The 72,089-nt window shown below is 32.6% G+C and overlaps 1 protein-coding gene across 2 annotated transcripts; it reads right to left on the bottom strand.

Moving 5' to 3' along the window:
• Nucleotides 1-15,979: 15,979 nt before the first annotated feature.
• Nucleotides 15,980-70,394, bottom strand: LOC143222178 (uncharacterized protein C12orf56-like). 2 transcript variants are annotated; one of them, XM_076448257.1, is made up of 13 exons: nt 70,072-70,391; nt 43,623-44,311; nt 42,363-42,596; nt 40,518-40,647; nt 40,072-40,127; nt 38,490-38,631; nt 36,860-36,963; nt 34,255-34,344; nt 31,287-31,428; nt 30,043-30,117; nt 26,283-26,360; nt 20,173-20,354; nt 15,980-19,131 (listed from the first exon to the last, which is right to left on the bottom strand). In XM_076448257.1, the coding sequence occupies exons 1-13, from the start codon at nt 70,315-70,317 to the stop codon at nt 18,960-18,962; spliced, it is 2,340 nt and encodes a 779-aa protein (XP_076304372.1). In that variant the 5' UTR covers nt 70,318-70,391; the 3' UTR covers nt 15,980-18,959. The 2 variants fall into 2 exon arrangements, 1 of the variants encoding a protein (XP_076304372.1); XR_013012056.1 differs by having other exon boundaries at nt 18,993-19,131; nt 20,173-20,311; nt 70,072-70,394.
• Nucleotides 70,395-72,089: the final 1,695 nt, after the last annotated feature.

The raw sequence follows: 72,089 nt of genomic DNA, 5'->3' as shown, positions 1-72,089 counted from the left end.
GTAAAAATAATTGTAAGCATAGTCCACTTAACGATAACGAATTGATTCATTTCTTCAATAACGTTTGCCACAGGATACGTACATTGTTAAGCATAACTTCACAATCAACGTTTCAACAGAAACTCTGAAAGTAATGTATGCCTAACTTACTTATAAGACTTACTTGCAGGGCTTCTTCGGTCAACAATCGATAAAAAATACACTGATAAACGTACATATATCCCCAGGTAGGTGAGAAGATTACAGAATTACAACACTAAAATACGATGTTTCATTCCCCGCAGTGGGCAGAGTGCAAAGAGCTCATTATGAAGTTTTGCGTAAAAGCACAAAAAACAACAACAAAATCTCTGACTAGTTTACCAAATACACACTTCCCTACCCCACTTCCCCAGTAATTCAGCGAAAGGTATGAAAAAAATCTGGGTTTTGATATTCTTGGTTAGAGCGTCACAGATACCCCACTGTGTAACTTCATGTTTGTTTAACATGGTCGTCGAACCAGATTAAGGCCCTTACAGACGCAGAATGCAGCTCAAAAACAATAAGACGGCATCTACGAGAGAAAGGCTCTAAAAACCTTAAACGTCTTCAAAGGCCACGCCTTCTTCCACACCATGAAACGGCTCGGTTAAACTTTGCTGAGAAGCACCAAACATGGGACGTAGAAAAGTGGAAGAAGGTTTTGTTCTCTGATGAGAAAAAAATTTAACGTGGATGGTCCAATGGCTTCCAACGTTACTGGCACGATAAAAGAGACATTTTCTACATGACACAGAGGAGGAGGTTCCATCATGATCTGGGGTGCTTTTTCCTTCCAGGGAACAATGGAGCTTCAGGTTATACAGGGGCGTCATACAGCAGCTGGCTACATTGGCATGTTGGAGAGAGCATCCTTATTGACTGAAGGCTCTCGCTTGTGTGGAAATGACTGGATCTTTTAGCAGGACAATGCTGCAATCCACAATGCCCACAGGACAAAGGACTTTTTCATGGCAAAAAACGTGATTCTTTTGGACCATCCAGCGTGTTCGCCCGAACTGAACCCCACTGAAATTGTTTGGGGGGTGGATGGAAAGGGAAGTCTATAAGAATGGACATCAATTCCAAACAGTGCATAATCGTCGTAAAACCATCTTCACCACTTGGAATAACATTCCACCCAGCCTTCTGCAAACGCTTATATCGACCATGCCAAAGCGAATGTTTGAAGTTATTCGCAATGACGGCTGTGCAGCTCACTACCGAGACTTCTTTATGGGCATTTTCTACCCTGTTTAGGACTTTGTTTTGCTATGGTCTTAACCTTTTTACCAGCTGGTATTTAGACTAATTTCATAGGGTTCACATTTTCAATATTAAATGCTAAAAAAGTTTTTTATTTTTATTTTCCTTTTTCTTATTTTCATCTTTCGAAGCTCTGCTCAAATAAGTGGTTGAGTCTAACAACGCCAAATGCGTATTTTTTCTTTATGTTCATTGACCTTAATATTTTGGCCAGCAGTGTATATCTTTGTCGTGTAGTTTCCGCATGTCTTCAGCAAGATAATTGTTTTTTTAGAAGATTTTGAGTAAATATTGGGGCTTTTCCAACATTTGTTGTTTTATTTCTGCAGCTGTATCGCGTTGTATATACGTGATAAATTTCAAAACAAAACATAATAAAGATAGTTCTTGTACAAAAGAATTCCCTTTCTATCATCCCAGAAAAACCAAAGCAGTGAATGCTGAAAAAGCCATAAGATTGATCCCAAACAAGTTTTAAATACAGTATGCCTGTAATGTGAATTCTAGATGTACGTATCAAGATAAATAAATTATGTACTTAGAGCAGAGAGCCGACATAGCCAAGTAATACTAAAAGTTGAATGAATACGACGTCACAAAACAAATGATTTTACCATAAGATCAGAAATAACCTATTTTAGTAGCTTTGAAAACCTTATATATAGCAGAAACAACAGGCCTGGCATGGCCAGGTGGTTAAAGCACTCGTCTCGTAATCTGAGGGTCGCGGGTCCGAATCTCCATCACACAAAAACATACTCGTCCTATCAGTTGTTGGGGCGTTATGATGTGACGGTCAAAATTAGGGGTGGTTAACGCAGATAGTCTTCGTGACGGTCAAAATTAGGGGTGGCTAACGCAGATAGTCTTCGTGTAGCTTTGAGCGAAATTCAAAACATACCAAACCAGAAACAACATTATAATAAAATTACTAAAATAGTTTGTTTGTTTTGTTTGTTTGTTTTTGGATTTCGCACAAAACTACTCGAGGGCTATCTGTGCTAGCCGTCCCTAATTTAGCAGTGTAAGACTAGAGGGAAGGCAGCTAATCATCACCACCCACCGCCAACTCTTGGGCTACTCTTTTACCAACGAATAGTGGGATTAACCGTTACATTATAACGCCCCCACGGCTGAAAGGGCGAGCATGTTTAAGCACGACTGCGATGCGAACCCGCGACCCTCGGATTACGAGTCGCACGCCTTAACACGCTTGGCCATGCCGGGCCATTTACTAAAATAAATAAATAAATGAGTCTCCGAGAAAAAGTTTAATTTTAGCTTGATAACGATCAACCAATTAATTTATAAAAGATGCAAATTTGTTTATTTCTCGTTGTTCGTTATTCTTTCAATTACGTAACTTCGGTTAGTAATTAATAAAATACAACGCGTTACTTCTCATGAGCAGCTTATTTTTTGCAACAAGCTTTCGATTATATTGAAGCTGGACACTGCTAGTGATTAACGCGTCATCATACTGCAGGTCGAAGAATCCAGGGTTCGCACTTTATGCTGTTAACGCATATTAAAATGTAACAATCGATCGTGCTATTTATATCAAAGAGCTAGACAAAGTATATGAGGTTGTGGGTACTGCATACTGACTGCCCTCCCATTTTTCAGAAGTTCAAAGTTAGGGAAGACTACATAACTGACGGATCATTTATTCGTTGACTTGTCGTTGGCTATGCATGCACCAGGGTGCCATTCATTTTGAATACAATTACAGCGCAGCCGTCTTCAGGTTATTTCAGTTTATGTGTGTATAAAATAAGTTTGAACTCTTAATATAATGATTAAAACTCTTCATTAACCTTTTGATACAATATTAGAGTCAGCACGTTGTGGTAAATTATAATATACATATATATAAAACATGTAAAACTCCATGTATATATTTTTTTATATTGATCATATTTGTGCTTATACTTATGTCTCTTCTTTCTTTCGGACACATAAACTTGGACTAAAGTAGACATATTGTTTAATTTTCAGGAGTCAAAATATTTCATATTAATAGGTCTGTTATTCATTTATGTTTCAAGGCACAAGTCCCAAATCAGTGTGCCTTTCTTACAGAAGTCAAAAAAGGGAAAAAAATCGCAATGTATGAAACAGGGAGGTATGAACCTAGAGACATTGTCTGCTATGTAAACGTTAGAAGGGTTGTCATTAACAATGTTTTGATTCACACAGTATATGAAATTGCATATATCATGCCGATGAAATAAGACTTATCGATCAAAGATTATTTATGGAGTTTTCGACATAGTGAATAATTCTATTTATACAGAAACTATTTTGCATATTACAAAGTGACAATTTAGTATGATCCAGTACATATTTTTGACACCCTGTCAGATATGATCCGAAATGGATAAAAAAAGAAAATTGGCAGGAATTTCAAAAAGTATTAAACAATATACTGCCAGACAAAATTAAGCATATAGTTAACAACGAATCAGAAATTGATAATTATAGTCAAATAATCATGGAGTGCCTACAAAAAGCAGCTACGGACACTGTACCAAAGCAACAACATACAACCATAAACAATGCATGGAAACCAACCAAACAACTATTAACACTGTTAAAACAACGAAAACAATTAAAAAGACAGTTCATGGCAACAAGAGATCAAGAAATAAAAACACAAATGAATAGTATCAAAAATAAAATCAGAACAGAAATTAAACTGTTAAAACAAGAAAAATGAGATAACTTCTGCTCCCAACTACATGAACAAACTGACCCTAGAAAGTTTTGGTCACACCTAAAACGATTCACCAATGAAGCCACTTCAAGAAAATATTTAATATTGGAACATAGCAACACTTTAGCGAGCACGAACAAAGAAAAAGCAGAAGCTTTCAGGCATCAACTACAAAACACATAATGACCCAGACATGAACAACTATTTCTACAACAAAGTAAACAACCATGCAACAAATAACATAAAATTATACAAACCATACTTTCCAATCAATATTATTAACAATAACACTGATAATACTTATGACTATAATACTCTATTGCTCACTAAAAAAATCACACTAACTGAACTCAAACAAGCAATCAAGAATTCAAAAAAACAAATCACCAGGAAATGATGGCACACAAACAATTCTCCTCAAAAAAGGCACTCCAAAATTATTTGATCACCTATCAGCTATCTTTAATTTATCTTTCTACTCTGGATACATCTCATTTTCTTAGAAGCAAGCTAATATATCAATGTTCCACAAAGAAGGTAAACCAGCTAATAAGCCAAATAATTATCGACCAATCAGCCTGACCTTCTGTGTAGATAAAATTTCTGAACGAATAATAAGTAAATAAGTAATAGACTCTCTACATTTTTGGAAATTACTTCAAAATTATCTGAGGAACAAAACGGATTTAGAAAATTTAGATAAAAGACAGATCATTTAATTAGGTTAACTGAAATGATAATAAATAGCTTTAATAAAAAGAATGCACTGTCGCTTGCTTCCTCGATATCGAGAAAGCATTCGACACTGTATGGCACAATGGTCTTCGGTTTTGTATGAATGAAGTGGGGCTACTGCATGGAATTATTAGCTGATTATCTAACTTTTTCTAACATAGAAAATGCATAGTAAACGTAGAGGGAACTTTCTCTGAGTTCTTCACTCCAGAAGCTGGCGTCCCTCAAGGAGGGGTGGTTAGTCCTATTCTCTTTATCATGTATGTGAATAATATGCCACTTAAAGACCCAAATTCTGGATATTCGTCACAGTTTGCCGATGATGTAGCAATTTGGAAAAGTGCTCTAACACCAGAAATAGCAGCCACTAACACATAATCACAACTAAACAGAATAAGTGAATACTGCCAAAAATATAGAATCAAAATAAACACAGCAAAGACACAATTAGTGATATTTTCAAAATCAACAAAACATCAAAAAGTGCAACCGCAGATTTACATGAACGGAGCGCTTCTCCAGACTGCTACATCTGCAAAATTTTTAGGACTAACATACGATTCTAAACTTACCCGAACAAAACATGTAAAAAATAAAAAATAAAATTTGGCGAAGAATAAACTATGCTAGGAGTCTAACTGGTAAAAATTATGGAACAATACCTGAAAACATCCTTAAAATATACAAAACATATATAAGACTTGTAGTAGACTATGCAGCTCCTGCATGGATTAACGTAAGTAAAAACAACTGCAAACCAAACTACAATCATTACAAAATACATTAATTACGACAGCATATAGAGTACCAAAAACCACTTCCTTAAAGTTCATGCACAAATACTCTAACACAAACGATACCAGATAGACTTCTACATAGTACAATAAAATATTTCGATAAAAATTGGAGAAAAATCGAGCTGTTATGCGAACTAAACAGGTATTGCACATATGATGAAGAGAGTCCTAAACACCTCTCCCCGATTAAGTTATACAGTAGATCATTAAGTTAAAATTAAGTTTAAAAAATCAATAAATAATAGAAATAAAAAATAAATAAATTATATATATATATATACTAGTGTTAATATAAAACAGGCCACCTATGTTCTAGACTTTGATAATCTGAAAATGCAATGTACATGGACATTGCCCTTAAAAGGCTTGAGTATTGTTCATCACTCTGGCCCTCATATATTAACTTTAAATATACTAATAAGTCCACTCTAACAATGAAAAGGAAGGAGGAAGAGGTCTAGAGAGAGAGAGAGAGAGGAAACAAAGCTAGCTAACGCATCGATGGTGCTAAAGCTCAATAGTAAATGTCTTGATTATTTTAATAGAACTAATTAAATATAGATTGTTGAAAAGATAAACTTTAATTACCTTCAATCTAATACTCCAAAATTTAAGTTACTGAGTAAGAAAATCCAGTATTTGTAGATTTGCATGCAGCAGAAAACAATCATTTTGTCTTTCCTCTTTTTAATTTTAGTAGCACTATAATATTCTTCTCTAAGATTTATTACAATGTTCATTGTTTGTTTGAATTTGGGCGAAGCTACACGAAGTCTATCTGCGTTAGCCTCCCTAATTTAGCAGTATAAGACTAGAGGGAAGGCAGTTAGTCATCACTACACACCGCCAACTCTTGAGCTACTCTTTTACCAATAAATAGTGGGATTGACTTTCATATTATAATGCCCTTTTGGCTGAAAGGGCGAGCATGTTTGGTATGACGGGGATTCGAACCTGCGACATTCAGATTACGAGTCGAGCACCCTAACCACCTGGCCATGTGATATTACACGCTGTCGTAATTATAACACTGTAATAACATATATAATATTAAAGCAATAAATCCACATCTACAGTTCTGGTTCCCGTAAAGACTCCGCCCAGACAAAAACCTAACATTATATACAAAAGGGGTTCGAACCCGCGACCCTTCATAGCACCTTCACCCGTTGGTTATGCCGAGCTTACGAAATATATAAAAAATATGAAATGTCAAGGAATGATAAAAATCAGAGAAATTAAATGATGTTCGTAAACAGTAAAAAGATATGGGTGTTGAGATCTTTATCTCTACTGAAACTAACTCTTAACCTATGTAATTATATAACAAAAGACACTTAAAGTTTTAGTTTTTTTTTGTATGCTTACTAAAATGAGACAATTCAAATAACAGCAAAAAATAAGTGAAAATTAATGAAATTATTAACTCATTTAACATATTTATTCTAATAGTCAGTTATGCTGTATTAAAAGTGTACTCATGTTTGTTTGCTTAAATGATTCAATCTGTCTTTATAATAGCCAACTCGAATAACAAAATATGAAAGAATGGCATTGGCTTTTTCAAAAACTTTTACCTCAACTATTTTCATAAAACGTTGTTTTTAGTTATTATTTTTCTCTACAACTGACTTCCAAGCTTCTTTTTAATATTACAACGCTGTTTTACTACAGTGCCAGCAATATCAGATTTATGTTATTTTGTTCCTAATAAACACTGACTCAAATATTTTTGTCATACAGAACATGATTATCACTATTAATACGGTATGCTCTTGAGAAATGCTGGAATGAATGAATGAAATATATAAAATTAATCATTAGTAGTACAAAAACTCCAACAGATATTCTCTTTTGATGTCAGAAAGTGTTTTTACCGGGATAACACTTGGAAATGATTTTTCACATTTTGACACTTCCATAGGTAAACAAACATAAAGATGTAGAATAGTTTGAAATATATGTCTATAACCTCAATTAACTATTACACCTGACAGTATGCCTCTCTATCACAACAAACACCTGCTCTAAGTCTTCTCATTGACCCAGAGCCAAAATGGGTCTGTGATCTCGAGAATACCCACTTGTAGAGAAATATATATGTAAAATCGGCTCGTTTAGGTTGAGAAAATATTTTACGTAGAAGAGCGAACAACGTTTCGACCTTCTTCGGTCATCGTCAGGTTCACAAAGAAAGAGGTAACTGACCGGAAGCTGACCACATGTTTGGAAGGGGTTGTGCAACTGAGTGTCGGAACGTAGAGGGCGGTGTTAGATGTTTGAATATATAATTTTATTTATTTTATTATATTAATATAGGTATAAAGGCGTTCCTTTATATTAGTTTATTTTGGGTTTAAGTTGTTGTATAAGTAAGGTTTCTTTATTTAGTATTTGAGTGTTTTATAAGGTTATGTTGTGTTTATTTGACTTGCAGTGTTTGAAAACGTGTGAAGGTGACTTTTTATGTTCTTTGAATCTGGTTTCCATTTTTCTACTTGTTTCTCCAATATAGAAGTCGTGACAGTTATCACATTGCATTTTATAAATAATGTTGGTGTGGTGTTTGTCGGTGTAGTTTTTACATAGTATAGACCTCAGTTTTGTGCCTAGTTTTTGAATAAATTTGGTATTAACTGGAATGTCATATTTTGTAACTAGTTTTTGCCAAATGTTGGTTATTTGTCTGCTGATGTCAGCAGTATATGGTTTCGTGATTTTTTGATTCGTGAGATATATTTACTTTTGTTGGTTGATTTTGCTTTCTGTCTAGGTGTGTGCGTATAATGTTTTCTACGGTTTGTGGAGGAAACTTATTAATGTTGATGAAGTATTGTTTTATTTTGTCTAATTCATCGTTAATTTTATCTGGTGAGTATAGTGTTATGGCTGTGTTTATTTGGTTTCTTAGTATGTTGAGTTTTTGTTTTGTTTCATGTGCTGAGTCCCAAGGAATGTATAGTCCAGTATGGGTGATTTTTCGGTGGATTTCTGTTTTGAATTGTGTGTCGGTTCTTGTAATTTTGTGGTTAAGAAATGATATTTGATTGCTTTCTTCCTGTTCACATGTGAAGTTAATGTTGGGATGTATAGAGTTAATGTGATTGAAAAAATTAAGTGTGTGTTCTGTAGATGTGAATTCCGCAATCGTGTCATCTACATACGTCGCAAGGAAAACACCTCTAACATTTCTACAGTAAACGTCATTATTTTTCACTCTGAGGTTATCAAAATAAATTTTTGATAATGTTTTGTATGTAACATCACCATACCACAGCATCAAAATCTATTCATAAATACATATTAATTTCATCTTCTACTGTACAACTGTACTGCTCAGCAGTTATTCATTTGTCAGTGTAACATTTTATTATTGACTCACAATCTGAAGTAGGCACTTTTTTATCTTGGATTCAGCAGTGTACATTTTACCTGATTGGTGGAAAAGACCTAATGCGTTTAAGCTTACTGTGTTGGGGATTGATGTTGGTCACGTGAACTTTCTCAACCAATTATATGACTTTCACTTCATAGATTCAAAATTCATCTGAATATATGGTCAGCAAGCTAGTCAGAGAGAACAATAAATGATCCAAATATTTTGATCAGCTATCAGTGTAAAACAAATGAAGTGGACATATTTTGAATGTACTTCTGTCTCAAATACTATTTTCTTTTGAAATTCGCTGTATTTTGAGGACCTATTTTTCATTTAGTACTTTTTAAAGACACTATCCGAATTATAATCACGGGTTTTGATTTGATGCTTTATCCCGTGTAAAATGGAGGACAACCAATATGTGTCTGTAGAAAAACAAAGTATTTTGTACTTATGCTTGTGCGACAAAGTTGCAATAAAACTATAGCCATGACATTCATGCTATAGCTTGATGCCCATGTCCTAAACAACAGACTTGTTTACTGATTCACTAAACTACCATATGTTATCATGCTGACTGTCCACTTTATTAGAATCATTTCCTGATATCTGGTTTGGGTAGGTTTCCCTGTTATTATATGCAAGACTCGGTGCGAAAGTTTCTAAAAGACGTAACAAGACGTTATGTTCAATTTTAGCTTATTTGATAAAGAATGGTTGAAATTACGACTTTCACGTACATCGTAAATGTGAGAAATTGTACTAATTAAGATCTGGGGATATTATTGGTCCCGTAGAGCTCGAACGTGGTATACAATAGTTTGGATATTAATCGCTGACCTTTATAAAGGAATTAAATGTCCTGTCATTGTTGATACTTCCTCTTACATTTTACATTATAGGAACAAATAACTCATGTAATTTTTCCATCTTTACAAATGTGAAATGTACTCGTCACATCTCACCACTTGTTTCAGGATATCCATTATCCATTGTTTTTGCATAAAACAACACCAATATCGCATATTATCCTTTACATTCTTTTCAGTCACTAATCTTTCAATTTATACCTTATATCCATCACATATTAATTGATATAACTTGTAAATAATGTGGTGCTCTTATATTACTCTCTTTTTTGCTGAATGTATAACGTATTTTTAACCATGTTTGTTATTTAATCGTCTATTCTAGCTACGAGATCGTAATTTACTTTTCTCTCAGTTCACTCACTCGTCAAAAACTTGTTCATATACGTAACACTGACGGCGTATCTTCTTCTACATTTTTTTCATTCCCAATACTTATCTAGTCCAAAAGAAATACTTTGCAAATTTATTGAAAGTGTGTTGATAATGTTTCACGAAGTAACAGTTTTTTATATTTTAATTAAGTTTGTTTGTGATTTTGTTTATAAAAGAAAATGACATATTTTTGTACGATATGTAAAACAGAACTTGTATATAACGTTGAAAGTATATTGGTAAGAAAAAAAAACGCAATTTCGTTGCAGGAATGATAATAACATGTTACTATTCTTCAGTTGGCATCCACTTGAACACTAATGCTGGCCCACTTTTCTGAGCAGAAGTATTTCAAAACTTATTTGCATGTCATCTCATTAGAAATGGGGACAGAGCCTCCTGTCGATATTCCAGGTCTAGTAGATATTTTAAAAACTAAGTGAATCACTAAGTCATCTTCGTTGTCATCTGATGTTTTTTGGATGATTAAAGTTTACCATGGTGATCTTTGACGAAAATTCGTCTTCTAATTATAGATACAATATTTACCACTGTATTACTTAAGCATATGATCACATGTTCTCTTATTAAATAGTTACAATATTTACCCCTGTGTTATTTACACACATAATGATGTGTTCTATTACCGAATAGGAACAATGTTGCAGTATTTTACTCCTATTTCATTAATATGTCGTCTTGAGGAATAAGAGAAATTTTCTTTACTTTTTTTTCTAGTCGAGATCTTTGATACTTTCAAGATTTACCGGATGACTCAGAACAGTTTTGGGTTCAGGAATAAAAAACACAGATATTTATTTTTCACAAGTATCTATATTACCTCAACAGCGTATAAGCGACTACTGAATTCTGCATAGCCCTGAAAAGAGAATTATGCAAAAATACCTATTCATTATGGACGTACTCGTCAACAGGCAAAATTGTAACAAAACAATATAGAATAGTATTATTTTAATGTGAAAATGTCTGCGGTTATAGCACACAAACGCATTAAGAATATTCCGTCTACCAGAAATAATTAAAATAACAGATGGGAAATTAAAAAGGAAGCTACACATTCAATAAAGAGGTTAGAATTTTGGTGCTAGAAACACGACATTCAAGGTCCTTTCACAATTTACCGTGTATACATGGTTATTGACATGATAGCTATCCCTGAAAGCTAAAAATAGATATCTAATATCATCAACCACATTCGGTTTTTATCCCAAATTATATCATCCAACCCCCACTCTTTTCTTTAATAGTTGTGTTTTGTTTGTTTGTTTTGAATTTCGCACAAAGATACACAAGATGCGCTAGTCATCCCTAATTTAGCAGTGTAAGACAAGAGGGAAAGCTGCTTATCACCATCCACCGCCAATTCTTGGGCTACTCTTTTATCAACGAACAGTATAATTGACTGTAACATTATATCGACCCCACAGATGAAAGGGTGAGCATGTTTGGTGTGACGGGGATTCGAATCTGAGACACATTTAGATTACGAGTCGAGAGCCCTGACCACCTGGCCATATGATATTACACGTTGTTGTAATTTTGACAATGTTGTAACATATATAATATTAAAACAATAAACTCACCTCTACAGTTCTGGTTCCCGTAAAGACTCCGCCCTAACATTATAGAAAAAGGTCTGCAATGCTTTTAGTTTCTATAGATTTTGACATTATAACGTTAAACCGACATTATAATTTTGTGTAAATGGTATAGTTTTAAATTGTTTTGTTACAGTTCTTCTAGCTTAATCAAGGTATAAATGGTAAATTATATATTATTTTTTTTACATTTTCCTAGCACAATCATGGATTTGGTGGAGCATATATCCATGATAACAATGTTGTGTATTCACACGAGTATATACATATATAATTTATAGACAATTAATAAAATATTATCAAACTAATGATGTATTTGAGGAAAAAAAAGACTATCAACACCTAGATTACTGCAATTCTGGGGATTTCAAGTCACTTTTGAACATTTATCAAAAAGCTAATGTTGTCAAAATTTACTTGTATCCTGCATAGATATTTGTATAGATTTTTGTTTTTGTTTTTTGTAAAATCGTTAAGGTATGACGATTTTATTTTATATATTAAGAATGTTGTTTGAGACATGTTTTGCTGATTGTTTAATTAGGTGCATAGTAACACAGAAACAAAAACTTTATTACCATAAACTAATATTTTCGATGACACATAATTGTTTGTGGTGGTTTACAAAGTTAAATGAGAACTGTTTTTAGTTTGTATATGTTGATATATATATTTTTTTTTACAACGATATGCATATATATACATAATACAGGGTGTTCGGAACGTCACTGTGCACTTATAAATTTATTAACAGACAAAACAGCACAGTGACTTTCCGAACACCCTGTATTAAAACAATAAACCCACCTCTACAGTTCTGGTGCCCATAATGACTCCGCCCCAACAAAACCCTAACATTATAGACAAAAGGTCTTGAATGGTTTCAATTTCTATAGCTTATATATATGTATCTACTGATTTTGTAACACTTTTACATACTTTTTATTTTACTTGCATACTGGCACTACTTATAATTGTTTGTTAACATGCGAACTTATTTTGAAGTACGTTTGTGGTGAAGGAATTAATTAGTATTTTGTCATTTGCATTTCATATCCTTACAAAATGTATCATGTTTCAGATATAGCGCTAGACCTTATCCTTTTCTTTCTTACAATCTGTTCCACTGTTTCATTCACACATATCATCATGTGTTCTGTTGCTGAATAGTTACAATACTTACCACTGTGTTATTTACTCATATCATAATATCCTTACAAACTATATAATGTTTCGTATATGGCGCTAGACCTTACTGTTTTCTTTCTTTTAGGAAGAGTTGGCGTTGGGTGGTGATGACTAACTGCCTTCTCTCACTGCTAAATTAGGAACGGCTAGCACAGATAGCCCTCGAGTAGCTTTGTGCGAAATTCAAAACAAAACAAACAAATCTTTTAGGAAACTCGTTGTTAAAAAAGCCAATAACGAGCCTGAAAAGTTAAGTTTACTTAATGTTCTATTATTTAAACTGTTCTATATAGAAAATGATTCTCAAAACCATTAAGTAAAAAGGCATTCGTTCAATCGTAAAGAGTAATCATAACAAGTGTTAGTGCCTACAACACCAAGAATGTAGTGTGATTGTGTTACAAACTGCGTAATTCTAAGAAATATTCTGTTGGACGAGTGCTTAATCGAGCATCAAGTGCCTAGTCTCTAAACTCTTTTACAATGCCAATCAGTAATGAATAAAATGATTCTTGTTTGAGCATTTCGAGATCACGACACCTCTTAGCTCTTAGTTTTATGTTTTTTAAAAGTTATCCCAGTCGTTGCTTTTATTGTTAAACTTCAGTTGAAATAGCACAGTTATTTTAGTTATTAATCAAATACGCTAGAATCTGAAAGATTCAGTTATATGTATGGCCTAAAATCGGAAACTTTAAGAACTTGAACATGGAAGCAAGTATTTGTTGTTGCTAAACATATGTTATGTGTTGTGGTTTTGTTACAGTGCAAAAACAGTTTTTTAAACAAAGACTCTACTCATATTTTAAGACAGTGACGTTGCTTTCGATTATTGAAAATGTTTAGTTGTTCTAAATGTAATCTCTATTTATAAAAATTCATTTTCTGTTTTTTCGGATATTGCTATATTCAGCTTTTGTATCATAAATTATAGCGCACTGTGCTTTGTTTCGTATAAATGAGTTTCTTTGAGTTTATATGTTTAAATTCCTCATTCTTATTTGAAAGACATTGAATTGTCTTTGTATGTGCGTGTGTGTGTGTGTTCATTTAGCAAAGCCACTTCAGGCTATCTACTAAGTTCAATGAGGGGAATCGAACTCCTGATTTTAGCGTTGTACTAGCGGGGGACAATTGTCTTTGTGTAAAACACATTTGTAATATGATTTTGTTTTAATGTGGTATGAATACATATTTTTCAAGAGAACTTGTAAAAATTTAAGGCAATAACTAGATGTGTCGTATGGATTAGCTTCTATCTTGTTTGTGAGGTAGTATCTAAGGGTGACAATAAAAAGAGATTTAACGGAGTGAAGACATATTATACGTTACTCACACTATTTTTTAAAAACAAGGTAATTTTTGTTTCGGAATAACTAAAGATTAAAGGCTCTTCTGGTTCGACATTAGATTAATTGAGTTGATTCTGTTGAATATGTTTCTCGTTGTATCAGCGGTAAGCTGAGTTTGTAATTCAATCTTTGTGGTTGGAACAACATAGATCATCCATTCGGTACGTTTGCACTCAAGCAACAAATAAACTTTGAATCATTGCATTAATGGTTTGTGTTGTTCATTCCTAAAAAAAGTAACTTGAAATGATTTTGAAGTACAGTTTTGCAAAGTCCTTCTGCAACCAACGTAACTGTCAGTCGTCTCTGTTTAAACTAATACCAAGACCTGACTCTGTAGCTGTAATATCAGTTTGTATAAAACGCGGTTTCTACTTAACCTAAGTGGGTTTCCTTTTTTTCTGTTATTATAAATATAATAAAGTAAGTTAAACGATCACTGTTTTGATGAAGTAATTTTTATTCAACTAATTATCTATCTCTTGTCATGCTATATATTTATAAACGCAGATTTAAGTAATTTGATTAAAAATATTTTGGGGTTACTAAATGCATTAGACTATTTATATAGAGAGAACACAAAAATATACGTCTGTCTTTTTTTTCTGCCCTTCTGCTATCTAACTATTTCTAGGTCGCTGGGTCAATGTGGACTAAACTTTGTGGGATGGTTGGTTGAAACAAGAGACTTATTGCTTAAGGTTACCAACTCTATCCACCTTATTATTGCTATTATTGAGCAGTTATTATTTCTGATGTAAGTTAACATTAACTGAATTAACAGATGACGACACTTTCTTACACCAAATTAAAACATCTGTTAAATTTTCTATAAAACAACATACATACAGTGGAGCCACATAAACGTTTTATATATCTCAGAGAGTGCTCTAATGTTCTTTATGAAGGTATGTAATGAAAAAAGGTCGCCACTATTCTAATACTACATAAGCACAGCTGAAGTTTTTACTCAAATACCCACGGCCCGGCATGGCCAAGCGTGTTAATGCATGCGACTCGTAATCTGAGGGTCGCGGGTTCGCATCCCCGTCGCGCCAAACATGCTCGCCCTTTCAGCCGTGGGAGCGTTATAATGTGACGGCCAATCCCACTATTCGTTGGTAAAAGAGTAGTCCAAGAGTTGGCGGTGGGTTGTGATGACTAGCTGCCTTCCCTCTAGTCTTACACTGCTAAATTAGGGAGGGCTAGCACAGATAGCCCTCGAGTAGCGTTATGCGAAATTCAAAACAAACAAACCAACAGCCACCATAACGCTGATATGAAGAGCTGTTTCTTGAGTTACACTCATTTCTTTGACTCGTAACGGTGAAATACTGTGGAAAGACATTAAGAGTAATACAAAGCATACTAACCGCCACTGTTGGACCACTACCTCTCCCTAAAACGTCACCTTGACCACCGCACAACGTATACCATATTTTAAGTATATACATATTGAGTTATAAAGCTTATACAAAACATTTGGTCAGTAATTAGAGGTACTTCAGTTTACAAACAGTAAAATATTCAAGACTGCTTACAATGTCGAAAACAAAAGTTTTATTTTTCAGAATAGATTTTATAAGCAACAAGTATTAATATTTTATGGTTCCAGGTAAGTCAATAATTAAACACTTGACAACGTACTGGTTAAAAACTCAAAGGAAAATGCATTGACAGATATAATAATTTTTACTTATTTAAATCTTAAGTTACAATAACACATTTTAAAGAGCTAAGATAATAATCTGATTCAATGTAAAAGCAATAAGACACATGAAATAAATTTTTTTTCGGTCTAAGCTTTAATATATACACACTTTGTTATCGTATCGATTTTTGTATATTAATGTATTAATTCGTATAACATATATTAACACTAACAACACACAGAAGCATACAAATCAAACTCGCACTTTGCTGCAACATGGAGCTTAACACTTACACTAAAAATAAGATTCTTGGATCGGGTGAAAATTCGTGAATTTAAATATCGGTTAAGTTTCGTTTAGGCTTAAAGATTATATTACTCAACGACTTAATATTTTTACAGCAACACAATACAGAACGTACTTGAAAGTAACTAGTATTTGCTATGATAATATATTATACTGGAACGATATACATAAGCCTTCGAAAACATGCAGCACAATGTTACTGAAGTAGAAAAGTTGGCTAAATCTATGTTACTTAGATATTTATAAAGAAAAGGCCCAAAAATGAGCATAGATAAGTTATATCCAGGATTTCTATATCGCATCTGAGTTTAGTACAGCCTCCTTCACAATGTTAGTGTATTTAAATATTTTACTCTACCCAACTATGGAGTCAATTTAAAAACAACAACAACAAATGGCACGCAATTACTAATTAAAACTGTACTCTTTGTTTTGTGAATGTGAACTTGAAAGGAGAATTGCATATTACTTCTTTAAAAAAAATCAGTTGATCAGCGGTATATCCGAGGGCTTCTCGAAACCCGCAAGGGGCAGAGCATATACAGCTTGTTGTGTAGCTTTTTGCTAAACAATAAATAAACAAAATATTTTAAATACGCTCTTTTTATATAAACTAAATGCACTTGTTGTGTTACGATGGACTGTCTTTTGTCAAGACTGAATCCATATTGCTCAGTGTATCCAGAGATTACCTAAACTACTAAACACATATTAACTAACTGTTTATTAACTCTTTATACGTCAATCATATTGTTAAGGGGTAAAACCTGAAACAAAACTTACAAAATTGTTATATTGGTGTCATAAATATTTGGAAAATAAAGCTTAGAGAGTTTCTTAATGTATTCCAAAATTCGATATTAATTAGGCTGACTTATTTTCTATTTAAGGGATTTAGCTACAAGCCAAGACGTTTCACAGTTTCACATATTTGGAATAAAGCACATGCAATAATATACTATATATTTGTCAACTTTGGCTAAATTTTAAACTGCTTTTTATAGTACTTCAAAAATAGTTAATTGTCCCCCAGTGGCACAGTGGTATGTCTGCGAACTTACACACTAAAAACTGGGTTTCGATACCTGTGGTGGGCAGAGCACAGATAACCCATTGTGTATCTTTATGCTTAATTCAAAACAAACAGTTAATTTTTTCAAACAGGATTCTTTATAACGTTGAGAGAGTAAGTTGCGGAACTAGCGTAATAATACAAACACCAACAATCACTTTTCCATTATATTCTATCATAATGACATCATGTATAATATACATATAACGGTTTCTCATTATTCTCCTATTACATTCGGGATTTTGGTTTGGTTTGTTTTGAATTTCGCGCAAAACTACACAAGGGCTATCCGCTCTAGTCGGCCCTAACTTTGCAGTGTAAGACTAGAGAGAAAGCAGCTAGTCATCATCATTCACCGCCAACTCTTGGGCTATTCTTTTACCAACGAATATTGGATTGGCCGTCACTTATAACGCTCCCTCGGCTGAAAGGGCGAGCATGTTTGGTGTGTCGTAGATTCGAACCCGCGATCCTCGGATTACGAGTCGAATCCTTTAACCACCTGGCTATGCCGGGCCCGGGATTTAGGTATGTCTGTTATGTTTCAGATCATACTGACCCGATGCAATTTCAAATGAATTGAAACATATTTGATTTGATCAAATATCTTTTTTTATTTATGTAACTTTACACTGTAATGTTAAATATACGAAATATATATAAACTATCATTATAATGAATTCAGAAATATATACAATTGTGTTATAAGATTATGAAGACCATTGGTGTATCAGATAGGCTCGAAATATAAAAGTATTAAGATATATATATATGTAGGTTTAGCATATATTAAAAAAAACGTGATAAAACAATAAACGTGACAAGGTAACATCACATAATTATCACAATACATGGATTTCATTTCTGTAACACTTCTTTTAATTCAATAAAATGAAATAAATTAGAATAAAACAATTCACTCAGACAGATATTTCATGTGCGAATGACTATAAATCAAACGAATTTAAGAAAGTTGTTATTTAGATCTCAGGCAACAATGATAAATATATCACGCTATCATTTCAAACTCTAAAAATGCTTGATGTTTTGCATTTCACTATTTGTGACTGTTTATGACAATTATTTTAATTTGGCAAAGTATGTTAGGAATTAACTTGCTGTTAGTGGTTCCTCAACTGTTACAATTTAAACAATGTGGCGGTTCATCAGCAATATGTCCACTAAACATTTTCTGGTCTTGACACCGCATTCAAGTAAATTATTAAATTTACAAATCAAAATACTTTCAGATATATACTTCAGTTTAAACATTTTAATGCAATTTAACTAATACTTGACACATTCTATTTTGTCGACTATTTTGTTTTTTGGGTAAAAACGATCAAGTAAATTCAAAATACATGTATTTAAAGCTCAATTTAAACTTAGCTTTGCTCTGACCTACAGATCACCGGTGTTTCAGTGATAAGCGTAAGGGCTGATGGTGCTGAAATTCGAGTTTCGATCCCAGCAAGTGGATAATTATGTAGCATTGAAGACAACTAATAACAACTTACAGATCAATAGGTAGCTAGCTATAAGTCAAGCTATTTCTTGACTTATTTGAAAACTAGAGTTACTTTAAAATCTGTTTACTTTTAATTTCTACTTATTAAATATTTTTTAGTCTACTATCAAGATAAACAACGTCGGCTGAATTCTGAATATGGGGAGATTTCCTCTGGATGTAGTTCTTGACGCTATCTGTTAACTGAAGCAGAACGTTTCTGATAGGACAGTTTTCTGGAATCTTCTTAGCAAGCTCTTGACTAAAAATGTAGTACCTTATAAAACGTTGATCAAAAAAGTTTTGTTAAACTGCAATGAACACATTAGCAATGTCAAGAATGACACGTTCGATATTTAAATAAAATTCAGAAACATTAAGTTTATTATTTTAGTTTAAGAGATTTAAAAATAAAACTGAATAGAACTGGAATTTGAAACCTGAATGACACCTTATGCATACATAATTTAACAAACAGTTCATTTTTCTTAAATTGACGAGATAGTTTGGGCTAATTGTTTTAAAAAATGAAGTTATTGAATCAGCAACCTTTTTGAATTGCATTTGTATTATTTTGCTATTAAATTGCACGCAAATAGCGATACTTATATTCGGTTGTATTAAAGGTATGGTAAGGTTAAGTTGTTCAGAAAAATAATGACTGCAATACTGTCAGAATTGCCTTATGTATAATAATAAACTTGAACAAATATTTGAAAAACAACAACATAATATCAAGTCAAATTTTAGCAACTAGAATATTAGAACATGTGTAAAGAAATGACTAAATCCAACTGTATTTAGGAAGGTGTGATTAAAAGTGAACTTGCTGCACATTCGACATAGGGCATGTGAGTGAAGATGTATTTACTTTCCAAAAATCTGATGATCGATTGGTCTCATTTCACCACTATTTATGTTAAGTATTACGTAAATGCTAGATGCATGATTCCCAAAAGGAGATATGTGTCAAAGTGCAGATATTCCCGCAATATGTTCCCAGTGTCAGAAATTTCTATGTTTAAAAAAATTGTTTTCGGCAATAAGCATTTGAAAGACTCGATAAATTATATCAAAGCAAACAAAAGTTACTGGCTTTAAGTATCATAAACACCGACTTCATTCAATGGTGAACCAAAATTATCCTTCACTCTTGTACAACATAAGAAAACATTAAATTAATTATGGTTTATCTTATGGTGTTAATAGCCAGGTTATAATTAGCAGAACAAAATTTGTGACGTCAAATTGAAATTTAATTAAAATTATTCTACAAAACAATGGAAAGAAAGGGATAAACCAAGGAATAGTTAGTTACCTGAATTCCTCCGAATAAGTAAGACGCATGTGCTGTGCAAGCCGTTTGCTGTGGGTTATCAGTGTCATCAGGACATAAAAGTGTTTGTAAAGAAGAACACACTGGATGGGCGTGATGGGTGTTTGATATTCTGGAAAAACTGTCATAATAATCTGGCTCATCAACCGATACATATACGCTATCTAGTGGTGAGAAAACATAATTTGTGAGAGTTTAGTTTCGTTTTGTTTCGAATTTTTACAAAAGTTACAAACTGGATATCTGCGCTAGTCGTCTATAATCGTTAATTGACGTACTACAGAGAAGATAATCAACAGTGCCCTCTGTTAACTTTTGGGAAACTCCAATTCGACATTCACTCTTATAACGCATTCACGGCCTCAAAGTGCGGGCGAGCGATTTTTTTTATGCAATAAAAAACATATTGTGGTTCTCGAATTTGTAAGAAATAATCTATGAAGTCAGCATGCACATACTGATAATATACTCTTCAAAAAAAGAAACGCAAAAGGCAAAATATGAGACAAATTGTTAATAAGTTTATTCCGGGTAGTTCTGTATGACATGTGTGAAACTTTGCACATTCACTGCTGAACATCCAAAGTCTGCAAAGGCGAAGTCCACGCTCACGAGGTGAAGTTTAACATCACTCAACGTCAATAACGAGTATGCCCCCCGTGAGCATCAATAACTGCTTGGCATCTCCTACCCATGGAAGCGATGAGATGACGAATCACATCCTGTGGAATGGCTGTCCCCTCAGCCTGCAAAGCTGCTGCAAGCTGAGGTAGGGTCTGCGGTTGAGGTTGTCGCCGTCGCAGACGTCGGTCCAACTCGTCCCAAAGATGTTCGATGGGGTTTAAATCTGGTGATCTGGAGGGCCAGGGAAGAACGTTGATGTTGTGGTGTCTCAAGAAGACAGTGGTGAGTCGGGCTGTGTGAGGACGGGCGTTGTCATGTTGAAAAACGTCGTTGACGTTCACCATGATGGGTTGCACATGGGGCCCAAGAATCTCGTCGACGTATCGTTGAGCCGTAAGATTCCCTTGAATGTGCAAAAGGTCTGTTCTGACATTGTAGGCGATGGCAGCCCACATCATGATGCTGCCACCACCAAATCTGAAAACTTCCTGCACACAGTTTGCTGCAAAACGTTCACCTCGGCGACGGTAAACACGGGTCCTTCCATCCTGCCTACGAAGTATAAAACGTGGTTCATCGCTGAACCAAACATGCCTCCATCGTCGATGAGGCCATACCCGATGTGCCCGAGTCCACTGCAGCCGTGCTTGACGATGCTGCTGGGTGAGAATGACGTCTCTGACTGGATGTCGAATTCGGATTCCTGTATCTTGTAGACGGTTGCGTACGGTCTGATCGGAAATCCTACGCAGTCCTGGTATGGTTGAGGTAGTAGACGTCGCAGTGGTGGTCCTATCCCGAAGGTGACGTAACTGGATGTAGCGATCTTGTGCGGGCGTGGTCACACGAGGTCTGCCAGATCGTGGAGGTCAGGAGATGATCCATGTTGTTGGTGACGATTCCATAGCCTTTTGATGGTGCTTGGGTGGATATTCACAGCTCTGGCAACATCTGATCAAGATTCGCCTGCTTCCAAGCGACCAATGGCGTTGTTGCGTTGTGCTTCAGTCAGTCTTGGCGTAACTGTATTGCGTGTCGGTGGCTTAACACTGAGCTATGGAAACCGAGAACCCGTCACTTTTATAGGGATTTTGCACATGTTGCACTTGCAAAATATGCAGATCTCTCAAACAAATTTATTGGACACACATGCGTTTTGGCGAAAAATCGATGTTTTCCTCTGTTTTCAAAGTTGACAAATCTTTTATTGTCATTTTGGTCTGGCAATCAGTGCCTTAACACGTGTAACATCACATACTCTGAGCTTGTAATGTTATTACATATATTTCTCTTTAAAATAAAAAAAAAATATCTCTTTTGCGTTTCTTGTTTTGAAGAGTATATATTCTTTATCAAACAGATCATTTACAATGAAATTAGGGTTATCTGTGCATAGCCGTCCTTAATTTTGTACTGATAGACAAGAAGAAAGACAACTAGTGAACAGCAACTCTTGTCTAATAAATAACAGGATTTGACCGTCTCTCTCATAGCAAAACCCACAGTGTCAAAGTAAGGGGTTTGATTTTGTAACTGTAAGCCACAAACCACAAACTGAGTAGGATAATCACTAGGCTATGCCCTGGCCCATTTTAAATCAAATGCTCACATAAATATCTAACAATTCACATCCAAAGACTATTGGCCCGGCAGAGCCAGATGGGTTAAAGCGTTCGACTCATAATCCGAGGATCATGGGCTCGAATCCCCGTCGCACCAAACATGCTCGCCCTTTCAGCCGTGGGTAAAAGAGTAGCCCAAGAGTTGGCGATAGGTGGTGATGACTAGCTGCTTTCCCTTTAGTCTTTCACTGCTAAGTTAGGGACGGCTAGCACACAAATAGCTCTTGAATAGCTTTGCGCGAAATTAAAAAGAAAACAAACCAATCTGTTGGAAACACAGCGGCATGTCTAGCAACACCGAGGTGCTGTGGGTGTGGCGGGGAACACCACATAACTGTATGTAAAAAAGAACAGGATAAACCAAAATGTTGCAATTGTGGAGATACACACACATGAAATTATAAAGGTTGCGACAAATATAAAAAGATAAAACAACGTATTTATGAAATAAAAACAACAAAACCAGATGATACATCTGTAACAACTGTACAACAAACATACACAGCTACAATTACATGTCCAGTTACATTTGCACAAAAGCTGAAAGAAAACATTACACGAGCAAAATCACTAACAAAGGAACGATAAAACAAAGTAATATTAAATGAACGCAATAGTCAGTAACACATTGTGATAAACGAGCAAGTTTGTGAAATTAACAGTCACACAGAGTTAAGAGAGTCTGTTTAACTTCGCAGAAGAGTAAGTGGTAAATATCTTGTAAGTTTAACTATTTATTGTTTTTGTTGTTATTCAAAAATTGTTCAATAATTTTATCTGTGATTATGTAATTACAGTCACGGCCTAGTATTTTCTATCCTGGGTGGATCCCCTCTCACAATTTAATAAGCCATTAATTTGCTCAAAAACAAAATGTTGAATTTTAACGTCTTTGATAGTCTACCCTGAATTTTGATAGAAATATTCATGACCAGTGGTCACATGAAGGTGCTCCGAACTTTGGAGACTTTTATGTGCTACAACAATCGAATCCCACAATCTGATAAAACAAGAGTAGCTAAAAAGTGGCGGATGGCGTTGTTGACTAGTTGCCCTCCCTCTAGTTTATCACTTTAAATTTAAGGACCGCTATGCGCAGGCAGCGTAAATTTTCTGAAACAAACAAACTAACCGAAGAAAAAGATATTTAAGTTCAAATAGTTTGCAATATAAATTGCAAAACAGTACTTAAATGCATATTTTCGGATTCTTATTTATGATAAGTGTATTTGTTTCTTTTTAACAATTGATTTTAAACTCACTTTGATGCAAGTATTTGATGTATTGCGTTAGTCCCTCCTGTTCTCTAGATTTATAGAAGATTTTTAAGAGTAAGAATCAACAATATTTATTCTACAAAAATATTAACGTGTTTTCGAACACTGTTGACGTTGGATAATCTCACCTTAAACTATATAAACAGAGAGATATTTATTACTATTGGTCATCTACAGACAGTATAATATAAGCCTCGAAAGTTATAATTGCGACTAACGAAAAACTACATAATTTGACAAGGACGTTTATAGATTTTGAACATTACAAACCGTTCAACTTCAGAAATTATTATTTCTACGAGGACATTAGATATTGTAGTAGCTGAAAACTTAAGGGTGCTTCAAGTTAGCTAGCCGTCAAGTGAAGCGTACAGGTGTGTCATCAAAGAATTGAACTTGCTCGCTAACGACATCGTTAAAAGATTCAGTTCTGGGCTGGATGTAAGACTCGTTATTGTTTGTATGTTTGTAAAACTTTTGTACATAAACTATAACTATAGTTTATTATAACTATATAGCTATTAGTAATAATCATTATTTTGAATTACGTTGTTATTTGTGTATTAAAATATATTCGTGCTAAGAAAGAAAATTGTGTGTATCAATCTTGTTGGCGAATATCATAAACTTGATACATATTAATATTTAATTAACTTCTAAATTGAAATTAAAATTCCTAGCTATTTGAAATACGTAACATAATAAACACCTAACAGATATCATGACTTTTTGTCATTACACACCGACAAACCACAGCAAGAAAGCCACGCTCGACAGTAACCCACATTAGCTTTAGGATTGTAACCACATTGCTCTTAATTGACCTTTACTTTACAGAACTAGTCAGAATCTTTAAAATATATGATGGTAGATGTTCCTCTCTAAAATAATGTTAATAGCTTCCTTTATAGTAACGCCATAGAATTTAAATTAAGAGTTTCTTGTCATCATTCGCATGCAAACGGTACAGCTATACCAAACATTACTATTTGTGCTAATAGTTTAAGGTAACATTACGTCTCTAAACGCTCTTTAATTACGATGATGTCATAATATTTAGCAAATTTATGCTGAAAAATTGGCAATGAATAATCAATAATAACCGTCCATCCGCTTAACCATGCGCATACTTTCACCCTATAGTTTTGCTGCTCTAAATCAGCTGTCTTTAGTCCGAATGACAAAAACCAAACGGTCCACTTTTACTCTTCAAGCTGTTCTAAAATATTAGACCAATAGCTCAAGTGACTTTATGCATAGGTGTTCGTAAAAATATTTCGACAAATTTAAACGGGTTTTGTTGAATAACTTTTCACACAGGACTTTTATTTACACCAAGTTCTATGGTAAAAGTTCTATTATGTACTAAATTGGAAAAAAATCCATAAATGTTAAACATGTTATATTTCATGTATTTCTTAAAATATGAGGCCAATAAACTACATCCACTGAAAACATATGCTAGTTTGGTTTCTACAGTCCGAGCTACAGATGATGAAAGATTGCTAAACTATCTCTCCTGTTAACAACACACTGTTTTCTTTGCAGAGTTATTTTATTCGCATAACACACTACCGTGTGTCCTAACAGAACTGAGACTGTTTTAATTGATTGCATGTTTTTGAGGATTTGTTTAAATGAGAGAAAAAGAACTTAAGTGCACTGTTTGGTTTATTTAAAGCGATATATATAATTAATAAAGTAACACATTTACGAGCATGGGACGAATTGTAACTTCGTTAAACTATACAAAAATTAAATTAGGAATAGGGAAGTATGTCATCATATGCATAATCGTAGGGTGAGAATAATCATCACTATGCGTTGCAAAGGGAAATGAATTTGAATAATGGATCTACCATCAGATTCATTCAGAAAATACGTACCTAGCCTCTAGGTAGGTGACTTAACTGTTTTAAATACGTCAATACACAGCACTGTCTTTACGTTTTATAAACTTTGTACGTTGAAAAATGTTTCGAACACGAATCACATATTTTTCTTTCTTTTTTTTTTTTGTAAAGAGTGAAGTTATAGCTTGGTAAAAACGATTTACACTTAAAATGATCTGAGATCCGAGGAATGAGAATTCCCTAAGAAAATGAAAACATCCTATTACACTTGAGAAATGTTTTGAAAGATAAGTCAAGGAAGAAGTTACAAAAACCAGTATACAACATGATGTGTTACAGTTTTTGAGTTATCGTGCAACAAAAAGAAAAGCAGAAGAAAGAAGAACAATGAATTCAAACTTCTTGCTATTATATTTGCAGACATTTCCAAAATTTGTGACTCGGCCATTACATAAATATTGTTATAAGGGAGAACAATGTAGTGTAAAGTAAGGTTCTGATGACCTATTGAGAAGATATTTAAAATAACCTTTCGAAGAACAGTCCGAATCATGCCTATATAAGTGTGCTACAGCCTGCCCGATAATGTCCTAGAACGACTAAACAATGTCCCATAAAATTAATAGTGATGACATAGCATACATTTTATATTTTTATAATGCATCATTCTGGAAATACAGGAAATCTTAACTAGCCCTCATTATGTCCACACTTACAGATGCTTCGGAGCTGGCCACTAGCTGAACCATCCAAGACAGGCTAAATGAACATTGCCGATAAATAAGTTCTTTTCCCTAAAGAAACAGCAAACAAAGTTGTTTTTTATATACATCACGCACATGAACAACTGAAAAAATTCCTGATAACAAACTGTAGTATCAATCCTTTTATTCTTAATTGCCCAAACAGACTGAAGTTTGATATTCATTGAAGAGGTGACCATGTCAGATCTAATACATAAGGCTTACGTTAAATTAATCTGTCACTTTTGATTCAAATTTAGTTTAGAATCTACTTTCTGTTTGCATCGTCATGAATAACATATGGGAATTGTGAATTTTTCAGTATAAGAACTTCTTTTACGTAAATATAAATATACTTTAAAATACTTTTCAGCCAAAGTTAACAACATGTAGAATTTCCCTATCTAAAGTACTCTACAACTTGGCATGTGAAATTTCATTAATTAAATATAAATAGTTCTACTCATAGGTGGCACGTTACAAATGTTTCAATGTTTTTGTCAGAATTGTGCTATATATATAAAATTTATATTCAAAAGCAAAACATTTTTACAGTATTATAGGCTTCTGGTTGAAATTATAAGAGAAATATTTTTAATCGAACTATTTTAAAGGCAAAAATGAATGAAGTAAGGTAACGTATCTACAATATTTTGTACCTTGTAAATGCAACACTGTTGGGTTAGGTATTATTTAAGCAGCTACTAGGAACTAAGTTTAGTATTAGTTTGCATAATAAATAAGTATTATTAAACTGTAATATTATTAAAAACATTTGAACCAGAAATAAACGACCTAATAACACCTAAAATAAAAACTGTAATTGACAATACAAAGCTTCAGTTGGTGTTTTAAATCCTTTTAATTCAATAATAAAGTAACCTAAAATAATTTTGGTTTGTGAATAATTATTTCGTGTTATGTATCGGACCAAATATTTAGTGGTTTTATATATTTATGTTACAGATTTATTTTCTTTCTCACACAGATCTAATGTGTGTAACCGTTAAGGAGAATCTGTGATGTAGAGGAGATCTAATGTGTGTAACCGTTAAGAAAGGAGAATCTGTGATGTAGAGGAGATCTAATGTGTGTAACCGTTAAGAAAGGAGAATCTGTGATGTAGAAGAGATCTAATGTGTGTAACCGTTAAGCCAGCTGCAAGCACCAAGAGCTGCGTGATGTTGAATGACGTGTGTTAATTGAACTGAAACTTTCACAAAGACTTGGAAAGGTAGTCATCATTGGGATTAATACTCAAGGAATTCGGGGGCAAAGCACTATCAACGATAGCGTTAAAATGTAAAAAATGCAGTATTCGTTGTTTAGGTCTGGCCATATTCTAGGCCGGCCTACAACTTGATTATATGATAAGAAACGACGTGATGGGCGCAAGCCGCAAGGGAGAATACTGATTGACATTGTCAACATTTTCACTTTTGTGCATTTTCACAAATTTCGACGTTTCAAGGCTTATGACTCTTATCGTTCCTGTCTACATATCAAATAAGTCGGTTACAAGAACACTTTACAGAATATCAACTATAGATGAGAAAGATGTTCCTCGAGATGTGTGGCTTTTTAATTTTCCCTTTCATTCATAACTATTGATAGCTATGCAATGTTACCATGGACGAGAAAAATATATTTGTAACATATATATATATATATAAAGCTTCAGTTACTTTAATTATACGGCCTGACATGGCCAAGCGTGTTAAGGCGTGCGACTTGTAATCTGAGGGTCGCGGGTTTGCATCCCCGTCGCGCCAAACATGCTCGCCCTTTCGGCCGTGAGGGCGTTATAATGTGACGGTCAATCCCACTATTCGTTGGTAAAAGAGTAGCCCAAGAGTTGACGGTGGGTGGTGATGACTAGCTGCCTTCCCTCTAGTCTTACACCGCTAAATTAGGGACGGCTAGCACAGATAGCCCTCGAGTAGCTTTGTGCGAAATTTAAAACAAACAAACAAACAATAGTTTAAATACTAAATTATAATCAAATCTCTAGTGTGCATTTCCACAGCGTGCTGTTGACATATTAAGTAGTACAACTTATTATTAAAAGAATTGTACTTTTGTAATAATTAACTGCATCCAGTAGTAAACAAACGTTATATTCAAGTTACAGATTTAAATAACAAAAAGATAAGATGAAAAAATGAAATAATTACAATTGTAGATGGCATCTTTTGTTCCTACATCTGTGTTCATAGTTGTTTAATGTAGCGTGTTTCTTAAATTTTTTTCGCAATATGCTTGGTGGTTTTGGTGAGGATTTTTACACAGAAACCATCACTTTTTATTTTTTACGACTACGCAAGCTATGTAGTCATGATAATGATTATAAATCGAAATCTAATGATTTTAAACTTTCTTTTCTCTGCCCAGATTTTCTCATTCACGATGCAGCCGCTAAATCTAGTTCATATACGCTGGAACAAACACTCAACCTTACTAAGGAAGAACACACCGATCGCATTCCACCTGTGCTAACGTTACGTCAGACCAACAAGAAAGTTAAAGATATACTAAACAAATGCACAATATTATTTAAAGATACTACCACTAAACATGTTTTCAAGGACCCACCCATTATTTCTTATAGAGATGGCAAACACCTGAAAGAAACAAAATCAAAATGATTCTCCAGGTACGCATGAAAACGAAACAGATGTGTCACCTTCCAACATATATTCACGGAAAAGAAAAACACGTCTTTCAATATAATGCGATCCTTTCCATGCACAAATGAATGTATAAGTTACTGTGTAATTTGCAAAAAATGCAACAGTTTATACATTAGACAAACAGGCCGCCGACTCGATGATTGAGCACGGGAACATCCAAACCATATTAAACTGCAGAAACAGTAAAAAAGTAACATATATATATAGAGAGAGATTCCACTTTACATTTACTTTAAGAACTAAAAGGGATATACAAGATAAAGCAGAGCCACCATCAACAACTATACAATTGAGCAATTTTCGATTTTGAAACTTAGGAGTACTCCGACTAATACTCACAAAACAGAAACAGTGGAAAGAAGATTAATCTACAATCTGAGGATCCTACAACCATCTGGTTTAAATGATCGCTTTTCTTTTCTATAGATTTTTTCGATTTTAATTTTAATCTGTTTTTATTTTTTCCTATTTCCTCTTTTTTTGTGACTTGTAATAATTATGTAAAAGATGTAATTGTGCATATAAATTTCACAGAGAGCGTTAATTTTTTAAAATTCTGCGTATGCTCTTTTTGTTGTAAGCTGTTTTATCTGACGAAGAGTGTTAGTTCGAAACGTCGTAATCTGAAAATAGAAATATAAAACAACTTATAAACTTGGCGATTACTTAATTTATTCCTTAATTTCGATATTCTTGTCGTCTGTGTGATTAACTATATATTACTATTTAATATGTCAATTGCTCGCTGTAGAAATGCATGATATATATATTCGATTATAATTTATTATTTATACCAATCCCATATTCGTACTGTCAGTCAATCCCATATTCGTACTGTATAGTTTGTATTTTAGTGGAACTCTCCTGAAGAAGCTGTAAAGACAAACGATAAGTGTTCAATTAAAGAAAAAAAAAACAGATTTGGTGTTATAAGGACGTTTATTTCCAGTATTAAAATGTCTTTTATAATACATCAGTGTGCAGTACGGAAATTAGAAACTTGAACTATTCAGAAAAGGCCATCAATAATATCAATAACTTACCTGTTGAATCAATAGTATCAACTGATACATTGTTCCAGTACAAGCATTGGTCAATTCTACCACAGAACGAATTAACTACGAAAGAGTTAAAAATAAATTACACTCATACAAACATGTTATGACTTCTGGTCTTTGCTTGTGTATTTTATGGGAGACTAAGTTTTCCTTTCATTTCGCCATTAACTCTTTATTAAACATTTAGTGTAAAAGAAAAAAAACAAACTTTTATTACAGTAACACTGAGAGTAATTTCGCAAACGAAAATAAGATCCACTGAGTTTGATGAAATAATATATTTTACTGCTTTAATATCGGGATGTATTTTTATTATATTTTCTCCTTTTTTTCTAACATATATTAAATTTGGCGGGAATTAAGAAAGTATGAAAGTCATTTGTAGGCAGAGGGGTTGGAACCGAGGTAGCTATAGCACCCCCACTTCTACATATTTGACTTATATAGCAATTGTGAATTATATTATAATATCAATTTTAGGACATGCCCAAAACCTCCCAGAATAATCTGCCTTTAGCAACGCCTTACAATTTCACTGTAAAATATGCATGTGTAGTGAAGCATCCCACACATGAACTCCTTCCTATACCACTGTTAGGTAAAATACAACACCTGCAAAAATGTTTTGTATTTTTGTATCGACTCACTTATGCCAGAGAAAAAAAAATAAATGAATTGTATAGTATTAAGTCGTTTTTTACGACTACAGTACAAAAGCAAGTAAGAAAAAATACCTATCGCGTAAATATATAGATATATATGAATATAAATTCCACTTTATATTTACTCTAAGAACTATAACGGATATTCAAAATAAAGCAGAGTTGCATATAACCATGCTTTTTCAAAGTTCTGTTTTAACAACTGTTCAAAATACACAGCAAAATTACTTCCACACGTTCTTGGAAGTCAATGATACTGCTACAAATGAAAAAGAAACAGTTAGGTAAGCACAAACATGAGATAGATAAATCATAGTAAAAGCAAAACTTAGTAATGTCATGGTAGTTTGTAACCTTTTATCACTGTACCTTATTATCCAAAAGAATGAAACTAAAAATGTTGGAAACACCGTAACCTTTTGTTAATTATAAATTAATGGAAAATGGAATTTCAAGGGTATTAGGGAATTCCCTAGTGTTATCAATTGCAAACGCATGCAACATACTCAAATACTGAGAATTAATATCAGTATAAAGAAAAATAACACTCATTGCTTGAGTTCTTACCGGAGCCTCTCTTAAAGTTTCCCATTCTTGGCTATACAATCTACTGTGAGACGTCACAACAGCAAATGTATTGTCACGGTAAGGTAGTGGGATCCAGGGAATTCTGGTCAGAACTTCAGTCAGTTTTTGCAATATGTATCCACTATTTAGAAATAAGGTACAAACGCTTGTTGTTGTTTATGATACAGAACAGGGGTTAACGTTGTATATTTACTGAAAGCATTATAAACGGTTACTAATTTTCAAGAAATACTCAGAAATAAAAGAGGGTTGGGTACTTTATATTAAAATGATTTTGGAGCCTTCTAGGTCCTTACGGTCCAAGTCACTACGTCTGCTCATGCTTTAGTTGACAAATGTGCATTTTGACAATAACCGTAGATTTCATTGCAGAACACTCCGTCATGACGTTTTCATGTCCAACACACACCTAGTGGACAAGGATGAATTCTCTTCACACCCATTTAAACAGACCAATCATACGGATATGTGTCTAGCAATTTGACTGGTATCTTATCACACGAACTGGTATGAATACTCTGTTGGCCTAATTTCTAGTTGGAAATTCTGCTTGAACATATTGTGTACTGTTTCAAGGGGCACGTGGACGAGCTATTCCACTGACTTTGTGCTTATGAATTCTCACTTATTATAAGACGCTTATCAAGGATAAGGAACGACTCATTGCAAGTCTTTTTTTTTAATAGTACTGATATTCGAAGTTGATCCCCATTCCTTTGTTTCTCAGTGCCTTTAAGTACAACGAAAGTACCAGTCTATGGAATTCTAAATCCCTTATCTAAAGATATCTTTATAATTTATGTACATGGACAACTTGTATCGGAAAGGGCCTTCTCCTAAATCCAAAATCCTTCTCATAAATGATAGTGTTTGATAGTATCGCACTGTTTATGATATCTCGAATATTGTCAGATGTGGTTCTGATGCAGCCGTTCCACCGCGTCTTTTTATTGGCTGTAACCTGGTGATTCGCGTAACTAAAATCGTTTTAATTTAAAGTACTCAACCATATGTAATTGGGAAGTCCACGGCATATTTAAAAAAAAATAGCTGTTCCAGAAGTCTATAGTGGATTTCAGCGAAAAAGAACCTAATTCGGGAACCTATACTGAGGTTTTAAACAAAGTTTTTACCGAAAGGCGGAAAACACTTTCGAAATGGAAAGTAATTCAGAAAGCTGCGAAGAACTTTAAAAAAAGACAACTAATTCTAAAGCTTAGAATACTCTTCAAAGAAAAGCATCTAACTTGAAAATCATGATGCACTTTGCGAAAAGCAACTGATTCAGAAACTCACTGATTAGAAGTCCACAAGTACACTGAAATAAAATAACTGTTTGGAGTATGTTTTATAAAAGAAGACAACTGGTCGGGAAACCTATGAGTACATTGGCGAAAGACAAGTATCTTGGTAAGGTAAGTAGCCATTGAGGAAAACAAGTGACTGAAGTCTATGAGCGTATTGGATAATGGCATTTTAAAGGAAAGGGGCCAGCCATTATGAAATATCTACTTAAATATCTTCACTATTACATTACGCAGTCTTGGCTATGTGGTATAATTTTCACTCTTCAGTGGAACTAAATAAAGAAAAAGAGATTAAATATAGGCATTTCAAACAGTGACCTTGATTTTGTTTAGAGGCACTCGTCAATGTTTACCAGCCAACCTAACCAATTTTGCTAATATTTTGAAATTTTGTTTAATTTTTATCGCTATTTCAATTGGCGATGTGTGATTGGCGAAAATTAAGTCAGGCAACAATCTATAAGGTTATTGATGACACTGATTCATGTATTAAAAGTTCAAGAGTTAAGTTTGAATTAAAAACCCTTCAAACCAAATTTTGTTTCAATAACAGAAATAAAATAAAAAGCTGAAGTGTACTAAATCAATAAAAATCGTAAGTTCAGATATTTGTAAATTATTTCTTTTGTGTGTGTATATGACAAAACTGAAAACTCTGTAATGCGTTACAATCAACTAAACAGTTTTTATGTTTTTGATCATCAGAGGTATTCTTTTGGTGAGTAAAACTGTATAGCCACATCTGGTAGTGAGAAGAGTGTCAATCAGTCAACAGATAACGCTACCGTTAAAATACTAAAACGACATCTACAGTATTTACACTTATAAAAGTTGCAATAGTAATAATGTAAAGTGAAAAATAATGTATCAAGACTAATTAAGAAGAACAAGTATTTGTTTTCTGTATTTAGAACCTTTTGGGAATAAACGGTGCATTTTTTTCATTCGCATGGACGACAACTGCTTCTGATTGACTCTCAATCCTCTTATTACAATTCTAAATTAAGAATTTTCACTGATAATTTATTCTATTACATGCTGGACAAGTTGAAAAACCATATATCTCTTCTGTAAATAAAATAATTGCAAATTAAAGCATCTAAGTAACATATAATAAACATTTTTTTAAATTCAGAAACATAACTTGAGTTTGCTAAAAACCCGATAAACTTCACATGCAAATAAAAAAACTCAAAACTGAATCCCACCAACAATCAACACAGAAATAGCCTTCAAAGGACTCTACTAAAGAGGACAACAGATCAGAAATCTTAATTATGGTAAAAACTAGTTAGGAATTAATATCTGGTTATAAAAATTGTGCTAATTATATAACTAAATTAAATGTACGTATAGCCTGTTAACCATGTTTGAATACTTACCGCTGTTCCACCAGGGGACCCATGACAACGACTAAATGCAGTATTTAAATCGATTTTAAGATAACAAAAGTTACGAGTTTTGGAGAAAGATAATAATACTTATAATTCAGTAACATTTGTTAAATAAACAATTACTGAAAGAACAAGCAAGATATTCAAAGTAACTTATTAAAGATATACCACAATTTATAAAATTACAAATCATAATTTTACAATGCATATATTTTTTTAATTTACAAATTGATTTGTAGGACTTACTTGTTCTTGGTGAGATGATAACTACGACCAGGTATTGGTCCTGTATTGTTCAGCAGTGACGATAAAGCTGAAGCTAACGAAGAACACAGTCTAAAAAAAATACCAGTTAAACATTTTTTATGAGCGCAATAGTTTTCGTTCCATAAGAGAAATCAACGACTCACTCATCTAAATGAACAAACATTTTGGACTATCACTGTTAATACAGCATAATTTAAATACAAAATGAAATATCCAATAGCTAAAAATGATTCATGCACACACACCAAGAGAGTTTTAAATGTCCAAGTATTAAACCACGATTTGCTAGAACTTCGATCTAAAACTACTCATGAGACTAAGTTCGATTTAAATAAAAAAGGAAGTAGACATGTTTAATTACCAAGTACAATTTTGAAAAGTTTCGTCCATTGAAGTCATGATGAAATATTTAATTAGTGTTTTAATTAAAGTTATTATACCCGATTAAAGGACAGAAAATAGCGGTATGGTGTCTAAATATGATTGAAAAGTTTCATCCGTTGAAAGCATGACAATATGTTTACTTATTATTTTAATTAAAATTTTTATACCCGACTGAGGGACAGGAGATAACGATTTGATGTTTAAATATGACTTTCAAACGATTTTCTTGTAGGTTATATTTTTAATATTATAGTGTTTTGTTCACTAGAGTATTGTTTGTTTATTTTATTTAGCGCAAAACCACATTGGTCTATCTCTTGTGTCCATTACAGGAAATCGAACACTAGGTTTTAACGTTGTTCCACAGGGGAGACTCATGAGAAGAATTAGATGTATTGTTTGGTTTTGGTAAAGCTACACATTAGACTAGTGCTCTGCCAACTGCGGGCATCTAAGTCTGAAATTTAGTATGATACGTTCTCAGACTTATCGATGATCCACCAATGTAATAATTGTGTGAAGTCTAGAAGTTTCATTAAAGTTTAGGCCTCGGTGATATCTCGACCATTAGTGAAAGTACAATATAAAATCGCCAGACTGAGTAACTTACAATTAATTAATCAGCTTCATAGCCAGTTAAAGAGTTTTTAATTAGACAGTGCTAATTAGTCTGTAATTTAGTTACATATATATATACAGTCTATTTGTGAATTATTCAGTCATCGAGATAGTTAATTATTTAATGATCAAAAGTTAGTCAGTGAGTCAATCGGCTGCATGTCATCTATCGATTAACAAGGATATTTTGCAAGCTAGAGACTTCATTTGTGAGTTCATCGTACACTAGATTTGGAGTTTCACTTGTAACGTTCTTTGTGAAGTTGGGGCCCGACATGGCCAAGCGTGTTAAGGCGTGCGACTCGTAATCTGAGGGTAGCGGGTTCGTATCCCAGTCGCGCCAAACATGCTCGCCCTTTCAGCTGTGGGGGCGTTATAATGTGACGGTCAATCCCACTATTTGTTGGTAAAAGAGTAGCCCAAGAGTTGGCGGTGGGTGGTGATGACTAGCTGCCTTCCCTCTAGTCTTACACCGCTAAATTAGGGACGGCTAGCACAGATAGCCCTCGAGTAGCTTTGTGCGAAATTTAAAACAAACAAACAAACATTTGTGAAGTTGGGTCTACCAGAAAGCCCCCAAAAAACGTTGTTTAAGAAATAAATTAACTCGTTATCGATAGGTCTATGTTTTTTCAAATAACCCAAAGGAATCCGCTCAACGATAGGACACGGTTATCTGAAATGTTTAATTAGTATTTTAATTGAAGTTGTCATATCTCACTGATAGTACTTTAGTGTTTTTAAATGTTTTACTTCATGTTAAGCTTGAATGAAAGGCGGTAAATTGTTACCACAAGTATTAATTATATTGACGTCTGAATACTCATATTCAATAACTTTATGACAATGGAAAACGAGATATTTTTATACTGTTATGAAGTTTGTTTTCTCACCGTCTGAAAGGGAAGACATAATTTGGGGGCGACAGGAAATATCACAATAATATAACATTTATTTTAATTCAAATTTCGAATATACTCATAGATTCTGTAGTATTCTGAACTTACTTATCTAATAAAAATTATGGAAGAATATTTTCTAAATTATACGTTCCCGTGAATAAATAAGTGGAAAAATGCAAATCTGATAAAATAAATAAATTAGACCTTTGTAGATAAATCATATTAAAAAAACTATAGTTGCATTGAGCGGCGTCACTAGGCCCTTGCACACGAGGCCTGTGCCCCGATTATGCTTAACAGATCTCCATATCTCCAGCTGGTGTCTTGAAAAATTAGAATACGAAACACTGAATGGTATCACACCGAAATGCCGAAAATTCCCACCAATATGGGACAGAACCTCGAATCTTTAAATCACCTAGAGACATCTTTGGTTAAATTTTATTTTCTTACCGACGTTTACAACAAACGGTCTTTCACAAGCCTGTCGATTAAAAGCAACTACACAGAAAGGTTTGTTTCTGGTTTGGAAGAGAGGGTTTGCTCGAAATATCGCCAAGAAAATAAAATACAATAATAGATTTTAAGGTGTTTATCTCCGAAAGTCTAACTTTTTATGTATACGACATTTTATATAATTCCTTCTGAAATCTGATTAGTGAAAAGCATCATTTACATACTTCAGTTTATCCATAGTTACACCTACAGTCTGATTTTCAACATTCTCTGGAGCTGACACCAGCATATGTAACCTATCCACCACTAGTGGAAATAACAACGGATCCTGTAAGAAAAATGGTCTTTTCAGTCAAGTAACTGTAAATATTTATTACAGCAGCAATGTATTACAGATTGTTGCAAAACTTACCCACCTCAGTCATTAATTTATTAACTTTAACTTATTTTGTTTTCCGATTTGTTAAACAATAAATGCCTTAAGACATGTACTTGTACTTTATTACCTGGTGGGAAAGACCAAGATTTGGTGGTGGGTGGTGATGACTATCTGTCTTCCCTCTAGTCTTACACTTCAAAATTAGGGACGGCTAGCGCAGATAGCCCTCTTGTAGCTTTCCGCGAAATTCAAAAAACAAACAAACAAGACCAGGTTATGGCATAGCCTGGATTCTCGACTTACAATCTGTAACTCGCGAGATCAAAAAGTTAGTGCCGAACATGATAGCTCTTTCGGCCGTGGGGTCATTGAAATATGACGGTGAAAGTCAATCCCACTATAATTTGATAAATAGTCGCCCAAAAGTTGATGGTGAATATCTCCTTTCCATTAGATGGTAGTTTAAAATTAAGGACAGTGGTAGATGATAGCTAAAGTAGCTTTGCTATAAACAAATAAATAGTAAGGTCACCACAGTCAAAAAGTAGCAAATGTGAGTTAGTTGCTTAAATGGGGTTATACTGTCTTTATAAGTGACTGGTTTGTAGTAAGTTTATATTTGCATAAATGACCTCTCATTAGAGCCGTATAGCATATTAACGATGGTTGAATTACATTTTAATTTTGATTTGTTATTAAACGGATTAGTCAAATATTGAACATATTAATATCAGTATCAGAAGCTTTCACACATTAATAAAATAAAGAGAAAGAAATACAGCTGAGTTATATACATATACATAAAATTTACATTTGTTCAAGATTAAGTTACATGATAAGATATCATCTGTGAGGGTCGAGCCCCGATTGATTACATAATGTGCCATGAAACTTATTGCAGAGCCGACGTGCGCTATACGTAAAACGGAAAAATAAAATCAATGTTAAAGAACTCTAACATAAAGGTCTAACACTCTTGAAGGCGAAATGGTATTTAAGGTCAGTTATGTTACAGTGACGTTCGTTTTTTTCTTTTTGTGACCATTTCAAAAAGAAAATTTGAAATAGCTAACTCTTGTAGATGACGATTACTGTTATAAACGTGGGTTTGAGACCGTATCTCAAACGTAAGCCAAATTACGTTGCAGGAATAGAGGCCCAACAAGTTTATTGTGACATGTATCGTATGCTTCATTTCTCTGATTACTTAATATATCTTAAAATATGATATATATATATATATGCACATACATACATACATATGTGTATGTGTGTATAGTTATAAGAACATTCACCTTCTTAAAACTGTTATTGTCTGTTCCAGTTTATTTGTGCAATAAGCTTTCATTATCTGCACGTTTTTCTTCGGGTTCTGCCAACGATATTAGGTCTTATAATAAAATAATAATATTTATTTTAAATCATAATCAGAGTAAAATTGATATCACAACTTTTCATTAATGGTTTATTCTAACCTTCCAGAAGATTCGTTTTACAATAGCCGAGTGAAATTCTTTTTCCAAACTCTCCACCAGACGTCGCAAGTCTACGTATTCTTCTTCTTTTGAAAGTTGAAGTCGACGATGTAATTCGACAAAAACGTGGCTGAAATTAGTGCTAAAATGAAAAGCAAATATTGATGATTTTTGTTCTGTAATTGGGGAAAAGTGTTTAATTAAATTGAATCACCTTAAAGAACTACCAAATACTCAGTAAGGAAAAACATTTTTAAAACAAGCACGACGATTGTCCCCAAGTTATCAAATTTTAACGCTAAAGGTTTTAGTATTTACTGAAAAGAAAAAAACAAAGTGCAGTTGGCCAAAGGCCATGCTCGGTAAGATTTCAGACGAAGCAATTGCCTGGTTTACCTCAATGATGATAGTTCAACCCTGCTTAAATGGTAATCAACATGGTAACATGCACAGAGTATTTGTGGAAAAATCTATGGTCTAACTAAGCTATTTATTTCTTCATTTTAAAAACTTGCAGGAAACATGTACTATACGATCCTAGGGAATAGAAGATTTATCTTAAAAAGATAATCTAAAATATTTCATTTATTCTGTCTGAGGGCAAGAGTTGATCTTATTGAAGTGTGCAAGATTAGTTGGGACATTGATAGGATAAACGCCTGTGACTTTTTTATGCTATATTCTGAATACAAAAGCACAGGAGGACATAAATTTAAGATAATGAAAAGACAGACTAATTTCCAGTTAAGTAAATTTATTTTACTTACAAGATTCATTTATGGAATGAGTTGTCATCGGTAGTAGATGAGACCAGAGCTTTAGGTGAGTTTAAGGGAGTTTATCATTACGTAATGGTGATGACATAATGACTTTATAAATTTTGTGTAGTAAGTAGAAACGAAAATGATTTAAGTTCCATGTAATGAATTATTTAATCAATGAGTAAATGAGTTGTTCAGTTCCGTGATTCTGGTAATAAGCTAAACGTTTAGTTAGTTAACCTAATTTTTATCGATCGGTTACTGGGGAATTCTTGCAAATAAGTTAGGGCATACCATTAGTTTCAGAATTAGTATCTAAACGCTGTGTTTAAAATTAGTCGTACTGGTGAAATAGCTTATACCAACCATTATTTCAAAATGTTATTTCGTTATTTTACGAGAAATGGACTTAGCATTATTTTTGATAAATGATCAGAATCTGTTCAACGATAAAATACTCCAAAAAATTTTATTTGATAACCGAACCACTTTTGTCATCTTTATGTAAAAATTTGTAAAACCATTTTGGACAGATTTAAAAGGTTATTTAAGATACATCTAAAACTTCTTAATTAGACATGTACAGAGTAACGAGAGAAACATCTAGATTAACTCCATACTATTAAGCCTAACGCAGTTATAATAGCGAAAGCGTCGTCTCTTAATCTACTTAATATAGTAAAACACAAATTTTGCTAAATATTTTGTTTTCACAGAATATTATTATGCGTGAGCCATACAGTGTTTTAGTTAATTAACATTTTGTATATGAGACGTCTGTATTTGAAAATAGCCTAAATATTTAAACAGGAGTATTTTACCTGATGCCGTTCTTACAAGGTCTGGCTACAGTTTTTTCTTGAGCAAGTGTTTCCCTCTAGAGGAATACAAAATAATTGGCATTACCTAAGATTTTTTTTTCTAACAGCAAAAAAAGAAACTGTGAATAAAACATTAGTTTTCTATAAGGAAGAGTTTCATTTAATGAAATTTACCGTTGAATCATATTCTAAAATAAGATTTTTACTTTTTCAGAAAAACAAATTATTTAAGTTCTATGTATTTTTAATACTAATTAGGGAACATAATTGCAAACAAACAGTATAAATTCCTTTCTTCTTTCTACTTTTTATTAGTTATAAAACGAAACACTGTTTATTTCATTGACAGAATTAACGCGATACATAATTGGTGAGTTGAAAAGGGGCATGTATATTATATACATTGCTGAATTCTTCAAGAAGAATAAATTAATTCAAAAACTTACTACTAAATAACTATGCCATGCCGTAGTTAAATGTCGAAATATGGCTGATTGTGATGATAAAACATAAAGGTGGAGCTCCTGCTTTTGTAGCTCACAAGCCGAAGAATTGGAATACGAAGAACCAATAATCCTATAAAGAAATAAAAATTTAACTATTTGGCTGGCAGATATTACTTGCCTATTCAAACAGAAAGGCTCCTCAAAATTCATAAAATAAAACTCACATGAATCTTGAGAAAATGTTTAATTTTTGAAATAAATAACAATGCAGGGTTATCTATACGCACTTCTGTGCCTAAATCTTTTTAATTATGGCTTACCTTACGTAAGTTAACCAACGTTAGAATGGTTTCTGTTAATTATTGAATATAGCCTTTGTCACTGCTTAATTCAAGATAGTATCACATATAATATTTTAGTTAAATTAAGAAGCGTGTTATTTGATATGTAAAGGTATTAACTAAAGATTTCTCATTAATCAGGCTATTGCATTGCTGGAAACTGTTTTCCAGTTCTGTTTTTGTAAGTTAGTTTTTGAAGGTGAATGGAGAAAAAGGAATAGTTTCAGAATGTCCTCTATTTCATTTTTCTGTATTCGTAAACGCTTATGTACAGGTAGAAGTGTATATGGTATAAGAATAATGGTTTTTGGACTTTGAAAGTTGGTGGTTAATGCATTCCATTTGCAATCTGCAGAAAGAAGAATTGAATCTCGTCATTGAAACATGCTCGCCTTTTCATTTGTGGGTGGTGTTATACTGTGACAGTCCTTCTCCCCATAACGACTAGTTCAAAAGTTGGTTGTGAATGGTGTTGACTAGCTGCTTTTCCTATAGTACGTCAGTACAAAATTAGGAACGTTGACAAAGATATCCCTCCAGTAGCTAGCTATACGCGAAATTCAACAAAAGAAAAATATCAATTTTGGCAGGATGTGGCCTAGTAATTAAAATGCTTGGATTCAAGGATTCCTGATATTTACCCATCACTGTAATATCGCGATTCGTACTTTGAGAGGTTGAATGTTTTATAGAACAAATTCCATTATTTAATCAAACAAGGAAAGCCCAAAAGTTGGCAATGGGCGATGTTGATTAACTGCTTTTCCTGCAACTTATCACTTCAAGTTTAGGAACAGTTTTGCACATAACCATTGTGTAGCTTTTTGTGAAAAATCTAAAAACAAAAGAAATAAAACAACACAATTTTCACAGTAGTATTAAAGTGGCACTTTATGCTAAAAACACAATACAGTAATGCAAATTAAAGTCAATGTAATGTCTTCGTGGTCGGCGTATCGACCTTACTCAAATATTAATTAAAAATGTAATTTACAGCAATCTTATTTTTATTGATCCTAGATCTTGATAAGTTGAACTTCGGGGATATTCTTCTGTTTCTGTGTAATAAAATAATGTCATTGTATAACATGAAGGTTGGAAAATATTCTTCTGTATCGACGAATAAACTGATATGGCTTGATTAGTTGAAGCAAACTAGAGTGGAAAAATAATATGGAATAAAGTTACAGTTTCATTCTGATGATGTACAAGTTAAAAGTTATTCTTCTATCTGAATGGAATAATATCACAAAGTTTAATAAAGGGTTGAGAAAATTATATTAAAACTATTTCGAGTATGCAAATCAGGAAGTTACAAGACAGCCATGGCAGTTATTAAATTACTTTGGAACGGCATGTATCAGAATTACATTTTGTTATTGCTTGGTCTTTCGTAAGTGATGTGATGCTGCTGAAAATAAAATAAACAATGCCATCAAGGAAACTACTATTTCTGTATCGAAGAATAACAAACAAATACGATGTTTACGATTACACTCCTTACCCCTCTGCACAATTCATGTAATTAGTTTCTTGTCGAGACACAAGCTGATAATCACCATAGTTCCCGATGGCGGTATAGGAACGAGGATAGTTTTTATATGGACGACGACTGGATGGAAGTTGTAGAAGACCAGCAACGAGATCATCATTGCTGACGACTGCCGTAGAAATCGGGGCTGAATCACATCTCATGGTTTGAGGTTCTTTTTTCTCTAAAGACGGTCCAAGGAATTTCCTAAGTGACAATAGGAAATATTGATACACATAATATGAATAACTGTTGTATATGACGTATGCTCCCCATTGGCACAGCTGTATGTCTAAGAACTTACATCGCTAGAAACTGGGTTTCGATACCCATGGTGGGAAGAGCACAGATAGCCCATTGTGTAACTTTGAGCTTACTTCAAACAAAAAATATAATGTAGAGACTTTACCGACCTCTCAGTGGCTCAGAGGTACGTTTGAAAGCTTATAATGCTAAAAATCGGATTTTGTTAAGTGTGGTGAGCACAGCACGAAAATCTATGTGCTTATCTACAAACAAACATAATTTACCCTCGTAGTTGGAATAAATCAAAACCTTTTATTGAACTAAAACTAGAATGTGTAACGTTATGATTCGAACAATTGAACTACAAAACTTATTTGCATACTGTAAAAACAATATTAATATAAATCTTGATACTGCTAATAGCAATGCATTGTAAAGGAAGAATCGGATTCCATCTGTATCTGATAATGTTTTGCTGTCACTTTTTATGAATTCAAATAAAGCTTAGAAGTTTCGTAGATTGGTCTTTTCGTAAGTTACAAATTCTAGGAAACTTCTGAGTTTTATAAGTATTCTTTTTCAATAATATTTTTGTAACGGGTCACTTTTTAAATTATTTTACCTTCATGCATAACAGATATTTTTCATATAATAATAATATGAAAAAAGTGATTCGAATTCAATAATCATATAAACTCTTTGCTAGTTTTATGCAGCCATTACAACAACCATTAGCTGTAAATGGAATTAACAAATTGCTTATTTTCCTTGCCCATATTTGGATTTTAGAAAGGGCAATGGATGTCTGAAGTCATTAGGGGTTTGTAACAAGAAATCAAATATATATAAATTGATTACAGACTGTAAAGCTACTGGTAACTTTTGTAAATATTTTACTTTGATGCTTTTTAAGGATGATCTCTAACATGTCTATCATGAAATGATTATAAAGCTAATTGATTAGGAAATAATAAAAATATGTCGTACTCCGTCTTTCCTGTGATCGATGGAGCGATTTGAACCTTCGGCGAGGGCAACCGTCGATGTCCATGGACGTATGTTGGAATGGGCACTTCGGATGACTCATCGTGGCTAAGAAAGGTATCATCAAAAGTGGTGGTCAATTTTTTAACTTTTTGACGTCTAAATAGTCGAAATGTCAACGAAGTTTTGGTTCTTTGTTTGTCTTTCTCACTAGACCATGAATCAACAGGTTTTTGAAAAGACGTGCTGAGATTTTTGGCATTCAACGCTTCAGCACTTGATAAAGGTCGCATTGCCAGACACATTCTAGAATCTTCTAGTTTCTTCCAACCTGAAATATTTTCTCGCTTTTTTTTGTTGAATACTAAGAGCGAGATTATCCTCTTCCACTTGGTCTGGCTGTTTTTCTTCTGCTTTACAAGTTCTTTACTGCCAGAGGTTCCAGATGTCAAGTCTGAAGAAGAACTTGAAATGCGTGAGGACTGGCTCCATCTACGATTTGCAATCTCTGGTGTTCCTATTGTAATTGTTGTTGCTATTGTGGTGCGTGAAACACATCTGGGATCAATGGTACTTGGTGTTAGAGAACCTGGTCGGTGAGAATTTGGTGATTCTTTCTTTTTGTAGAGAATTCGAATGTGCTGAGTTTTTTCTCGTTCTTCTCCACTCAGAAATTCTGGAAAATCATTCAGCTAAAAACAGAATATGAACTTGCTAAGAAAAAACAAACAAAAGGTTTTGAAAATGAATACATATTTTCATCTTTAGAAAGGGGCACCTTAATATTAACTGTATAACATTGTCTTGAGGTGTGAGATTCCAAGTAAAGACAATATAGTTAGCTGTATTTACTGGCTACATTGTAGTCATTGAAATCAAGTTACTGAAACTAGACATTTTGTTTTTTCTTCACCAGGAATTGAAATAAAATATAGAACTGGAGTTTTACAATCATTGCAAAAGCATCACTGAAAATCTAAGGCAAATCATAGAAAATGATATAAAACTGTTTTAGTTTATAAACAGTTGGTTTATTTGACGTATCAAAGTATAACAAACGACTGGAAAACAAGTTTAGTAAACCCCACCAGTAGTTCTTTAGTTAAAAAACTGACTTCTCCTTAGAACAAGCGACACGAACAAAGTTTATTACATTTTAATTTTAACGTCCTCGTAAAAAGTGACATTTGGATACATTGTAAAACTAAATCAACCAAAACATTCAAAGATAAGACACTGAATTACAAAGACGCACTTTTATTAGGTTATAAGTGTTAATGCTTGAAATATATACTGTTATTAATTTGTTTCAGATATGAGCTGATGATATTTTACTGAAAATCGTATATTTAAATAAGCGCATTCAACACTTTGATCCAAAGCTTTTTGTCAACGTCCACACAGGCTAGTTCAGTTACTTTATAACACAATTGGCAATACTTATTGTTCTCTGGTGTCTTGTTACAATACAATGTGTGATAATTTCACTTTAGGAAAAACGCCACTATAGTTCTTTATGGCTAAACTCACAATCACACAGTCTAGATCAATCTATCTCTCAATCTAACTAACTTTGCCTTACTTAACTCAAACTACATTTTTACACGGTTTATAAACTGATAGAAGAGGCATAGAACGTTCTACGCACTACGCGAAAATGTGATGCAATGACACTAAACTGAAACAACGAGAAAAACGTAGAAAGTTATAGTAACACGACACAGTAGCACAACGATAGCCAACTCAGATCATTTGAACTACACAACTTATGATTCGTACATAGTTAGGTCAACAAACATGCGATAAACTATCGCTCGTAAAAATTTGACACTCGCACTACGCGTAAACTGTCTAAATCATAATACTCATATTAAAGTTAAATGGTCATGTATATCTAATTATAATAAAAACAATGCTTCACCGGTTTGTAAGTAACTTTTTATACAGTAGGAAAGAGAAAGCCGTGAATAAGGTTAATTTTTGATAAATAACCTATCTTGTGATCATGCGTTTTTAGACTATACACGTTATACGTTTATGTTGTATGCAAATTTAATATAAACTTTAATAACAGAATAGATTTTGAGACTCAAGATAATTTTTTAACTTATCATATTTAAGTTACCCTTGTTCGATAACAGTAGATTGTTTCAATAACCAGACAAATCCCTTTTATTTGTTAAACATACTAATCTATAGAAATCCCATTTATAGGGTTAATATTGCTAGTTTAGGTGAAATTGATTTGCATTAAGTTAGTGAAACTTTCATAACCAAAGGATCAAACACGGAGAGCGAAAAAGACATATGGTTGACATATCAAAGATAACTCCCTTGGCAGTTTTATTCTGATTAACTTTACACAAGTTAAACAAAATGGAGTGTGTAAGTATGTCCTTCACTCATCTTCTTTGACAGTGCAAAGAAACATATAAACTACAAGTAGATTTACTTAGCTCAAAGTTGAAAGATTTTTTTTTATATATATACAGATTTTATAGTTCATTCCATAGTTATCCGTTAAATATATATTTATATGTAAGACCAAGAGCAGCCCAGTATTAATGTGCGTCTGTAGATCCGAATTTCCTTCGTTCATACCTCGTTATTGACAAAACTAATATAGCGTTCTGGAATATTTAAATAACGAACTGTTGCTAATTAAGTATGTAACTGTTAAAAGAGGATTTCAACCAAACATAATAGATAAAATTACAAGAAAAAACTGGGATTTACAAGATATAATATCAATGTGGAAATATTTATAATGGTCAAACTGAAAGGAATTTAAAACAGATTTCAGGAACACAAAAGCTACATAAGAAACAATAAAAGAGAAAACTCGGCTGTAGCAAAACACATAAAAACAATACAGTTTTATGTAAAACTACAATTTTAGCCCAATCTTGCATTATTACAGCTTTAAGTGTCAGATAATCACTAGAAATTATAAAGTTAAAAAACAAAACAAAAATAAGTTTTATATAGAGATGAAGGGCTATTTGATATTTGACGTGATGTATTATAAAGGTTAACCAAAAATAATGTAAATAACAATGCAGTGTAATATCATATGACAATGGAAAAAGTATAAATTACTGTGTCTTGTAATTTTTATTAATATCTTTCTTAGAATATTGAAGCGAATTATCCAGGAGTCTGTTTGAGAGAGTTGGCGTGTTTGTTTGTTTCTAAATTTTGCGCAAAGCTACACAATGACTCTCTGTGCTAGCCATCTCTATTTTAGCAGTATAAGACTAGAGGGAGGCAGCTAGTCATCAACACCCTCCTCCAACTCTTAGACTACTCTTTTTTCCAATGAATAGTGGGATTAACCGTAACATTATAACGCCCCAAAGCTGAAAGGGCGAGCATGTTTGGTGTGACCGGGATTTAAACCCGTGACCATCAGATTGCTAGTCGAGTGTCTCAACCACGTAGTTATGCTGGACCGAGATGTTTGAATAGATGTGTAGAAATTCTGAATTTGTTGATCGTTAGACCCCATATGTTTTCGTTAAATTATAGTTGTGTATTTGTTGTTGTTTGTTGCTGTGTATTTTTAATATATTTATCAGTGTTATACAGGCATATTCTACGACTGGTGTTATGTATGCTCTGTAAATGTTTAATATGTTTCATGGTGAAACTCCTTTTTTGCCAGTCAGGCTCTTAAGGTATCTAGCTCTTTTCAAAATTATAGTTTTTATGTTATTAATTTTGAATCAGATATATAATCTCTACAAGTTTTGTAAGAGACAGTCCCATCTAGATATAACTGTGGTATTAATTTGCCTTTCTTCTACAATTTTGTAAATAATATGACTTGTGTTTTGTGTACATTAATTTTAACTCTCCACTTATTACAGTACAATTATATTTCGTCTCGTAGTGGTTGTATATTGTATGCTACTGCTATTGAATTTGGGGCACTCTTCCAGATGCCAACATCATCTTCGAACTGTGAGCAGAAAGTGTTGTTTGGGTCTTTGAGAGGTATGGCAGTGTAGGGATAAGTACTCCTTGAAGTACACCCGCCTCCGAAGTGCATCACTCGATGTAGGTGCCGTTTCTTTTCTTTTTTTTTCCCCCGATAACCTTATAAACTAACCTGTTGTTTGTTTTATTTTTCGGAACTCATTCTGTATTTCCAGGAGTATTATTTAATTTCAAGGTAATTTATAAGTCTACTATGTACGATTCTTTCGAGAAATCTTCCTAGATTGTTTGTTAAACTTATGGGCCTGCAACTTTCAGGTTTATTCACTGATTTTTCTTCCTTCTGGAACATAATAACATCGATCTGTTTCTAAGCGTTGGTATATAGCTTGTTTTGTAATCTCATAAAACAACATACATATCTATCGGTGGATAAATGATAGAACAAAATACATGGTCTATCTAACTAATGAATGACAATTTGTTATAAAATTCGTATCAATGCTATAAGTGTAGCTACTAGTATAACCACCAATTTTGATTTCATTTCTTCAAGTCGCACACTCAATCCCTTTTCTAGCCGTACTAGCTAGAAAAGGGATTGAGTGTTTTTGATTATACATCATGTTTTTTCTCAATACACACCAATAAACCATAGCAAGTAAGAAAGTGACACTTGATACTAGCCAACATTAGCTTTAGGATTACAACCTTATTACTCTGAAAAGACCTTTACTTTGTAAAACCAACCAGATATAAAAAACTGTATGGTGGTAGTTTTATTCTCTAAAACCGTAATAATTCCTTACTTCATAGTCATGCTATACAATCTCGATTAATAGCTTTTATTGTCATCTCACGCATACACTCGGTACTGCCTATTAAATATCGTTATTTACAGTAGTTGCTTTAAGTAATATCACGTCACTCTAAATGGATTTTGATTAGGATAATTTCATAAACGTAACAAATTTGTGTTTAAAAGTGCCCAGTCAATAATGAATAATAACTGTTGACTCGTATTATTCTTTTGTAAACTTGAACGAGAAACTGGTAATCAAGTTTGTTTGGCCTAACAACTATTTATTACCTGTATGCCCTTTCATCCTGAATCACTTTCATTGTTACATGAAGCTGTAATAAAAATTTTAAACTGATAGCTCACGTCACCTTTTGTGTAGGCATGCGTAAAAACGTTTCGTCAAAATTGAGCGGCTTTTATTAAATAACTTTGCACTAGTGGCTTATATTTAGACGAAATTTGACACCTAATTATAAATTATAAGATTTATTAGTGTTGCAAATGTAAAAAAAATCCCAATTCCATAAAAGTTTTCTGTATAATAGTGTTTTCGTAATTTCGGTGCGAAAAAAAAAAAAGACGATAGAAAGAAAAGTCAATCAAATTGGAAATTATATATATATATGATGCATTTCTTTGTGGGTTACCTTGAAATCTGGTGTGTTGAGTAAGGATACAGTAAGACATATTCACTGAAAATATGTGATGGTCTGGATCACCAAAATCTGAGCTACAGAAGATGGAAAATCGCTAAACTATCACTCACGTTAATAACACAAACTGTGTCCCGTAGATTGTTCTGTCTGCATGACACACTACCGTATGTTGATATACAATAATGTGCAAAAGTATTAAGACAAAGTCAAAAATTAAATTTCAGGCTTCTTTTAAAGAACAATGAAAAGAGTCACAGGTGAAACATCAAAATTGTATTAATCTTCTTATTTAGCACAACAGAAGCTCAGTGGAAGTTCTTGAATACAGCAAACAATTCATATTTTGTATTATCCCAAATTTCTCTAATACACTCCCATAATGTTTCTTGACAAGTAACTTTTGATTTGTCAAGATTTTGATCCATGAAATCGAAGATGTGCTCAAATGGGTTGAGATCGTAACTCTGTGGGGGCCATTTCATTATTTAAATGACTCCAGCAGCTTATTTCTTAGCTAAGTAATTGGATGAGTGTTTGGGGTCAGTATCGTTTTGGTAGCAAAATCATTTATCAATAATACACAAACCACTGGACGGATCAATATTTCGTAGTGCTTGTGTTGGCTCATTATTCCATCTATTTTTTGATTATCTCTTGACGCCTCAACAGAAAAACACTCCCAAACCATCACGCTGCCTCCCACATGCTTCATGGTAGGTGCTACCTACGGACGTACAACCCTACGCTTTGAACCAAATATTTAAAACTTGGATTCAACCGTCCATATCATATTTTTACAATCATAAGTAGTACTGTTTTATACTTTCTAGCAAATTTCAGTCTCTTGACAATATATGAAGGTCGACGTAAAGGTTTTTTAACTGCGACACAGCCAAATATTCCATTCTCATCGAGTCTTCTTGATACAGTCCAACTAGCATCACGTAAAGCTTTTATGTGAACTCTGCCGTACTGACAGTTTTCTACAATAAAACTTAATATATAGTGTAAACACTGTTTTGTATCAAGGTTTGTTTGTAGAATGCTATTAAATCAATTTCTTCTCGCATACACCGGTACCACATGCTAGCTCTTTGTTATCTTCTTTCTATATAGTTAAACCACAGCACAAGTTACCACGACAGTTATTTGAGACCCTAAATTTGATCAGTATACTCATTGTGACATACTCTTGAAACAAGGTACATTCTTTAATCAACTGGGAACAGTCAAGCATTGCTATAGTGGAAAGAATGACAAAATATCTTCTTGTCCTAACGCTTTTGTATATTAATGCATACTTGTATAATTTTCGGTATAAAAAAGGAATCGTTGGGACCCTAGACGAAAAAATTCTGTAACAGAATTAGAGTTATAAGGTTCGTCATTTTTTTTCGTATGCTTGTCTGGAAATGTCACTTGCTTACTTAGGGCCCGGCATGGCCATGCGTGTTAAAGCGTGCGACTCGTAATCTGAGGGTTGCGGGTTCGCATCCCCGTCGCGCCAAACATGCTCGCCCTTTCAGCCGTGGGAGCGTTTAATGTGACGGTCAATCCCACTATTCGTTGGTAAAAGAGTAGCCCAAGAGTTGGCGGTGGGTGGTGATGACTAGCTGCCTTCCCTCTAGTATTACACTGCAAAATTAGGGACAGCTAGAACAGATAGCCCTCGAGTAGCTTTGTGCGAAATACAAAATATACAAATGTATATATGCTTACTTAGATAAAACTTCGCTATCTAGCAATTTAGGTGGCATTTTAAGTATAAGATTTAGTTTTGCTCAGCCGAAATTTTCAGACACTCATTGCTAATATTCAGACGATTTAAAACTGGTTTTAAAAGGGCAATTTGTATGGTCACCATTTTGTTTAATCACGATTCTTACTATTAAGTAGTATTGTACTTAATGATTCTTTCTTTCCAAGCATATAGGCAGTGTCATGATAAAACAGTTCTGATCCTTTGATGTAGCGAATTCTAAAAGTATAAACACGATGATAACAATTACAGTTAATACTTTAACTCTCAGGTGTCTCAGTGGGAAGTCTGAGGGTTTATAACGATAAAAATTGGTGTTGGTGAGCATAGCACAAATAGCCCGTTGTGTAGCTTTGTGCTTAACAACGAAAAAGCATAACAACTTGCCCTTACAAAAAAGTATAAAATTTAATAAACTTCAAAATATCTAAATAATAAAGCTTATATTTATTTCTCATTTCACCATAGGTGTGGTTAAGTTGTCATTTTCCACATGGGTTTGAATTCATAAAATGATTTACTGGACTTATATTGCTGTTTTTTTCTGGATACTATTACATAAGACAGTGGGAATCTTGTTAATGACCATATTTTATTTGCCATAAATATTTCTGCTGGCGTATCGGAGAGTATGAGCAGATTTTCTACATATAGAAATTCTAACACAAAATGCTAATATGTAACCAGGTAATACAGTGTTCGCTGGAAATCTTTCGTAATATCCCGGGATCCGTAACAAAAGATTTTGTTTCTTGAGACTCTGTCGCGCTTCTCTACATTCGTTTTCCTTGAATTTCAGAAATCATAGCTCAAAAATATTTTCACTTATATTCCACGAACGTGAAGTTCTGAACTTATATTTTGTAGCAGAACCTGAAATACTCAATTTCAAAACCGATTAAAGGCATAACAATTTAATACATAGAGAAAACAGATCAAACAAACTGTTTTTTTAAAAGAAACCTCTTGCTTCAAGAAATGATTGAGAGTAAATAAAATTACTAAGAAAAACATTTTATTTTTACTCAGTTATTATCTCAAAACCTTTATTTCAATTGTACCATAATTTTGTTGTTAAAATAAACCCCAATATTAAACGCGGTTCTTGAAATTAATAAGTTATTCCCATACTCATCCTACACGTTACAAAATCTAAAAAGATCAAGAATATTTTCACTTATATTCCACGAACGTGAAGTTCTGAACTTATATTTTGTAGCAGAACCTGAAATACTCAATTTCAAAACCGATTAAAGGCATAACAATTTAATACATAGAGAAAACAGATCAAACAAACTGTTTTTTTTAAAAGAAACCTCTTGCTTCAAGAAATGATTGAGAGTAAATAAAATTACTAAGAAAAACATTTTATTTTTCCTCAGTTATTATCTCAAAACCTTTATTTCAATTGTACCATAATTTTGTCGTTAAAATAAACCCCAATATTAAACGCGGTTCTTGAAATTAATAAGTTATTCCTATACTCATCCTACACGTTACAAAATTCTAAAAAGATCAAGAATATTTTCACTTATATTCCACGAACATGAAGTTCTGAACTTATATTTTGTAGCAGAACCTGAAATACTTAATTTCAAGACCGATTAAAGGCATAACAATTTAATACATAGAGAAAACAGATCAAACAAACTGTTTTTTTAAAAGAAACCTCTTGCTTCAAGAAATGATTGAGAGTAAATAAAATTACTAAGAAAAACATTTTATTTTTCCTCAGTTATTATCTCAAAACCTTTATTTCAATTGTACCATAATTTTGTTGTTAAAATAAACCCCAATATTAAACGCGGTTCTTGAAATTAATAAGTTATTCCTATACTCATCCTACACGTTACAAAATTCTAAAAAGATCAAGAATATTTTCACTTATATTCCACGAACGTGAAGTTCTGAACTTATATTTTGTAGCAGAACCTGAAATACTCAATTTCAAAACCGATTAAAGGCATAACAATTTAATACATAGAGAAAACAGATCAAACAAACTGTTTTTTTAAAAGAAACCTCTTGCTTCAAGAAATGATTGAGAGTAAATAAAATTACTAAGAAAAACATTTTATTTTTCCTCAGTTATTATCTCAAAACCTTTATTTCAATTGTACCATAATTTTGTTGTTAAAATAAACCCCAATATTAAACGCGGTTCTTGAAATTAATAAGTTATTCCTATACTCATCCTACACGTTACAAAATTCTAAAAAGATCAAGAATATTTTCACTTATATTCCACGAACGTGAAGTTCTGAACTTATATTTTGTAGCAGAACCTGAAATACTTAATTTCAAGACCGATTAAAGGCATAACAATTTAATACATAGAGAAAACAGATCAAACAAACTGTTTTTTTAAAGAAACCTCTTGCTTCAAGAAATGATTGAGAGTAAATAAAATTACTAAGAAAAACATTTTATTTTTCCTCAGTTATTATCTCAAAACCTTTATTTCAATTGTACCATAATTTTGTTGTTAAAATAAACCCCAATATTAAACGCGGTTCTTGAAATTAATAAGTTATTCCTATACTCATCCTACACGGTACAAAATTCTAAAAGATCAAGAATATTTTCACTTATATTCCACGAACGTGAAGTTCTGAACTTATATTTTGTAGCAGAACCTGAAATACTCAATTTCAAAACCGATTAAAGGCATAACAATTTAATACATAGAGAAAACAGATCAAACAAACTGTTTTTTAAAAGAAACCTCTTGCTTCAAGAAATGATTGAGAGTAAATAAAATTACTAAGAAAAACATTTTATTTTTCCTCAGTTATTATCTCAAAACCTTTATTTCAATTGTACCATAATTTTGTTGTTAAAATAAACCCCAATATTAAACGCGGTTCTTGAAATTAATAAGTTATTCCTATACTCATCCTACACGTTACAAAATTCTAAAAGATCAAGAATATTTTCACTTATATTCCACGAACGTGAAGTTCTGAACTTATATTTTGTAGCAGAACCTGAAATACTCAATTTCAAAACCGATTAAAGGCATAACAATTTAATACATAGAGAAAACAGATCAAACAAACTGTTTTTTTAAAAGAAACCTCTTGCTTCAAGAAATGATTGAGAGTAAATAAAATTACTAAGAAAAACATTTTATTTTTACTCAGTTATTATCTCAAAACCTTTATTTCAATTGTACCATAATTTTGTTGTTAAAATAAACCCCAATATTAAACGCGGTTCTTGAAATTAATAAGTTATTCCTATACTCATCCTACACGTTACAAAATTCTAAAAAGATCAAGAATATTTTCACTTATATTCCACGAACGTGAAGTTCTGAACTTATATTTTGTAGCAGAACCTGAAATACTCAATTTCAAAACCGATTAAAGGCATAACAATTTAATACATAGAGAAAACAGATCAAACAAACTGTTTTTTAAAAGAAACCTCTTGCTTCAAGAAATGATTGAGAGTAAATAAAATTACTAAGAAAAACATTTTATTTTTCCTCAGTTATTATCTCAAAACCTTTATTTCAATTGTACCATAATTTTGTTGTTAAAATAAACCCCAATATTAAACGCGGTTCTTGAAATTAATAAGTTATTCCTATACTCATCCTACACGTTACAAAATTCTAAAAGATCAAGAATATTTTCACTTATATTCCACGAACGTGAAGTTCTGAACTTATATTTTGTAGCAGAACCTGAAATACTCAATTTCAAAACCGATTAAAGGCATAACAATTTAATACATAGAGAAAACAGATCAAACAAACTGTTTTTTTAAAAGAAACCTCTTGCTTCAAGAAATGATTGAGAGTAAATAAAATTACTAAGAAAAACATTTTATTTTTCCTCAGTTATTATCTCAAAACCTTTATTTCAATTGTACCATAATTTTGTTGTTAAAATAAACCCCAATATTAAACGCGGTTCTTGAAATTAATAAGTTATTCCTATACTCATCCTACACGTTACAAAATTCTAAAAAGATCAAGAATATTTTCACTTATATTCCACGAACGTGAAGTTCTGAACTTATATTTTGTAGCAGAACCTGAAATACTTAATTTCAAGACCGATTAAAGGCATAACAATTTAATACATAGAGAAAACAGATCAAACAAACTGTTTTTTTAAAAGAAACCTCTTGCTTCAAGAAATGATTGAGAGTAAATAAAATTACTAAGAAAAACATTTTATTTTTCCTCAGTTATTATCTCAAAACCTTTATTTCAATTGTACCATAATTTTGTTGTTAAAATAAACCCCAATATTAAACGCGGTTCTTGAAATTAATAAGTTATTCCTATACTCATCCTACACGTTACAAAATTCTAAAAAGATCAAGAATATTTTCACTTATATTCCACGAACGTGAAGTTCTGAACTTATATTTTGTAGCAGAACCTGAAATACTCAATTTCAAAACCGATTAAAGGCATAACAATTTAATACATAGAGAAAACAGATCAAACAAACTGTTTTTTTAAAAGAAACCTCTTGCTTCAAGAAATGATTGAGAGTAAATAAAATTACTAAGAAAAACATTTTATTTTTACTCAGTTATTATCTCAAAACCTTTATTTCAATTGTACCATAATTTTGTTGTTAAAATAAACCCCAATATTAAACGCGGTTCTTGAAATTAATAAGTTATTCCTATACTCATTCTACACGTTACAAAATTCTAAAAAGAGCAAGAATATTTTCACTTATATTCCACGAACGTGAAGTTCTGAACTTATATTTTGTAGCAGAACCTGAAATACTCAATTTCAAAACCGATTAAAGGCATAACAATTTAATACATAGAGAAAACAGATCAAACAAACTGTTTTTTTTAAAGAAACCTCTTGCTTCAAGAAATGATTGAGAGTAAATAAAATTACTAAGAAAAACATTTTATTTTTACTCAGTTATTATTTCAAAACCTTTATTTCAATTGTACCATAATTTTGTTGTTAAAATAAACCCCAATATTAAACGCGGTTCTTGAAATTAATAAGTTATTCCCATACTCATCCTACACGTTACAAAATTCTAAAAGATCAAGAATATTTTCACTTATATTCCACGAACGTGAAGTTCTGAACTTATATTTTGTAGCAGAACCTGAAATACTCAATTTCAAAACCGATTAAAGGCATAACAATTTAATACATAGAGAAAACAGATCAAACAAACTGTTTTTTTAAAAGAAACCTCTTGCTTCAAGAAATGTTTGAGAGTAAATAAAATTACTAAGAAAAACATTTTATTTTTACTCAGTTATTATTTCAAAACCTTTATTTCAATTGTACCGTAATTTTGTTGTTAAAATAAACCCCAATATTAAACGCGGTTCTTGAAATTAATAAGTTATTCCTATACTCATCCTACACGTTACAAAATTCTAAAAGATCAAGAATATTTTCACTTATATTCCACGAACGTGAAGTTCTGAACTTATATTTTGTAGCAGAACCTGAAATACTCAATTTCAAAACCGATTAAAGGCATAACAATTTAATACAAGAAAACAGATCAAACAAACTGTTTTTTTAAAAGAAACCTCTTGCTTCAAGAAATGATTGAGAGTAAATAAAATTACTAAGAAAAACATTTTATTTTTACTCAGTTATTATCTCAAAACCTTTATTTCAATTGTACCATAATTTTGTTGTTAAAATAAACCCCAATATTAAACGCGGTTCTTGAAATTAATAAGTTATTCCCATACTCATCCTACACGTTACAAAATTCTAAAAAGATCAAGAATATTTTCACTTATATTCCACGAACGTGAAGTTCTGAACTTATATTTTGTAGCAGAACCTGAAATACTCAATTTCAAAACCGATTAAAGGCATAACAATTTAATACATAGAGAAAACAGATCAAACAAACTGTTTTTTTAAAAGAAACCTCTTGCTTCAAGAAATGTTTGAGAGTAAATAAAATTAGTAAGAAAAACATTTTATTTTTACTCAGTTATTATTTCAAAACCTTTATTTCAATTGTACAATAATTTTGTTGTTAAAATAAACCCCAATATTAAACGCGGTTCTTGAAATTAATAAGTTATTCCTATACTCATCCTACACGTTACAAAATTCTAAAAAGATCAAGAATATTTTCACTTATATTCCACGAACGTGAAGTTCTGAACTTATATTTTGTAGCAGAACCTGAAATACTCAATTTCAAAACCGATTAAAGGCATAACAATTTAATACATAGAGAAAACAGATCAAACAAACTGTTTTTTTAAAAGAAACCTCTTGCTTCAAGAAATGTTTGAGAGTAAATAAAATTAGTAAGAAAAACATTTTATTTTTACTCAGTTATTATTTCAAAACCTTTATTTCAATTGTACCGTAATTTTGTTGTTAAAATAAACCCCAATATTAAACGCGGTTCTTGAAATTAATAAGTTATTCCTATACTCATCCTACACGTTACAAAATTCTAAAAAGATCAAGAATATTTTCACTTATATTCCACGAACGTGAAGTTCTGAACTTATATTTTGTAGCAGAACCTGAAATACTCAATTTCAAAACCGATTAAAGGCATAACAATTTAATACATAGAGAAAACAGATCAAACAAACTGTTTTTATAAAAGAAACCTCTTGCTTCAAGAAATGATTGAGTAAATAAAATTACTAAGAAAAACATTTTATTTTTACTCAGTTATTATCTCAAAACCTTTATTTCAATTGTACCATAATTTTGTTGTTAAAATAAACCCCAATATTAAACGCGGTTCTTGAAATTAATAAGTTATTCCCATACTCATCCTACACGTTACAAAATTCTAAAAAGATCAAGAATATTTTCACTTATATTCCACGAACGTGAAGTTCTGAACTTATATTTTGTAGCAAAACCTGAAATACTCAATTTCAAAACCGATTAAAGGCATAACAATTTAATACATAGAGAAAACAGATCAAACAAACTGTTTTTTAAAAGAAACCTCTTGCTTCAAGAAATGTTTGAGAGTAAATAAAATTACTAAGAAAAACATTTTATTTTTACTCAGTTATTATTTCAAAACCTTTATTTCAATTGTACCGTAATTTTGTTGTTAAAATAAACCCCAATATTAAACGCGGTTCTTGAAATTAATAAGTTATTCCTATACTCATCCTACACGTTACAAAATTCTAAAAAGATTCCAAACATAGAACATTTTATTGAACAATGTCAACTTTATATGGTGTGGTGGTGATTGCGTTCTCTGTGTAATGAAATTAAAATAAGTTTCCTGCATCATGTTCAATAAACGGGATCACTTTCTAGAAGTGTTTCTTATGTTTACTACGTGCGTTCAAGGACAATTGTAAGCGCTGTACACATTCTGAATATTTGATGTCAAATATGGAATTCTTAGGTATTATTTTACAGGCTTTATGACGTTTATTAATAGATATTGCTAAGAAGGATTAAGAATCCAATAAAATAGCACAGTACAACAGAGTTCGTTTGTTCGTTCTGAATTTCGTGTAAAGCTACACGAGGGCTATCTGTGCTAGTCGTTCCCAATTTAGCAGTGTAAGAGTGACCGTCGAATCAAAATAAGCGCGCGATGAGATCTCTTATCAAGTTTAAGAATATAACACCTGTATTCGAATAAAAACCTTTAAATACAGTTTAAAATAACAATAAGGATATGTGAAGTACAGTATCACTAGTTAACAATTAATAAACAATATCTAATGTTTATTTTGGGGTTTATTAATGAGCTTAAGCTGTGGCTTAGCTTTTGTAAATAGACTAAGATAAGGTTATTATTACCTTTATGTTGTAGAAAAAACAAAAAGGGTGGTTCTACCAATGGCACAAGTAATAAATAAAATAGTTAGTTGTTATAATTAAAAAAAACAAAAAAACTCCCATACACTGTTTTCTCTATCAAATTCAGTGGTAACCACAAATAACTTGAGGAATGCCAGGAAATGCACTTAAATCCAAATTCTCTAACTTGGTCCAAGAGTGAACCATGAAAGAAAATAATAGATTTTTAACAGAGTTGAAAGTTATTTTACGCCAAACAAATCATATCGAACAAATGTACTCAACTCTGAAACAGTGCTAAACCTATTTCTTAAAAACTGATTTCGAAAGGATACTTGTCCTAAGAGACAATTTGTCCCAGAATGAGTGAGAGCTTTGGATTTTATACCCAAAATCTATAGACAAAAGTAAGGAACCCTATAACCAGAGTGCTTTCTAAAGTGTTCATATTATAGAGTTTTTATTTTTATCTTTAATTCATTTATTTAATCCACGTGTCACCATGGAAGAATTCTATGGCGTCATTCTTCTCAATACACATGAACTGCCCACATCATTATTGATCTTTCCAATAGAAAATAAGGACAAATTCTCAAACTGTCATCCGACCTGCCAGCAGAAATTATCACTGTCTACTGTGTTTCTAACACACTACAATCTGAGAAAGTTCACCAGATACTTGGGTAACTAAGTAAAAAGTTATCTAGCCACTTTCTATAGCCAACGTTATACTGTTAAAACTATACAGACAGCAAGAAACGTTTAAGAATTATCTATAAAATCTATGTTAATGAACTAAGTAAAGTTCAGTGTTTATTAAGCATGATTTGACTGTTTGTAGTCAAACATTAGTACATAAAATTTAATATATAAGAACATGTATTTAATAATGTTTATGTAAAATCTTATCATAACAAAGACACCATATCTTTTTCAACTTTTGTTTTACTTCTTGAGATATAGCAGTGTTTCGGAATCTGGTATAATAGTAGGAGCATGCATATTTAGTTTCATTGTTAGTGAAATACTAATAATCAGGTTTCGATACCCAAATATTATCGTTTGTGGCTCGTAAACAAATTAGATTGTGAAAAAAAGGTAGACTTTGTGAAAAAGATAGTGTACACGATGTTTTCGTCTAAACTATATCACACTTGAGGCACTAAACTTTAAGAATCTGTAATTGAAATACAAAGATTTCACAAAGGGTAATATGCTCAGTTCGTGTTAGTTTTTACGAAGTTGCTATTAAAAGTTGAAAAGATTTGAACAGTTAACATCAGGGCCATATCAAGGGTAGTTTTAACAGTGCGCAAGCATAGAGCGCTGACACTGAAGAAGGGGGCGCGAATGTGCATTTCCGAAGGCCAAGGTAGATTAGACGTCTGAGTGGGGGTGCAAAATTTATGAGTCCCATCAACAATGTGTACGACTCTGAATTATGTTTGTTGTAATTATTCTAATGTGTTTGAATAATTTTAATGATTACAAAATAAAGTAATTTATAAAGGTCTTTATATTTATGAAAGTTATCTTTCCTGCGTCCAAAGAACTATGAAGTTCATAAAATCCTAGATGATTTTACTGTATTGTTAAATAATGTATCAAAATAAAACTGTATGACCCTGACATACCTTTGTGTGTTTGAGAGCGATCGCGCCAGTGATTAACGTAGTACCTATTCTGAAAAATATTTTTATTTACTATAAAAGCTGTAACTTGTAGTAAAATAATGAAATATCCTTGTAAGAATACCAATATCATTCTCATGTAAATTGTTGTTAAATTATCACTCTTTCTTCAAGGGATTTCTGGGTTATGAGAACGTCATATTCAATAAGACTGCAAACTTTTATTGCTAAATCTTTCATCAAACGTAACAAAATTTTTTCGTCCAGTTCGCTCTTCGTAAACCCTCGACAAAATATGAAAGAAGTTCCAGATGAGAGACAATAGACTCAGTATTGGTTGTAACTTTGTAAAACTTTTGTATACTGATCATTATTTGTAATGACCGTCATTGTAAATTGTATTATTTGTATATTAAAAATATTTGTATTACAAAAGAAAACTGTGTGCATCAATCTTGTCGGAAAGTATCATAAATGAATACATATTGACATTTATTTAAATTCTAAATCTAACTTACAACTAAACTCAGTTTAAGGCTATTTGAAATTTTAACACATAACAAGCGTTACTCTTTATGACACGCAAATACGACAACTAAATATTAAGCAACAGGAAAGTTCCAGTCATATAAAAATATATTATGTGCAAAAAAGTAGATGGTGTTTTGAAAAAAAAAATGTAGGGTTTTCATCTTTGTCACAATAATGTTTTGTATTAGCAAGAAATAAATTAATATTCTAGTTTAAACTTGTAAAAATGAAAAAAGTAATAGAGGGTTTTAGAATGTTTTTGATGCACAACCAAAAACCTCTTAAAGTTTTACGGTGACCGGACTCGGAAAATTAGAAAAACTTCCTCATAGATAAACATAGAGGAATATAAATATAAGCTGCTTTCTTTTTCTAGTTTTAATTCACATAGGTTTTGTTTCCTATGGGAAATTTACGGAGTAGCAACGCTAAAAGTCGGGGGTCGATTTTCGCGGTGCAAAGAGCAGATAACCCAATACGATTTTTATCTCAAACAAATTTTGTCTCCCGGTGGGACAGCAGTAAATTTATGGATTACAACAATAAAATTCGAACTTCGATTCCGTATTGTTTGTATTGAGAGTGTTAATTTAGATGTATAATGCTTTTTTGGACTATCCTGTACACTCAATGATGTATTATTTACTTATTCAAATAAGAAATACCAAAAGTCTCTTTCATTTTTTATAAAACAACAAATACTTGAAACTGATTCTTTGTAAACAAAGTTTGCATTTTTAAAATCAAAATTATTCGTAAATCTCATAAAAGAATAGGTTTACAGTGGTTAAATGTTATCTTATTATATAAAACTATATAAAGTCACTAAAGGATTTCATTGCTTCATATTCAGTTAACAAATATCTTAGTAAATTCTGTTGATGTTGAATTTAATCTAACCCTGATAGGCCAGACGTGACACGCATAATATTAGGTAACACCATAACCACTGGAAAACTTTTCAAGCGCTGAATGTGAGTCGATATTGAGTTATTTGATTATAGACTAAAAATAATAAGTGTGTGACTTTTTATTTTTTTAATTTTTCACACAAAGCTACGGAACTGATAAACGAGAGGGAAGGCGCCTAGCTAATCAACAGCACACATCACCAACAGATCTTATGTTACTTTAATCGAATAGTGAAATTTGACTGTCACTCTTATAATATGGCCCCAAACTGCCTAGCGCGATTTCACAAAAAGTGATTCGAGCTACGAACCTTAAATTCACAGTTCAATAGTGTTTAAGATATCGTGATGAATCAATCAGACTGGAGCGTTAAAACTATTCACGTCTTCGAATATCATCAATAGTAAACGTAATAGTAACGTTTATAAGTTATAATATGTAAGAAGTAGGGAGAAAATAAGATTTAACATTTCAACACCAGCAAAACGCTTTCTTTAATTTGAATACTATCTCACCGAAAGCTTTTGTTAACAGCTGCATAAAACTCATGTTAGTGACGTACATATGATAATTATAAGAGAAATTGAAAAACTGAAGACATTTAAATTCTGTTGTTGGAAAATTAAACATTGACAATTCGAAAAGTCAAATAACAAATTGATCTCCCTAACAACGATTAGCAAAAACAATAGTGAGTATTCGCTGTTTTATATTTTGTTTGTTTTACTGAATTTCGAGATAGTCTAATCAACAGAACTGATCGCAGCCACTCTACCAAGAACTGTGTTATTCAACGCCATATAATAGAGCAACCATCGCTGAAAAGGCGATTATGTTTGGTGACCCACAGATTGCGAGGCGACTACCTTAACCACCAGGCTAGACGTTTATTTTCTAATCTGGTAGGATACTGATATTCAAGTAACAAGCAAATAAAATTTATCCTGCATTGAAGTATTTTTACTAACAAACTCTTTAGTCTTTTACGTAGTAATCAGTTCCAATATTTCCATTGCTCTAAACTATGTTCGGAATTAGAAAATTCCCCACTGGAAACAAACGTAATTTTTTGGACACTTTCATAAGAATTGTTAAATTAAATAATCTTGTCGAGCCTTAATCGTCTTAAATGAGCAAATACACGTTAACAGTTAAACCGATAAAAATATTGATTGGACCTAATAAAAACAAAACAAAAAATATTTAGTAGTAACCTATTGAATAGTGGTCCCTTGTGACATGCAGTCACGCGTTGCAGCTCTCAACTCGGTGATTTTCGACTGCTTTAGACAGCCGAAAAGTTACAGAGAATGTGTAGGCGGTATGAATTAGTTATAATTTTCTTTGAAGTTTTGGGATTCCCGAAACAGAGTTACACTAGTTCTGAAATATGTTACAATGGGGCTAACGTTCACCATAAAATACATATATAGTATTCTAAAGAGAATTCTTTTAGAAACGTTTACAAAAAAAAAAAAAAAAATGCAACATAAGTAAACCAGTCAAAATGTTATAATGTTACGAAGGTCTCTTTCACGTCAAAAATATACCCCAGTTATTGGTAAGGCTTTAAGCATAATACCAATTACGGGAAATAACGCAAGGTTCACAGTATTTCAATCTTAACCATGTCACATGAGGTAAACAACCAGAAGAAAACAAACTGAGGGATCAAATATAACCATCCCTATTTTAGAACCATCGATAAGATGTAGGACAACGGTCAATGAAACCTATCATTTACACACAGCTTCCTAAAGGAAGCTGAATAGCGGGATTGACTGTCACTTTTATAATGCGCTCACAACTGAATGTTTGTTTGCTGTTAAGCGGAAAGCGGCACAGTGAACTGTTTAATTTGTACCTGCCGAAAAAATCGGACTTCCAACCTTAAAGTTGTATGACTGTAAGCTTACCGCAGAGCCACCGGTTAAAGGAAGGGTGGGGTGGAGGGGAATAGCTTATCTGAAACCTTATGAGCCACACTTTGGCATTACGTTATACTCGGTTTCAAATATACATATGTGATTTTTGAAATAAAACAAAAATTCCAACTTTAAGTGAGGTGATGTTCTGCAATACAAACATCCAGCTACTATCACAGATACATTTTATTTCATGATAACAGACCGCTACAAAAGGTTGAAAGTAACGAAAAAATCTCCCCTGGCAAAAGGATAATTGTAATGTTATATACATATACCAAATAACCTACAAGGAGAGGAATTTGCATTTTTACTTCTTTTAAATTGTAATTGAACTCAAAAAAATGAAACATTTGAAACAATGATAAAGAAAACAAAAACAGAGAATACAGTTAATCATTGTAACAAGAAAGTTAAACGTTTGTCGCTATTCTCGTGTTGTTGGTGTGTTTCGTCACTGTAGCAACTAACGTCATGGCAACGATAACAAACGGTTGCTTTGCCGATAAATTAGTGATTCATATAGGTCATTATGTCAACCTGGCGAAATTCTCTACGTGGTAGTTTTTTGTTTTTTTCAGTATACTCTTTATTAAGATTTTTATATTTTAGAATTCACAAAAAATTACTGATGTCAAAAGTCGAGTTTACAAACATATCTATCAATATCACCTGATAGAGCTGAATTTTAGCATTAGTCCATGATCTCACAGTAAACTAGAAGACCCATATTGTCTGGTCCTCTGAAGGATTACACAATTGTAATTACCTTAAATTAATCCATGTGAACGTAATTTTTGATATAGAGCAGGATCTCGAAAATGACAAATAACAAGGCCTCCTAGGGAAGTTATAAAAGTGTTTTAAAATATTCATTATTTTAGTTACAATAAATATAATACTACTTAGCCGATAATAGAAAGCTTTGGGAGCTATATAATACTGTTAAACAATAAAATTTCGATAGCATACCGCTATGAATTTAAAATTCAAACATTCTATATAATCTTCTGTCATTTGTAACAATTAAAAGTAGTTCATGCTTGTAGTAAAAGGACAGATGTATAAAAATGAGTATAATAGAAATAAAAATAAAATACATTTCTTATCAGCACTCTTTGGATTTCGCGGGCCCCCTAGTGACATATCGGTATGTCTATGGACTTATATTTCTGCCAGAAACTGTATTTTGATATCCGTGTGGGAAGAGCAGCAGATGGTCCTTTTTTGTTGCTTTGTGCTTAATAACAAACAATAACTCTGAATTTCGCAAGAATGGACACCAATACCAACATTTTACTCCTTATCTATAATGTAGAACTTAGTTACTAAATTATTGAAAAGACTAAGGAAATCATTCAGATATTTTAAATCTGAACGGCTTAACAGTCAAGTTAGGGATGTCAATGATAAGTTTAACAGTTTATAATTTAAACTTATTGATTAGAAGCAGGAAAATAAAATTAGCAGTTCCCACCATTTTCAAGGCTACTATTAATTGAAAAGCGACACTGACTGTCACTTTTACTTTGCGCCCACAGTTAAAAGTGCAAAGCGTGTCCAGTGGCATATGATGAGTCTGGGCCTTGATGAGTAACCAGATTAACCGTTAGTCCATGTTCAACTATCTCATAATGAAAACAGCTAAAAATATAAGGAATATGCTTCTAGAATTCACAAGGTGAGTACAAGATTCGATGATTTACAAACTCAGTTAAACTTATTGTTTTTCAAGCTCTAATTCTTTTGTTATAGTTATAAGGTTTAAATTAGCTAAAGTATAATTAAAACTATTTTTACCATTTTAATTATAAATCAGAACTCTAAAATGACCAACATAATACAACAATAGAGAACCTTTCGAAAATATCTTTATTTTTAGTTTCAACATTTTACAGCTAGATGCTAGGTGCCACTGTTGTTTCGTCAACACTCGAAATTCAGAGTAATCTTGTTAAATTAGTTATTGTTTTTAAATATTGTTTTCGAGTCGTTAATTTTTGTTGTCTCGTATGCCAATTAATCGACAGTATTCATAATCATAATTTATTTATTACTAATTTTTAGAATACAAATTAGTTTAGCTATGTTACTTCTAACAAATCCCCTCCCCTAAGCGACTTAGCGGAAAGTCTGGAGGCTTATGTGTCGCTATAAACTGAACTTCGATACCCGTAATGGACATAGCACAGATACTTTGTGTAGCTTTCTAATAAACAAAAACTTTAACCTGTAGTAAAAATTATAGAAGAAATTGTAATTCAACATTGTGAACCAAGAATGAAATTTAAATAAAATTTAAATTAAAGATGTCTGGATGGAAGCTGCAGTGATTAAAAACCATTTATAAGGAACAAACTGATGCTCGCTTTAATGCTTACAGCTTTTCGTGATGATAAGAAACCCACTTGAAGTAAAAATGTATCTCAAGACTGCTGGTATAGGAATTAAAATTTTTATTAAAATAAAATACAGAACAACGTTTCGACCTTCTTAGATCGTCTTCAGGTTAACAGGTTTGTCAAAACGTTGTTTTCTACTTTATTTTAATAAACGTTTTAATACCCATACCAGCTTGTAACTTTTATGTTAGAAATTTTTTAAAACATTACCAAAGTCAGAGGGTACATATTCAAGAACATTCACGCTTACATCTACGTAATATCACAATATACAGTACACAGTATGCACGCAAAATACATAGCTTTTTATATGAAAGAAATACTACATGTAAATGGAATGGTCAAAGTAGAATTTTGAAAGGCGTAGACTTCCTGTTTGTTAACCGTTTTGACATTCTTGTCAGAATACAAAGAACGATAAGTACCCTTCTATTCCAGTTTAATCCCTACCTTTATTATAAGTATTCTCATTCACCTCTATTTAAATTTTCTACGCTGTTCAGTCAGAATTTGTATTAAAAAAGACATCCTAGCATCTAACATTGCCTTACCTAAATTGTAAGGTTTTAAATGTTTCATTAAGTCCGAAAATATTATCAGAAAACGACGTTAAGTAGAATAGTAACTGAAAGGCAGTTTGTACTTCATGTAATATTAATTATCGCAGTGAGACCACGATTTTGTACATAGTAAATAAGCTAACAAGTAGGTGCCTTGTACAACTATATATTATGATATGTTGAATTAATAATGCCTGTCATCATCTAACAGCTAGTAACATTTTTATTATTTACAATAAAGTTTTTAGGCATTTTCTCTTTTTAGTAAACGAAAATTTTATTCTAGTAAACGATGATTTGTACACATCTTTAGATTCAATTAAAAGCATTTGTCTGTATTTGTTGCAAAGCACTAAGATCATCTGCCTCCATCCATAATGTTGAACTACTGACCACGGAGAAGGAAATTATTCAACAGCATCTTATAACCCATGCTAAAGTATCTAATAGGCTATTACTGTAACAAAGTTTCACAGTTTAAATTGCGGGAAATATTTTGTGGTAACCTCACGGATTTGAATCCGCTCGTCAAGTTTCGACACCCAGAGGTCAAAATCACACCCTTACTTAAACGAAAAAGCCAAGTGTTTACAATATTGTCTTCCATTATTAAAGAATGAATAACATACACATTAGGCATAGAATTTTTAAAATTGAAAGTCTACGCATCCTACCCCTATCACGTTTTATAGAAGTAGATATAATGTTTTGAACGAGTCTAAATCTTTCTACCTCTTACATGAGCGCATTTAAAAATTTAACGTTACTGATGTGGAACACGCCATAGTGAAAATCAACATTTTAAAAATGTATATCCCATCGTTATTAACCACAAAAATTCATCTTTCATTTAGAACAGAAAATAATTTCACTATCATCATATTTAAATTATTTTATCAAACAATTATGACTATGTTCTAGCCAAACTTGTGTGAAACATCACATCATGTTTTATTCTCTCAGTCTCTGGTGAAAGAAATTCATCCAGATGATCGTATTTGTAATTTTGAGTTATGACGTGCGAATAATCATATCTGAAACCCTAGTTTTCTTCCTTCTTATAAATCGAAAATGTTTACTTCTGAACTAATTAAGAAAAGGTTTCTTTCATTTATAACGCATCAAATATACGTGACTCAGAACGGTAAGGCTCAGCATGGCCAGGTGGTTAAGGCACTCGTATCGTAATCCGAGGATCACGGGTTCGAATCCCCGTTACACTAAACATGCTCGCTTTTTCAGCTGTGGGGGCATTATAATGTCACAATCAATCCCACTATTCATTGGTAAAAGAGTAGCCCAAGAGTTGGCGGTGGGTGGTGATGACTAGCTATCTTCCCTTTAGTCTTACACTGCAAAATTAGTGACGGCTAGCGTAGATAGCCCTCGTGTGGCTGTGTGCGAAATTCAAAAACAAACAGCAAACAGAACGTTTAACTGGATAAAAGATGAAAAGCAAGACAAATAGTGTTTTGTTTTACACGATAGCCTTCTACCTGGATACATGGGCTTCGTCATTGAATATAATAACCTCTAACAAGTGACACTGAGCCATCGTCTGTTATTTGTTTACACAAATTAAACGAGATAAGCATTAAATCCAGTTTGCATTATATAATTTAACCATTTTTGGAACTAAAAAGAGAATCACAGATAGAGTTTTTAGTCATGCTTAGCAAAACTGGTAAAATTTCCCGATCAGTTACTTCGTGGGTCATCAGTTGTCACGGTGCTCTCACTTAAATTTTTCAAAGTGTGGCTTCTGGACTTATAAAATGCAGATATATTCACTGAAGGAGTCCAAATCAAGTTAATGAGAACTTTATTAAAAAACTTGATAGGGGTAGCCGTAATAAAGCAAAAACTATAAAAAGGACAACATTAAATAGTGTTCCCCTTACTTCTTTCTTTTGTTAATAACTCCCTAATTGTACACCCCACTTTGAAGAAGGTAATAAGTTACTCATGTATCATTAAATTATAAATCAAAAGTCTTATAAAATAGGGAACATTCAGGGAGGTTTTATCCCCCTTCTCGGGCAAAAACTTATAATTAGGTATTATATGCACACCGTTAAACAGTTTCCAGTTTATCACACCAAAAATGACAGTAATCAAACTGTGATTGATCGATGTTAACTCTCAAAATGGATGATCTTTACTGTAGTCATAAACGCGATACGTGACTCATTTGCCTTTAGTAATAGTAAAATTAGTTTAAAACGTTTTTTCTTATTACCATTTAATTAATACTGCAAATTGCAAGTCAGTCAGATGTGTTTAATATTTGGTTTTTATAATTTAAACAAATAAAATAAAGCAAAAATTCCACTTAGAAATTGACCAATTATATTTTACATAGATGTCAACAAATATCACGAAACACATTAAATAATATGATAGACTGAAGAGAAGGCAGTTTGTCAACAATATGTACTGCTGACTCTTGGATTACATTTGTCTGATCTTATACTGAGATTAAGCTGTCATTGCGTGTTGCCTTAATGACTCCAATGTGCGAAGTGTATTTTTGCGGCAACGAGCATGAACTCTCAGTTTCGCAATCCCAGTATGTTAATCACAATGAATCTGGTTCAAATATTGTGAGATCAGTTTTTGAATGTTTTATAAAATACATTTATATATAATTAAAACATGAATTCATATTCAATTATCATGAAATTACAATATAGTTACTTTTGTCTGTTATTTTTGGTAAAGTTACATTGGGTGAGCTATTATGTTCATAAGGAAAATCAAACACTGGATTTTAGCATTGTAAGTTCCTAGACTTACTGCTATCCCAATCTTGATGATGAAACAAATAGTTTCTAAACACTTTGGTTTTTGAGAAGTTATTTAGCAGCTTAAACGCTCACAATTAAAAAGTTTGTGGCCATAGCTCACGATGATGTTTTTTGTGTTGTTTAAGCATAGAAAAACTTACATTTATTTTTTCACTCATGCTCTTAACTGGTGTTAGAAAGTTCGTTATTTCTGTATGCTTAATAAAAATATATGAAGCCACATAGATATTATCTTTTCACACTCACAGTTATATTTATCAGTTGCTTACAACTTTCTTCAATAACAAACAAGGAATATGACTCTCAGACTGCTTCAAGTGTTTCATTGATGTTATTAAAACTTCTATTAATGAACATGCATCAATAAATTATTTTATATTCTTTACGAAATATTTTGTAAAATCTTTTATTGTTGTTGAAATATGACTCTTGAATCTTTTAAATAAACATTGTTACGAAAATTTTGGAATAAAAATTATTCCAAATGGATTTTTTCAAACATAAATGTTTATAAAGTTGTAACAGTTTTGAGCTTATTTTTCTACAACTACTTGTATTGCTACAAAAATATTCTAGCAACTGTTTGACAACCCGAGTTACTTGACAACCAGTTTCTATGTTACCGCATTCGAAAGACGAACACAGAACTTTAAGCGGCTGAGTGGTAAATATAGTTTTTAGCAATATTAGATAGATAATACATAAATAAATATATTTTCCACATAGTAATGAATATTGTTGGACTGACTGGACTTACCAGTTCTAAAGTTATGATATCTTTTAATGGCACTGAGATTTGCAGCTGATGGGGTGGGTTCTCAGTCACTATCAATCGCTCATCAGTCACGACTACGAACTTAAATGTCGGTTTTTCTACTTCCGAACTCGTGATACAAGGCTCGTACCAATTTACGCGAGCAAATTCATCTGGAATATTACGTTGTAAGAACGACTCTAATCTTCCGTATCTTTTTTTGTGATTCTCTTCTGTTGTAATCGCCATTTCGAACTGCAACTGTCTTCACATTGTACTGACTACCAACCAGATGAATCGACCCGCATATAGAAACTTCCAACGTCAATAAATATATGTACGTATATTTATAGAGCACGTGGACTCGTGGTACGCGAAACTCAGCGCGAGTTTCAACGTACGTACTAATCTAATGTGCATGCTCATAACGGACTTAGTCATACGAATAACACACGTGTTCAGAAATGAAAGCAAAATGGCAGTACAGGTACATTTCATGAAAAGTAAAATAGAGGTTACATATCTATCACAAATATTAGAACATTTGTATTAGAATAGCGAGCACCATGTGAAGAGAATAACTTTTTAACTTGCTATTTTATAATTCTGTTATAATTATTTCTATAAATGTAGCAACATTATTTCTAAAATACGAAATACTCAGTTGTTTTCTTTTTCAGTTCGCTTCTCAAAGAATATCTTCGTAATTAAAAAATGTTATTTTGTTTGTTTTGCTTAGGATTCATGCGCTGTACCTATTCCCGGTTTTCCTATTTTGATCCCACCTAGCTTGCGTCACAATGATGTGGTGTCACACACGGAACTGTATGCTTTATCTTGTCCTGGAAATTCCCTCGTCATAGGCTTTTATATACCAGTAAAAGTGCTGATATTTAGGAGCTATTTAAGCCTAAACTCAACTAGAGTGGGAATAGGCAATTAAAAAAGGAAATATTATAGGTGTAAAATTGGATTTGTACTCATGTAACTCACCAAATTCGGAGAAATCGAACATGACCGAGTGACACTTGGCTTGAATACGTACTGATGATAATTATGATAGGTTTCTAATTTTTCTTTAGTGCTTGTGGTGTCACAGTGTTTACTATTGTTCCTTTAGCAGCATTAAATCTAGGAACCATTGAAAGTGGAATACTGATAAATATATAAACACATTTGTTAGAAAATAAGAATACTAAAGGTACAAAAGTTAAATATATTTAAATGTTGAAATATTAGTGAAACATAAATTAAACTAAAAGAAAAATATGTCATATATACATTAAAATGTTTTTCAAGAGAGAACTACATTAAATGTGCAAAGCCAAACGGATACCAATGAGAAAAAGCAAAAAGGAAGTGCTCTAGTAGATTAGATGTAAGATAAATGTAATCCCACAATGATTCACTTATTTGGCTTTCAGTACTATGGATGTTTACCAAGCTTCAAAAGCACCCAGCTAAAAGTGGTTATATAGATAAAACGTAAGAAACATAACATTGCTTATATTAAATCATGAGCTTAAAGCTGGTAGATATATCGCGGATCAAGAACTGATATTTCGAATGTTACCTAAGATCCAACTTTAATGAAAAGAATTATCATAGTAATTAAATATATATGTATTAAAACTAAGAAAACATTCGGCCTTAGCGTTATGTGCTGTTAAAATTATAAAATAAAAATTGAAATAGACAACATTCATGAAGCCACCTTAAAAAAATGGAAAATTTATGCTTAAAGAAATATGTAAAATTTGTGTTATAAAACGTTTTTCTAAAAAAATATTGTGATTCATGGAAAGGTTTTAATGGTAAATAAGAATTAAAAAGAAGGGTTCAGTTACATAAAAAAGTCTCAAATTGTGACAAGGTTAAATCTTTGGACTTAAGATGCTAAAATTAGGAATTTGATTCCCTTCGGTGCATACAACCTGATGTGGCATTGCTATAAGAAAAACGCAGGTGTCTCGAAAAGAAATAACAGAGTTTTTGCATAAACACGATAAGTATACAAAACA

This window comes from Tachypleus tridentatus, chromosome 8 (genome assembly GCF_004210375.1).
Source record: "Tachypleus tridentatus isolate NWPU-2018 chromosome 8, ASM421037v1, whole genome shotgun sequence".
Taxonomy (NCBI): Eukaryota; Metazoa; Arthropoda; class Merostomata; order Xiphosura; family Limulidae; genus Tachypleus; species Tachypleus tridentatus.
This window is presented reverse-complemented; position numbering and strand designations above follow the sequence as displayed.

Bases quoted from the DNA above. Each gene is read 5' to 3' on its own strand.
- LOC143222178 (XM_076448257.1), bottom strand. From the start codon at position 70,317: ATGGCGATTACAACAGAAGAGAATCACAAAAAAAGATACGGAAGATTA. The intron at 34,345-36,859 runs GTATGTAAATGA...TATTTTTTTTAG, and splicing joins GTAACTATGGATAAACTGAA to ACTGTGTTCTTCGTTAGCTT. The intron at 31,429-34,254 runs GTAAGTCCTACA...ATTTCTAAATAG, and splicing joins TATCATCTCACCAAGAACAA to TGGATACATATTGCAAAAAC.